This window comes from Pelobates fuscus, chromosome 8, assembly GCF_036172605.1.
Source record: "Pelobates fuscus isolate aPelFus1 chromosome 8, aPelFus1.pri, whole genome shotgun sequence".
In the NCBI taxonomy this organism is placed as follows: domain Eukaryota; kingdom Metazoa; phylum Chordata; class Amphibia; order Anura; family Pelobatidae; genus Pelobates; species Pelobates fuscus.
Window position 1 is genome coordinate 70,870,198 of NC_086324.1, and position 72,089 is coordinate 70,942,286.

Consider the following 72,089-nt stretch of genomic DNA (forward strand, 5'->3'; position numbering starts at 1 on the left):
GGGAGGGCGATAGATGATGGCAATTCTTAAAGGAGTGGGCTTAAAAAGGCGTACAGTGTGAACTTCAAAGGAAGTAAAGGATAGGGCAGGGGCAGGGAGGATAGGTTGAAATGTACATTGAGGGGAGAGAAAGATGCCTACACCACCTCCTTTACAGTCGAGTCTAGGAGTATGGGAGAACTGTAGACCACTGAAACATAAAGAAGCAGGAGTAGCGGTATCGGATGGGGACAGCCAGGTCTCAGTGAGTGCCAGTATTGTGAGTGAGTTAGAGATGATGAGGTCATGTATAGCTGTAGATTTGATGTTACTACAAATGGAGCGAGCGTTCCAGAGTGCACACTGAATTTTGGTAGAGAAGGATAAACTGCAGGGTATTTGGAGGAGGCTTGCATGGTTTCTAGTTATTTTGGTGTGAGCAGATGAGGTGAGGGGCCCTGGGTTGGGAGAGACGTCACCAGCTGCCAGAAGTCGGAGGAGAGATAGTGACAGAAGGTGTGAATGGGTTTTATATGGGCGGCGACTAGGGTGAGATTGGGTTAGAGCAGGAGAGAGAGAATAGAGAAATGAGTGCAGGGCTTGAGATGAGAGAAGGGGGGAGTGTAGCAAAGAGGGATTAATGTAAATGTGAGTGTGTTGTTGAGGGAAGTGGGTGGAATGGGATATTTTGATTCTGAGGGAGATAAGAGAGAAGGAGAGGAGGAGAGTATAGAGCATTGCTCTGATGGGTAGGTAATTAGAGGAAAGGTGACTGGTGGGGACTCAAGTAAGAGGGCAAACTGTTGTAACAGGGTCCGCCTCATGTCTTGAAAACAGCTGCCTGGAGTCCTACTAGTAGAGTCACTACAGCACGCTAGTTGGAGTAGCCCTTTGAAGTAAATCATCCCGTGTCCTTTTTTGGGCATAACATAAATGTGAAAACTCTTTTTGGAAAACATTGGAAAGGTGAGTTTGCAATTTACTTTACATTGTTAAGAGCACATTGTCAGTTGATAACATATAGATACATATCACATGATATACAGTTGTAATCAAAATTATTCAACCCCCTTTGAAATTCAGATTTATTGTTAAAATTTACAGACTTTTAGCTGTTTGCAATGAACAAGTCAAACAAAAGCAATTGAAATAGCTCAATACCAGGGCCGGCGCGTCCATAAGGCGGCACAGGCGGCATCCTTAGGGCGCACCAGCTCTGGGGGTGCAAGATTTCAGTGACCAGCAGGAGGGAAGCGCTCCCTCTTGCCAGGCCACCTTCTGGACCCCCGGCGTGGCTTTGTTCTAATCAGAGGTGGCACTGTTTGCTGATGCCGGGAGCCGGAATATAACATCATATTCCGGTTCCCGGCATCAGTAGACAGTCCGCTTGGGAGCAGAGCAGAGAGGTTAGAGCTCCCTTGTCGCCTCTGATTAGAGCAAAGCCGCACGCCGCACTGAAGCCCCACGGAACCCCAGGGACAGATCCACGCCAGCTCTCCAGGTAGTGAGGCTGGGTGGACATTATTAATAATTTGCGTGTGTCTGAAAGTGTATGTGTGAGTGTGTGTTTGTCTGTGAGTCTGTAAGTGTATGTGTGAGTGTGTGTTTGTCTGTGAGTGTGTGTGTCTGTAAGTGTATGTGTGAGTGTTTGTCTGTGAGTGTGTGTGTCTGTAAGTGTATGTGTGAGTGTGTGTTTGTCTGTGAGAGTATGTTTGTAATTGAGTCTGTGTCTGTCAATCAGTGTGTGTCTGTCAATGAATGAGTGTGTGTCAGATCAGTGAGTCTGTGTGTTTGTCATTAAGTGTGTGTGGCTGTTAGGGTGTATACACCACTGAGTGTAGCGTGGCGGAGCGGAACATGGTACAGGAGCTTCTGTTTCCTGTACCCGGCCAGACTGACAGGAGTTGCTCACTGAGAGAGCACTTCCTGTCAGTCCAGCCAGGTACAGAAAACTGACGCTCCTGTAGAGGATCTGCTCTGCAACGCTACAAGAGAGGTAGGAGGCACACCAGGAAGGGGACTGTGACCACTAAGAGGGTGGGGGGTGCACCAAGGGACAGAGAGGGAAGGGGCGAAAAACACCAAGGGACAGGGAAAAGAGGAGGGAGGGGAGAGGAACACTAATGGACAGGGAGGAGAGAGGGGCTGGTTAAGAGGCACATAGGTGAAGATGTTAATTTTAGAGGTGGGGGAGGTGGAAAAATGCATCTTCGCCTATGTACCCAAAAAACCTTGCACCAGCCCTGCTCAATACAATGAATGCTTCAAGTGGTTTTCCCAAATTCAACTGAAAATGCAACTTATAATGACTTCTCCAGTCTCAAAATCATTCAACCCCTTCATGGCAAGCATATTTAGTACTTAGTAGAGCACCCTATTGCTTTTTGACTGACTGCAAAAAGACACCATCAGAAGACACCATCTTCTGGCAGCATTCCTGAGGAATCTTAACCCATTGCTCATGAGCAATGGCTTGCGGTTCAGTAATATTCTTGAGTTTTTGTGCTGCAACTACCTTCTCCAAATCCCACCAGAGATTTTCTATGGAGATCAAGTCAGGTAACTGTGATAACCACTGTAGAATTTTCCAGGACTTCTTAAACCAAACCTTGGTGGGATTTGAGGTATGATTGGAATCATTATCTTGTTGGAAGGTTCAGTGACACCCAAACTTCCCCTTCCTCACAGATGGCATGACCTTTTCTGCTAGGATTTCCTGATACTTCAGCAAATCCATCTTACCTTCCACATGCTGCAGATTTTCAATGGCAGTTGAATCATTTTGATTACAACTGTATTATGATTAGGGCCTCAGCTACTGTCACAGGTTTTTTATTTAAGGGTGATATTTGCATTTCAGATGGCAATTTACCACAATTTGTTGCCTAGTGGAAAAAATAGTTTTCGAGTTGACTCCCATGTTGAGCAAAACAGTTTAACCTTGTTAATATGTATGCCAGTATTTTAGTGGCACAGATATCCATCTTGCTCTCTTCCATCTGGTACCAAATAGTTTCCAAGTCTGTGTGAAATAGTCTTATGGTTTTAGGATGAATTGGCAGAAATGTAGATTGAATTGCCAATTATATAGGGCGAATGAGCATATTGTCAATGTGTTGTGAAGATTCACAGTGTGCTGTACATGTTTCTATGGTCTCATGTTAAATGGACACATTTTTAGGATGATTCAATGATTATCCAGGTGTCAGGGTAAGTGGACATTTATTGGGTTAAATGAGCTGGTTCTCAAATCACAATAGCAGAGGTTTTACATATTCACAAGTTAACACAAAGGTACTGTAACTTCAGTTTATTATTACCTTGCGTGATCTTTAGTCTATTTGCAGGAAACAGTTGGTAAATTTATTCAAGAGAACTTTAAGAAGAGAGAGTGTATCAAATACACTGAGAATCCCACGTCACAGTAAGTTCATGCCCATACTCTGATACAACTTTAACTCATGATGATACATTGACATGAAGATTTATGGTTAGATATGACACACAGATAGTGTATCTATCTTTTTATGCTAAAAAGATCAATAATAAAAAAATTACATTGGCAAAAATTGAAGATTATGCTAGCTTTAGTGTACTAATAATCTTAATTTTAATAAGGACAGGAGGCGAGTATTTTGCATTAACTCTCTTTACTAAACTCCACAGCAGTAAAGAAAAAACGTAAAGAGTAACAAGTAAATCACTGAGCAGCATAGTATATAAGGGTCATGCTGCCTGCACAACTTCCTCTTTCTTGAAGCGACATCCAAGTCCAGATAGATGCTCGAACATCCAGAAACTCAACGAAACTGTAACTGTGGTCTCTGACGAGCGGAACTTGAGGCGACTCCTGGTAACGAGATAGGAGGTAAGACCAAACGAAGCCGTCATCCCATCTTACGGAGTCGTGAGGTTAACAAACCAGCGACCAGTGGAGGTCCTGAAGAGGGTTACACTGAAAGGAGAGTATAAAATCGGTTAGGTAATGAACCGTAACTGTTCACGCCTGTGTGTTTTAACAAAATGGTGTAAATTAAATCAGTACAGACAGATAGTAAACTGGCTAAATATGTGTTAGGTGTAAGTATGTTGTACAACTAAAACTGTCTGTTAGGTGGCAATACTGGGAATAGAGATGGAAGAGATTCCGAATATGTCCAGAAGGTAGAGTGACTATAAAATAAATCCCAATATCCATCACCTTAAGATCCACTCCCCCGAGGAGTCAGGGTAGGGAACAGAAGGGAGGGAAAATACTCGCCTCCTGTCCTTATTAAAATTAAGATTATTAGTACACTAAAGCTAGCATAATCTTCAATTTTATAACATGACAGGAGGCTTCCTATTTTGCAATTTTAACGCTGAAGAAGAGACATCCCAGCAGAAGGGGGAGTGCGAAAATAAAATGTACGGAAAGTGGATTCCCTAGACCAGTCCGCCGTTCGGAGAATATCCGAAAGGGACGCCCCTGCCAGGAAGGCTGAAGACGCCGCCGCTCCGCGAACGGAGTGGGCGCCGAACGCGGGGTCTATACCTGCGAGGGAAAGGATCCATCGGATCCATCGAACCAGTGTGGTGACCGAGACTGGGGCGTGAGGGCGTACGTAGGAGACTAGGAGTTGGCCCGACGTAGAGGACCGGAGTGAGGAGGTAACCGAAACATATCTGCGAAGGGTGGACACGACACAGAGCTGCGGGTCGTCGGGAAAGAAGGGGTAAAAGACCGAAGTCGAGCCCAACTTAGTGCGACGGGAAATGTGGAACGTCGAAAGCCCGAACGTCCGAAACCCGTCGGTAAGATACCAGACAAAAGGAGGAAAGCGCACTTAGCGGATAGTTGGCGTAGGGAGAGGCGGTCATTCGGAAGCCAATCCCTGAAAAAGCGGAGAACCAGTCCCACGTCCCATAGGTGAGGGTATCTGGGGGCCGGGGGGCGGCGGAGCCGCATTCCGGGGAGTAGGCGGCAGACCAGAGGGTCTTTGCCGACCAGGAGATCCCCGACGGGGGTGTGAGCTGCCGAAATCGCGGAGCGAACGACGTTGACCGAACGATAAGAGCGGCCAGAGGAGAACAAGGAGGAGAGAAAATTAAGAATCATGGGAATAGGTGCTGTAAAAGGGATCGGAGTCCCGTTCCATGCACCAAGTAGACCAGGAGGCCCAAGTTGAAAGGTAACAGTGTCTAGTTCCCGGGGCCCATGAGTCCCATAAGAGGTCCCTAGCAGCCTGCGATAGTCCGCTGACTCGCCAGGAACCCCGGAAAGAGACAAGGCCACTAGGGGTAGCCGGTCTTCCAGGAGGAGTGGGTGGAGATACCCTTTGGGATCCGTGAGCAGGTCCGGGAAGGAGGGTAGGAGGAGAGGGTCCCTGTAGGAGGAGGCCAGGAGGTCCGGAAACCATGGTTGGATCTGCCACAAGGGTGTTATAACAACCAGTTTGATCTGTTGCGTCCGCATCTGGTGTAGTGTTCTCGCAATCATTGAGAATGGGGGAAGGGCGTAGGCTCCTGTCGTCGGCCATTGTTGGAGAAATGCGTCCGTCGCCTTGCTCTCCGGGTCCGGGAGCCAGCTGAAGAACTCCGGAGTCTGGTGATTGTTGCGAGAAGCGAACAAATCCAGGTGAAAGGGACCCCTCCGGGCAGCCAGGGCCCTGAAGATTCTCGTGTTTAGCTTCCAGTCGCTGACGGCTCTCCACTGGCGAGAGAACCAGTCGGCTGTGAGATTGATCTCTCCCGGTAAGTATTCTGCCTGTAGCATGATGTTGCGAGGGAGGCAATAGTCGAAGATGTCCCTCGTGATATTTGACAGCAGGCGTGAGCGAGCGCCTCCCAGACGGTTGATGTACTGGACTGCGGACACATTGTCCATGCGTAGGAGGATGCAGCAGTTGGATCTTTCCCGGGCCAAGCTGCGGATCGCAAAGGATCCCGCCAGGTGTTCGAGGCAATTGATGTGCATGGAGAGCTCCTGCGCCGTCCATGTTCCTCCCGTGGAGATGGTTCCGTTGGTGGCACCCCATCCCCACTGGCTGGCGTCTGATTCCAATATGAAATCTGGGGTGTCTCCGAATATGGCCTTGCTGTTCCAGGCTTGCATGCTGTCCAGCCACCATGACAGCTCTTCGCGAACCTCCGTCGTTACCGGGACGGGTTGGTCGTAAGTAGGCCTGTGGCGTAGGTACTTCGCCTTGAGACGTTGCATGGCCCTGTATTGGAGGGGACCCGGAAATATGGCCTGAATGGAAGCAGAGAGGAGTCCTACAATCCTGGCCAGGTTGCGTAGTGGAATGGAATCGAGTCGGATGCGAATCTCCTTGCGAATGGCTGTGATCTTTGAGGCTGGTAGTCTCAGAGTGCAAGTCGTCGAGTCGATCTCGAAGCCGAGGAATTGTATCGTCTGGGTAGGAGTCAGCTCCGATTTCTGTTGGTTTACCACGAAACCCAGAGATTCCAGTAGGGACACTGCCAGGTGAGTGTGTTGGCGTAGTCTGTGTTCGTCGGAACAGAAGACGAGAAGATCGTCAAAGTAGATGATGCATAGAACGCCCCTGGACCTCAGATGGGCCACCACCGGTTTTAGGAGTTTGGTGAAGCACCATGGGGCTGAGCTGAGCCCGAAAGGGAGGCAAGTGAATTGCCAAGGGCGTCCGAGCCAGAGGAAACGTAGGAGTGCTCGACAGTCCGGGTGCACCGGGACCGACAGGTATGCATCTTTTAGATCGAGCCTGGTGAACCAGTCGTTGCTCCGAAGAAGGTCCCGCAGGAGGTGGGTGCCCTCCATCTTGAAGTGGCGGTAGACCACGTACGCGTTGAGGGCGCGTAGATTGATGACGGGGCGGTATTCTCCCGACTTTTTCCGAACCAGGAAAATGTTGCTGAAGTAACCTCCCTCGTCGTGGACCGGTTGGATAGCCCCTTTGTCTCGAAGCTCGCGTAGCTCCGCGTTGACGAGGTTGTGGTCGGAAGACGACAAGTGGATGGGGCGAGGGGGCTGAACCTGAAAGGGGGTCCCCACTAGGTCTATGATATATCCCTGCACTGTTTGTAGAATCCATGTGTCTGAGCATAGGGCGGCCCAATTGTGGAAAGAAAGGGAAATACGGCCCGCAGTGCGGGTGCATGGTAACAACAGAGGAATATGGGTCCTTACCTGCAGCAAAGCGGGAACGTCCGCGGGGTCCACGGCCTCTATCCGAGCCTCTGGAAAAGGGTCGTTGCTGGTAGACACTTGTTGAATAGAATGGAGTTGGTTGAGTACGGGGGCCTGAAGGCCAAAATCGGCTGGCGGCACGGCCCCGTTGCCGGCCAGCCCTTCCAAAAACCCCTCTGGTAGGGTTGCTCCTGAAAACTCTGCGCATTGAGGATTGCGCCTTATTAAGGGAGGTGAACACGTTGACATGTTTGTTTAGTTCCTTGAGGAACGGTTCACCGAAAAGTTTCCCTTGTGCCTGGGGCCCAATCTCCTTTGTGCCAAGGTCTGCCAATTTACCGTTAATACGGTATAACGCTGCTTTTCGTCTCTCCGAAGAGAGCGTAACATTGGTGTTTCCGATGAAACAAAAACACTGTTGTGCCCACTCACGAATATCATGTGCCCATTCCCTGGATGTCTTCGGTGGAGAAAGAATCGGCTTTAGCGTAGGCGTCATCCGCCAGATACATAATGCGAGCCAGGGGGCCTACGGAATCCAGCAGGTTATCTTGGGCGCCCCATAGGCCTTTCTCTACCCCTCGTCGAGGGTCTCTGCCACTGCGCATCATAAAGGTCGTCATAACCTTGTCAAATTCTGGGGTCTGAGCGACCTTATCCGGCAGGGAAGGGCGTGGGCATTCAGACCTGAGTCGGCTGCGGACCTCTTTCTCCAGAGGTTTGCGGAGCCACAGGTGCATGAACCTGGAAAGGTGTTCTGGAGGCGACCAGTCACCCGATCTGGGGTGCCGTATGTTGCGGGGGTCGAACATCGCCTGACCTGAGGGGTCCACAATGGTGTCTGAGTCAAGAGGAGGTTCTGCATCCGCAGTGTCCTTGATACCTCCTGTCTGGGCCGCACCCAGGAGGGTCTCCCGCATGAAAGCGGAGACAGACTTCTCATCCGAGCCCCATGCGTCGTAATCCGACTCAGAAGCGTCAGCTTGCCACTCATCCAGCACTGACATAGACTGGGCAGGGCCCTGCTCTTCATCTGAAGAGTACTCCTGACGCGGGCCGGGGTGTGTAGTTTGGCAGATTTACGCTTGGCAGGTGCCTTACCCTTGGGTGGTTTGGGTGCATAGTCCTCGCCTTTGTCATGGCGTTTTGTAGGGCGGGATTCATCCTTTGTCTGATAGTCGGACAGTTCGGAGTCCGACTCGTGACGTGGACGTCTGCGGGTTTTAGGTACGTCAGGAGCCGAAGCTCGGGCCTTGGAGAGTGCCTTTTCCACAGAGGCAGCGACAGCTGCGTTAATCATGGCCTGGAAGTCCACAGGGACGTTCTGGGAATCTTCCATGATAAGGGTAGGCTGGTATGTCACTGAAAGGCACAGTAATAAACGGGCACCCAGGTCTTGAGAGCAGGCGTAGGGTCAGTTTTAATAGTATGGGAACAGAGCCCAGTATAAACCCCAGCAGGGTATAGTAGTGACCTTTTAAAACTGGGGCTCACCCAGTTAGAGAGAACTGCAACAGCTAGTCTCCCAATAAGCAGCGTATTTATAGTAGGGGGCTCACCCCGGTTGCACAGGGTTGGGACCCTTAAGTGCAGGTCACAATAATAAACAGGCAGCAGCACTGACCTGACTGACCCAGCCACAGGATAGAGCTTGATAGGAGTAGCAGTCTGTTTGAAGCAGATGGAAAGCTGAGCAGGTAATCCTAGACAGGCACAGGGGTGCCAGACACAAAGGAGGTGAAAAACCAGCAATGTAGGGGTAACAGCAAGTTAGTACAGTAACACTGAGTCCCCAATGAGATGCACGAGGTAAAATTAAGATGGCCGCGAAATCCAGGCTAGGAGGGCAGTGGGGGGACCTGGGGAAACCGAGGGGAAGCCAAGGGGGGGGTCCCAGAAAGACTAGAGGGGCAGGAAAGAAGGGTGGAAACCCACAGAGAGCCCCTAGTCCCACAGCCCAGAACAAAATACAGGTAAAAAGAAAGCAATAATAATAATAATAAAAGCAAATAATGATAATAGTAGAATAATATCAAGATTAATGTACAATAAGTAAATAAAGCTTCAGGGGAGCAAAAAGTCTGACCTGTCTGCGATGGAGCAGTAAAGAAAGAGGAAGTTGTGCAGGCAGCATGACCCTTATATACTATGCTGCTCAGTGATTTACTTGTTACTCTTTACGTTTTTTCTTTACTGCTGTGGAGTTTAGTAAAGAGAGTTAATGCAAAATAGGAAGCCTCCTGTCATGTTATAAAATTACTACTAGCAACATTGGATGCATTATGCATATTTCCCAGTAATCTGCTTTTCCATCCACAGGTATCACATGATCAGAAACACTTGACATTGAGATGACACTTCTTAGTTAGATTGCCCAGTACAATAGCTCCCGGTTCTAGCTGAGTAATACTTTCTTCTTCAATAGTACAGACAGTTTGGAATATAAAGGAACAGAGGCGTAACAAGAAACCATGGGGGCCCCGGTGTAAAAATAGCCCTGGGACCCCCCCATATGTCTACCTATGGTCACTGCTGTGACCCTTGCAGTTGCGGTAGTTCCGCCACTGTAAAGGAAATATTAAATTGTTACAGACAGAGTTAACTGTTTAAAGGGGAACTGTCACAGTTTGTGGACTTTGCAGAATTTGCAAAGTCTCCCGACGGTGACATCACCACTGGGGGTCCGGTGTCTGGGGGAAAGGTAAAGGCGAGATTTACTTACCTAGACATGTTCCCAGGGCCGGATTAAGAGCCCAGTGGGTCTGGTGCTGATAATTATGATGGACCTAATTACAAAATCTTATTGACCAAAAACACTAAAACAGTCCTACCTCCGTCATGTATCTGATGGAGATGGTGATGGAGGGAAACTCATAGGATGCAACTATGAGAAAACACTACCCTATGCTAATCGCACGCTTTCATCTTTCAAGTAAACCCATACCCCCTATCAGCAGTATCCAGTAAAGCAGGAAGTCTATGGAAGCGGTAAAAGGGTGGGCCACTGACACAAATCACATAACCAGAACGTTCGAAAGGGTGAACATACACAAAAAGGGGGCATGTCTGTGTCCCCACGTCTCCCAGCCCCTTAGTGTCTGTGTCCCCATGTGTCATGACATGAAGGGGTGCTGCCCTGCAACAGCACTGTCCCTTTAAGTGTGGGAACCAACTTAGCAGAGAAATAATTCTAGGACACGATAAATGGAGTAATAAAGAAAATGTATTAAGGCAAACCAAAAGGATATAGATATATATAATATATACAAAACAAAATATGACAATGCCACAAATATATAAATATATACAATAACCCAATATATACAATAGAGCAGGCAGAGTCCACGATAGTCCTAGGCAAAGGTAAAGGCTTAGTCAGGTTAGTACAGCCACCAAGTACAAAATGAACATCAAGGGGCAAAGTCCTAAGCAGGTCACACAGAAATAATGCAGCAAGGTCAGAATCACTGGAGAAGGAGTCTAGACAGGAACACTGCAGGCGAACACTGGAACAGGAGGCACAGGACACAGGACCATAAGGACATCGGAACACCAGATCAGGAAACACAAGATACTCAGGATACTCAGGAAACAAGACACAGGAGACAGGAGCCAGAATCACGGGAGCCAGGAAACAGCAGGTACAGGGTCAAGGATAGAGGATAATGATCTGACAGGGAGTGAGGGGAGAAACCAGAATATATAGGTGCTAAACAAGGGCCAGGTGTAGTGCCTAACGAAAGGAAAGGAGAACAGTGCCAAACAGAAAGAGTGGTGAGTGCGAGTACTGCACGAGGGCATGTCGACTAAGGAGTGTCGTGACAGTACCCCCCCCTTAAGGAGTGACTCCCGGCGCTCCAAAACCCTAAGATCCCCCACGGGTGACAGAAGAAAATCAGGGCCACCCAACCAGTAGAGGAAAACAAGGAGGAGGCCTAGGAGGAATGAGAGGTGGACAATCCCATGGGAGAAACCAACGAGGCAGAATAGAAACATACAAAAGCAAGGACTGTAGAGTAACATTTAGCAATAGAAGGGCAGACACAGAAACAGAAGGTAAAGGCACATAAGATAAGAAACACTCCATACCAGTGACCGACAAATGTGTTAACCCACTAGATCTGGGACTATTGCTAGTAACAGGTTCATCACTCAGAAGTCCTGGGTCTGACTTGGTTTCTGGCTTGTGGGATCCTCGGAACAAAGACTGCGATGCAACTTCAGTCGAAGGGAGAACAGTCTCTGCGTAATCTTGGGTAGGTACCACTGGAACCAAACAAGGAGAATCCCCTAAATTAATAGGTACAGGATCAATAACATTCTGCGAGCCTTCCTCCACAGACCGCAGATATGCATCAAGGAATGGTTCCCCAAATTTCTCCGAGCACGGGGCTAACCGAAGCAGAGACGACTCTCTCTCAAATTGACATTTTTCTGTAGCGGCTAGAGATACCTGGTTAATGAAATCATTCTCTTCTTCCCTTGTGAACTCAGCTTGAGGTAGTTCTTTATTTGTCGTAGATAGACTTTCAACTGAAGGCAAGTCTTCATTTAATACTTGCTGGAGTTTAGGTGGAGTGATAGACATCATGGTTACTGAAATGTCATAGAAGGAGCTTCCTTCATCATGGGAACAGGTACCTCCTTGTTCGGTTTCACTCCCTTCCTTTGGCGTTTGGTTAAGCGGCTGATTAGAATAATCTTCGGCGCTTGGTTCAGGTACAAGCTTGGTAGTTGGGGTTTCCTCTTGCAGCAGAGAAATTGTTCTACCAGAGCATGTAACTCGAAGAACTGTAGAGTCTTCTTCAGGCTGTGGGTTTAGAACAAGCCTGGTCTCATTTAGATTCTTCTCTTGGGCTTGATCCATCACGGGTTTGTCACGTTGCACCCAGTCTGAGTCTTTGTCTTCTATTTGAAGATAACTGTCTTTTTTACTTGGCGACAACTCATTTTCCACAGTTGCGGTTGTGAGAGGGGTGCCAATCTTCAAACCCCCAGAGGTAGAAGGGTTAAAATTGGAATCATCAAGCCTCCCCACATCAACGTCATGAGCTGCCTTTGGCACAATAGCCTCTTCTTCTACTGGTTGTTCTGAAGTTTTCACCTTTGGTTCTTCAGCCTTCTCAGCCAGTGTCTTGAAAGAAGTAGGTCGTTTACCACGTCTCCTACGTGGTGACTTTTTGACAGGAGATTCACCTTCAACGAGATTGGTCCCCAATTTCAATGGTCCAACCTTGTCGTCACTTGCATCACCCGGAGCACATTTTATAGGTGACTCTTCTAGTTCGGATGCATTGTCCTTTGTGGGACAGGCCTTCAGATCAGATCCCGTTACCTGGTTCAGGTCACTGGTGGTCTCCTCAATTGGCACGGTGAGGTAGGAATTCGTATCTCTAGTTGCAGACTCAGGGGAGTCTGTTTCTGCTTCGTGGTTGGGCAGAGTTTGCTTGAGACTTTCTCTGACCAGACATGTACCCTCTTGAACGGTGTTGAGATCGTTCATCTTGGTAGCCGGTAGCTTCACCTTGGGAATAGGCGAGTGGATCTTGCAGAAAAGAGAGGGTAATATATGGGTACTATGTGTCTCTGGTACTGAGACAACATTAGGAAACTGCGTACTGGTACTACCTTCCCATTCAGACTGCTCGTCCTCTAAAGCTGCTATGCAACGAGCACCCAGTTCATCAAAGACTTGGTCCATGAGGGGATCGCCAGTGCTGTATAACCCCTCAACATCTTCGTCTTTTGTTTGGGCAGGAAGGCATTCAGCTTTAATTTCCAGAGGGACTTTGGTTTTGCAGTCGGGAGGACCAACAAGCCATTTTCCCAAGTCAGAGTCAGGAGGATTAGTTATGCTATGTACATCAGAAAAGGGAATACCATCATTATTATCAGGCATAAAGACAGTCATTCTTTCTTGTACAAGATCAATAATAAATTGCACTTCAGGTAACAAGGCAACAAGATTATTGTGCATTACTCTCACTTGTCTCTGCAAATATGATAAAGATTTTTTATGTGATATCTCTTTAAGAGACATACTGATAAGTGTATACACCCTACTTATCACAGGAGGCTCTCTCAACCATATTTCGCAATTAGGTAACTGAAAAAGCAATGAATCACATGTTTTTGTGAAAAGTTTGAAGTTCATAGATAAATCCACATAATACAGATTTCTGGATTTGACAGGAGACATCTATAATAGATAAGCATAAATTAGAGGCCTTTCCAATCTGCCGCTGAATTTTTCCTAACTGATTACAACAAGTCTCAATGAGAGCACAATCTTGCTGTGAATCAGCGTGAATACCAACAAGGTTCTTCATTGTGATCCTAGACATTATACTCTGCCGGTTCCAAGTGGTCAGATCATTCTGTCATGACATGAAGGGGTGCTGCCCTGCAACAGCACTGTCCCTTTAAGTGTGGGAACCAACTTAGCAGAGAAATAATTCTAGGACACGATAAATGGAGTAATAAAGAAAATGTATTAAGGCAAACCAAAAGGATATAGATATATATAATATATACAAAACAAAATATGACAATGCCACAAATATATAAATATATACAATAACCCAATATATACAATAGAGCAGGCAGAGTCCACGATAGTCCTAGGCAAAGGCTTAGTCAGGTTAGTACAGCCACCAAGTACAAAATGAACATCAAGGGGCAAAGTCCTAAGCAGGTCACACAGAAATAATGCAGCAAGGTCAGAATCACTGGAGAAGGAGTCTAGACAGGAACACTGCAGGCGAACACTGGAACAGGAGGCACAGGACACAGGACCATAAGGACATCAGAACACCAGATCAGGAAACACAAGATACTCAGGATACTCAGGAAACAAGACACAGGAGACAGGAGCCAGAATCACGGGAGCCAGGAAACAGCAGGTACAGGGTCAAAGATAGAGGATAATGATCTGACAGGGAGTGAGGGGAGAAACCAGAATATATAGGTGCTAAACAAGGGCCAGGTGTAGTGCCTAACGAAAGGAAAGGAGAACAGTGCCAAACAGAAAGAGTGGTGAGTGCGAGTACTGCACGAGGGCATGTCGACTAAGGAGTGTCGTGACACCATGTCTCCCAGTGTCCCCATGTCACTAGGACACTGGGAGACATGGGGACACAGATACTAGGGAACACTGGGAGACCTGGGGACACAGACTCATGGGGACACTGGGAAACAGACACGAGGGGACACTGGGAGACATGGGGCACTGAGACAGTGTGATATATACGGGACACTGGAGACTTGATAAAGACCTGGGTACAGGTCAAAATGTTGCGGTGTCCAATACACATGCTTAACCCCTTAAGGACCAAACTTCTGGAATAAAAGGGGGATCATGACATGTCAGACATGTCATGTGTCCTTAAGGGGTTAAAGCTATCACAGTGAGTGCCTGAGATTTTTTTATTTTATACTAGACACTACGGTCACAGAGACACTATGGGCACTGATAGACATGGGGCACTGAGAGACATGGAGCACTGAGACACTCTGATACATAGGGGAAACTGATACATAGGGGACACTGATACATAGGGGACATTGGAGACTTGATAAAGACCTGGGCACAGGTCGAAACGTTGCGGTGTCCAATAAACCTGCCTAAATCTATCACAGTGAGTGCCTCAGATTTTTTCTTTTATACTAGGGGACACTAAGACATTAGGAGCCATTGGGAGACTAGGGGACTTTGGGAGACTAGGAAACACTGAGACACTAGGGACACTGGCACAGTACAGACACTGAAAGACATCAGGGACACATGGGGATACTGAGATACTAGGGACACTGGCTGGGAGACATGGGGAGTGCCCCATGTCTCCTAGGTCTCAAAGTCGCCCAGTGTCCCAATGTCTCCCTGTGTCCCCCAGTGTCTCCATGTCTCTCAGTGTCCCCTAGTGTCTCAGTGTCCCCATGTCGCCCAGTGTCCCCTAGTGTTTGTATCCTCATGTCTCCCAGTGTCCCTTAGAGTCTGTGTCCCCATGTCTCCCAGTGTCCCGATGTCATGAAAGACATGGGAACACATGGGAACACTGGGAGACATGGGACAACTGAGACACTAAGGACAGTGGCTGGGAGACATGGGGACACACACTAGGGGCCACTGGGAGACATGGGGCCACTGTGTCCCTAGTGTCTCAGGGTCCCCATGTTCCCCAGTGTCCCAATGTCTCAGCGTCCCCATGTCTCGGAGCTGCTGTCTGGACTCTCTGTGCAGAGCTGCTCCCTCGCGGATCAGTGAATAGAGAGAGGCAGTGAGGGAGATACCGTAACTTCTTATCACTGCCTCTCTCCACACAATCAGTGACCCCTACTGTCCAGCACCGGTATTGCAGAATAATCTCTGTTTATACCGAGACAGACATTTGTATTGTCGGTATTACTGCAATACCGGCACTGGCTAGGCAGCCTCAAATACCTGAGAAATACTTCTGAGAAATACCTGGCAACCCTAAGAAATACATGAGAAATATCTGGCAACCCTTAGAGTAGTGTGTAAAAAAAAAAATGTAAAAAAAAAAAAAAAAAAGTATAATTTTTTTTTTTTTTTTTAAATCAATGGGCCTATTCCATGGGCCTGGGCCTGGAGCTGCAGCTCCATCAGCCCCTATGTTAATCCGGCCCTGCATGTTCCTCATGGGCACAGCCATCTTGATCCGATGGGTCCTCTTTGGAGCTGACGTCACTGCTGTTCTCTCACTAGTAGTTTGATTTTGCTGGGATTTAGCTCTAACTTTAACACCAAGCCCCCTTTTAATGTGACCAAAACCAAATTAGTACTTTACTACATTCATCCTGAATATAAAAATCAAAGTTGTGTTTGTCGTTTACACAAACATAATAAATTGTATAACATAGAAATAGTATGCTGTCAAACCATGTAGAACATCTGAGATTGGATCTAGATATACTCATTCACATAGGCCTTGATGTAATATTGTTGGATAATCTTTTTAAATGACTTAATATTTTTGGATAAACTTTTAAAATGATTTATTGAATTCTTTGCCTGAATAGGTGGTTTTGTCAGAGTCTATACAGATGTTTAAACTGCAATTGGATAAATACTTGCAAAAACATAACATACAGGGATATAATTTATAATTAGTGGGGTAACATCTGACTGCTATTTTGGGGTCAAGAAGGAGTTTTTTCCTGGTTTGTTGCAAAATTGGAAGCGCTTCAGACTGGGTTTTTTTTTGCCTTCTTTTGAATCAACAGCAAAAACGTATGTGAGGAAGGCTGAACTTGATGGACGCAAGTCTCTTTTCAGCTATGTAACTATGTAACCATGTAACTATGATTTTTTTTCTCAAAATCTTAAAACTTAAAAAATATATTAAGTATAAAAAAAAATCAAAATAATATAAAATTTAAATATTTTTCACAATATTAAATCACTTTGACAGTTACCGTAATCCAAAAATATCAAATAATTTGAAAAGCTTATGCAGCAATATTAAATTGAGACTATAATTGCATAAACAGTGATTTACAAGATGGGTAGAGATTGAAATTTGTTGGAGCTGGGTAAATGATTTCTTCCCGGATTTCAGAGAAAGCTTGTGTAAGTGTGGCTACTCCAAGGATCAACATATAGAAGACACTCAAAACAACACAAATGACAAGTGGAACTACAAGAAACACACAAAGGAACTGCCCACAGATGCCTATGGGGATCTTCAGTTTAAAACGTTTGACAGGAGAGGGAAGGTGAGAGCTAACGAGAAGGGGCGATACTTGTTATTATAGATTGAGTCTGATAATAATGCAATTGCCGGGAAATGATGAGGCAATGGCAAATTTTAGGTCCAAATAGCAAAGTTAGAAAATAGGTACATTTCCATATTCAGCTATTTTGGTATAAAGTTAGCAATATCTACTTGAATGAGTATTAAATCCACTCTTATTCTATGCAGATAACAGCATCAAAATATGGACCAATACTATCCATATAGTGAACAAAATTGCTACTTTCCAGTGTGTGGAACAGGTGAGCTTTGGAGCTGGTGACCTTGGTATACTGCCCTCTGCAGCCTGGCACACTAGTTTCCTTATCCCTAAAAGGTTGTCCCAGCCCCTACATGCAATTATACAAATCTATGTGAAACAAATATCAGTCACAGCAGCAAAATACAACTCGCTACCCACGGTACAACTGACACCAATGCCTCAAAATTGTATACAAGATCTGAAATGAAAGAGACACTTTTGTCACCAAAACAACTTTAGCTTAATGAAGCAGTTTTGGTGTATAGATCATGCCCCTGTAGTTTCACTGCTCAAGTCTCTGCTATTTAGGAGGTAAATTGCTTTGTTTATGCAGCCCTAGCCACACCTCCCTGTATGTAACTTACACAGCCTTCCAAAATACTTCCTGTAAAGAGACATCTAATGTTCCTTCCTTTATTGCAAATTCTGTTTAATTTAGAATTTCTTATCACCTGCTCTGTTAATAGCTTGTTGGACTCTGCAGGAGCCTCCTGTATGTAATGAAAGTACAATTTACAGAGCAGGAGATAAAAACTTTTAAAGTAAGTAATATCTCATTGAAAATTAAACCATTTTTTTTTCATGCAGGCTGTGCCAGTCACAGCCAGCGGAAGTATGGCTAGCGCTGCATAAGCAGAAACAAAAGTGATTTGACTCCTAAATGGCAGAGAATTGAGTGGTGAAACTTCAGAGTCATGATCTATACACAAAATCTGCTTCATTAAGCTAACTTAGTTTTGGTAACTATAGTATCCCTTTAAGTACTTTGCTACAGAACAAAAAATATCAGCATTTGTTGCATGTGATTTGGCAGCTGACAATAGTTAAAGATATGCATAGTTTGTGAGTTTGCCATAAGAAACAGTTTCCACTATGGAGAAAGGACAAGGGGGACAGAAAAGAAGAGCATTGTATTAAAATAGGATACAATTTATTGAAGAGTATACGAAGACAAGAGGGGGGCCTCAAGGTGGAGATACTTTCCTGCCATATATGTTCATCTTGTGTGTTTATTTATTTGGTATGTTATATTTCATATTAACACTGTCCTTTCCAACATTTACAGTATATCCGTTTGTCCAGAGACACAGCTCCTGAGACATTGTATGAATTGATGACCAAATACTGGCAGCTTAAGACCCCAAATCTCATCATTTCTATCACTGGAGGAGCCAAAAATTTCTCTCTCAAACCACAAATGCGCAAAATCTTCAGACGACTCATTTACATCGCCCAGTCTAAAGGTGCTTGGGGGAGGGCTTATCTGTATTTTTTTCGGTGACTGAAAAAAAAAATTAAGTGTTAGCCGTACGCTAAGGTATTCCCTGTGTGAACTGGGGGACACATGAGATCCTTATAATCTGTGTCTGTTATGCGTAGACTTTTTTTTGTGCAAGCATATCTGCATGGAGGAGGCTGTGTTAATTTATAATGAATACTTTGAGAAGGAAGAGAATAAAATATAAATCAGTGGTATCAACTTGTGTGCCACAAGCTACCTCAAAACATGGCAAAATTAATTAATATTTTTATTAGTGAAGGTCGATGGTAAGGTATGTCTTTTTACTGATGATACTAAGATATGTAATGAGATTGATGTTCCAGGAGGGATAAGCCAAATGGCAAATGATTTAGGTAAACTAGAAAAATGGTCAGAGCTGAGGCAACTGACATTTAATGTGGATAAGTGCAAGATAATGCATCTTGGATGTAAAAACCCATGGGCAGAGTACAGAATATTTGATAGAGTCCTAACCTCAACATCTGAGGAAATGGATTTAGGGGTGATTATTTCTGATGACTTAACCCCTTAAGGACACATGACGTGTCTGACATGTCATGATTCCCTTTTATTTCAGAAGTTTGGTCCTTAAGGGGTTAAAGGTAGGCAGACAATGTAATAGAGCGGCAGGAAATGCTAGCAGAATGATTGGTTGTATAGGGAGCAGTATTAGCAGTAGAAAGAGGGAAGTGCTCATGCCATTGTACAGAGCACTGGTGAGACCTCACTTGGAGTATTGTACGCAGTACTGGAGACTGTATCTCCAGAAGGATATTGATACTTTAGAGAGAGTTCAGAGAAGGGCTACTAAACTGGTTCATGGATTGCAGGATAAAACTTACCAGGAAAGGTTAAAGGATCTTAACATGTATAGCTTGGAGGAAAGACGAGACGGGGGGATATGATAGAAACATTTAAATACATAAAGGGAATCAATACAGTAATTGTCGATTATTGACATTAGTGACTTGCTCTTCCAGCTTGCACCCACTGTGCAGGGACTTTAAATAGCATTCTTGCTGTTCTCTAGACCCACTTAAAGTGCTTTCATCTACATTTTCTCATGGGTTGCAACTCTACCAAAATGGGCCTGGAGGATAGCTATTCATATTCCGGGATGCATTTCTTGCAGAGTATTTTATTGCTTCTGGAAATAAGTTTTTTCACTGTATTTAAGAGGACAAAACTATTTTATTAAATTTTTCTGTATGTGTACAACAAATGGAAACAATTTATAGAGAATATATTTGACAAATTGGAGGTGCAAATTTTAGTGAGATATATGCTCCATTCTGGTGGCCCTGTATAAAGATTATTACTATTATTATTAATAGTATCATCATTTATATTGCTCCAATGTATTCCACATTAATTTACAATAATAAAGTGGTAATATGTAACTGCAAAGTAATTGACAAATGAAATAAACGTGGACAGATACAAGAGATGAATACGGTCCTGTGAAAATGAGATCACTTAAAGGGACACTATAGTCACCTGAACAACTTTAGTTTAATGAAGCAGTTTTGGTGTATAGAACATACCCCTGCCGCCTCACTGCTCAATCCTCTGCCATTTAGGAGTTAAATCCCTTTGTTTATGAACCCTAGTCACACCTCCCTGCATGTGACTTGCACAGCCTTCCATAAACACTTCCTGTAAAGAGAGCCCTATTTAGGCTTTCTTTATTGCAAGTTCTGTTTAATTAATATTTTCTTATCCCCTGCTATGTTAATAGCTTGCTAGACCCCGCAAGAGCCTCTGTATGTGATTAAAGTTCAATTTAGAGATTGAGATACAATTATTTAAGGTAAATCACATCTGTTTGAAAGTGAAACCAGTTTTTTTTTCATGCAGGTTCTGTCAATCATAGAAAGGGGAGGTGTGGCTAGGGCTGCATAAACAGAAACAAAGTGATTTAACTCCTAAATGACAGTGAATTGAGCAGTGAAATTGCAGGGGAATGATCTATACACTAAAACTGCTTTATTTAGCTAAAGTAATTTAGGTGACTATAGTGTTCCTTTAAGAAAATGTTGAAAAGGTCAAGGGATGGAGTAAAGACAAGAGGAAAAACAATGTGTTAGAAGGAGTGGTTAATAGGTATAACAATACCTATGTCTAATCAAGCTTGTAAACGTAATGTGTGTGGAGGAACCGTACCGTGGAAATTGAGGGAGTAAAGCTTTGTCTGGGGTTTGACTGTTGCAATGAGAGAAATAGATGATAAGCTAGTTTAAGGAACATCGTAATGGAACAGGGCATGGGACAGCTTTCCATAGGAATGGTGCAGCTGCTGAAAAATCCTGTAGTTGAGGATTAGTAACCAAACAAATAACAGGAGAAGACACTTCCAGGGCATATTTATTGATAAAGGGTGCATTTATAAATTAAATAGGAAATGTTGATAGCTTTGAATGTTAATGTCAGAAGTTTGAATTGGATTTTGAAGTGTTCAAGCGCCAATGTAAGGATGGGAAGAGGGATGCAGTTCGAGTGGTGCGGTGGGGCAGATGATAAGCGTGGTGATAGCATTCAGAACAGATTGCGAAGGAGCATGTTGGTATTGGGAAGGCCAATAAGGAGTGAGTTGCAATAGTTAAAGTGTAGCTTGAGCAGAATCTCACAATTATATATGAATATTGGCAATATGGTAACTTCAAACACTGGTTTCATTGGAGGGTTGAGGTTAGGATATACTTTTGCCCTCTCTAGATAATTGTGATATTTCCTTTTCCAGAGGATAAGATAAGAAGATAACAATTGTATTTAATGTAATTTCCAGCTGAGAGGCAGCACCTTGGCGGCTTTGGTTGCTAGTAAACTGCTGAAGAATTTGGCCAAAGTAAACACAGATATGAATCAAGCTGACGAGTATGAGGAAATAGCAAATGAGTATGAAACTAGAGCTGTGGGTAAGATCTGTTCCATTGTGTGAATACATAATTACATTTTAAATAAAGTTATTAAAATGATTCTCATCTAGGTAGAAAATGTGTAATTGTTCTGTAAATCTCTCGGTTTACATTTTCATAAGCTGAGCCAGCACACATCTTAGTGACTCTATACTGTCTACTCCACGAGTTAATACGCTTATTGGCACACTCACAGACTTACAGACACACTTACATACTTACAGACTTACAGACACACACTGATAAACATTCAAACAAATGGACAGAAGGAGACATGCACACACAGGCACAGACACAGACACACACATACAGACATGCACCGACACACACACACATACACACACGGACAGGCACACACAAGCAAAGCAAGAGACAACCAGTTACACACAGACCAGATCAAAATTTAACAGCAATGTGCAGAGTAGTATATTATAGAGCTCCACAACTATAAAACACAGAGTAATGTGAACTTTGCATGTCTGTACCACATAATTGCACTGTAATAAGCTCACAACTTCTTTTTTCTAGTCTCTGCTGTCTCCATAAGTGGGATACTAGAGGACAAAGTGGGGTAGTAAACTGTCTTGTGAATGTGTTTGGAGGCGTATTGTGTGATTGTGTATGTCAAGGGGTCTGTTTGCTATGTAGTGTGTTTGTGTGTAAATATACATGTTTTTTGTGTTTGTGGTGTAGTATATGATTCTAGAGGGCTCTACAGAGAGAAAGTGTGTATAGGGGCTGTAGTGTGCGCACTGAATGTAGTGTGTGTAGGGAATGTAGTGTGTGTATATCGGATGTAGTATGTGTAAGAGATGTAATGTGTTGTTGGTGATGCTGTGTGTGTAGGGGATTTAGTGTTTGTGTGTGTGATAGGGTTCTGTTGTGGGATAGGGGTTGCAGGGTATGCATAGAGGAGAGAAATTACATACACGACTTTAATGAAACAATTAAAAATATAATTGTTACCTCTAGTTACCTTGGGGAAGGCAGAGTGGATCCAGTGTATGTAGAGCCTCGGCTCTCACTCCCTCCCAGTTGCAGACATCAAAGAAAAGCTTGTGAGCTCTGGTCTCATAGTGTCAGAGCAATGTAGCTTTAACCTGCGCCAATGCTCTGTACTCACCAGAAACAATACACAATATTGCAGAGAAGGAGTAAGAGCTCAGCAGAGGCTCCATGGACTCTCCTTCCCTCTTGTAATGGGCCAGTGAGGGAGATCAGAAAGCATGGGCACTAAAAGATCACATGTGACAGTCCCTTTTTCTGCAAATGATATGTCTTCCCCTATAATGTGTGTATTGAATAATGTAGGAATGGAGTATCTAGTGATACTGTCTAAATACTGATACATAGCAATATATGGGAAAGACCTTGTGCAATGATGGGTGTTCATTGGTTGAAACTGGTACATCATATTGATCAGTGTTCCAGTTGTACAGTTTTCCCCAACTCATTATAGACCCTTTTAATTCTGGAGAAAGTCTTAAGGAGGTGTTTTATATATATTGGTATATTAGTATTTATTACATTACAATTGAATAATGGGACTCCAAGGTAATTTTATAATTGAAGAATGGTTCACTAAGGCAATACCATTGCATGTTAACCCTGCATTTTGTAGTTGGAACCCTAGTTAATGTCTCTAGACCAGCGTTTCCCAATTGGTGTTCAGCGGAACCCTGGGGTTCCGCGAAAACACAAATAGGGTTCCGCTGTAATTTCACCAAACAAAATGGCTGCCGCAATTTGATCGTTTAACAGGGGCACAGTTATGAGCCCTTTATGAGCACGACCAGGGCCCTGTAGTATCGGCTGGCTGGGAGGAAGTGCTGTCATACTACAGGGAACACAGCTTCACAGAGTTGCTACCACGCAGTAGGGAGGGAGGAGGAGGCTGGAGACGGCAGCCCAGAGAGGGAGCAGCATGCATGGCAGAGGAGAGGCTGGAGTGAGCATGAAACAGCCTCAGCCAACATCACCAGGATTGCGTGTGTGTATGTGCCAGTGTGTGCGTGTGTGTGTGTATATCTGTGTGTGTGTATGTGCCAGTGTATATCAGTGTGTTTTCATGTGCCAATTTGTATATGTGTGTGTCAGTGTGTATATGACAGTGTGTGTATCTGTGTGTTAAGGTGTGTGTATGTCAATGTTTGTGTCTGAGTGTTTGTATGTGCCAGTGTGTGTATCTGTGGGCGCAAGTGTGTGTATGTGTCACTGTGTGTATCTGAGTATTTGTGCATTTGTGTGTCAAGGTGTGTGTATGTGTCACTGTGTGCATCTGAGTGTGTGTATGTGCCAGTATCTGTATCGGAGTGTGTGAATATGTATGTCAAGGTGTGTGTGTGTGTATATGTTTGTATGTGCCATAATGTGTATCTGTGGGTCAAGGTTTGTGTATGTGTCACTGTGTGTATCTGAGTGTGTATGTGACAGAGTGTGTATCTGTGTGTCAAGGTGTGTGTGCATGTGCCAGTGTGTGTATCTTTGTGTGTATATGCCAGTATGTCTGTATCAGTGTTTGTATGTGCCAGTCTGAGTGTGTGTCAGTGTGTGTTTATTTGTGTGTCAAGGTTTGTGTGTATCTGAGCCTGTGTACTTGTGTATGTTAGTGTGTGTGTATTGGTGTGTGCCAGTGTGTATCTGTGTGTTAAGGTCTGTGCATGTGTCAAGGTGTGTATCTTTGAGTCTGTGTGTATATGAATGTGTGTGTATGTGTCAATGTTTTTTCATATGTGACTGTGTTAATTTGTTTGTGTATGTATGTACGTGGCATTATATGTGCATATATCCCAGCAATCAAACATCAACACTCAATAGAGCTTGGTTGCTTCATCTAAGTGTTGCTTCTAAGTGTGTGTGTGGTTGGAGATATTCTGGAGAGTTTTACAGAAGCTTCAACTGTCTAATAGTTGTGCTAAGAGTTCTTTTTTACTGTTACAGGTAAGATTCATCTGTAGGAAAAGGTTACTGACTGCACAAGGTTTGATTTCCTGTTGGTAATTATAAGGCATTTGATTGGATTAGGTAGCTACTTGCTATTGATTGCTATTTAAATTAGCTATTGTTTGCTAATAAGCAGAGGCCTACCCAGGTGTTAAACATTCCTAGTGGGAGGTGATTTTAGGAGTATATAAGGGTAGTTGTCATTAGCTTGGCTAATAGAGCTTGGTTGCTTCATCTAAGTGTTGCTTCTAAGTGTGTGTGTGGTTGGAGATATTCTGGAGAGTTTTACAGAAGCTTCAACTGTCTAATAGTTGTGCTAAGAGTTCTTTTTTACTGTTACAGGTAAGATTCATCTGTAGGAAAAGGTTACTGACTGCACAAGGTTTGATTTCCTGTTGGTAATTATAAGGCATTTGATTGGATTAGGTAGCTACTTGCTATTGATTGCTATTTAAATTAGCTATTGTTTGCTAATAAGCAGAGGCCTACCCAGGTGTTAAACATTCCTAGTGGGAGGTGATTTTAGGAGTATATAAGGGTAGTTGTCATTAGCTTGGCTAATAGAGCTTGGTTGCTTCATCTAAGTGTTGCTTCTAAGTGTGTGTGTGTGGTTGGAGATATTCTGGAGAGTTTTACAGAAGCTTCAACTGTCTAATAGTTGTGCTAAGAGTTCTTTTTTACTGTTACAGGTAAGATTCATCTGTAGGAAAAGGTTACTGACTGCACAAGGTTTGATTTCCTGTTGGTAATTATAAGGCATTTGATTGGATTAGGTAGCTACTTGCTATTGATTGCTATTTAAATTAGCTATTGTTTGCTAATAAGCAGAGGCCTACCCAGGTGTTAAACATTCCTAGTGGGAGGTGATTTTAGGAGTATATAAGGGTAGTTGTCATTAGCTTGGCTAATAGAGCTTGGTTGCTTCATCTAAGTGTTGCTTCTAAGTGTGTGTGTGGTTGGAGATATTCTGGAGAGTTTTACAGAAGCTTCAACTGTCTAATAGTTGTGCTAAGAGTTCTTTTTTACTGTTACAGGTAAGATTCATCTGTAGGAAAAGGTTACTGACTGCACAAGGTTTGATTTCCTGTTGGTAATTATAAGGCATTTGATTGGATTAGGTAGCTACTTGCTATTGATTGCTATTTAAATTAGCTATTGTTTGCTAATAAGCAGAGGCCTACCCAGGTGTTAAACATTCCTAGTGGGAGGTGATTTTAGGAGTATATAAGGGTAGTTGTCATTAGCTTGGCTAATAGAGCTTGGTTGCTTCATCTAAGTGTTGCTTCTAAGTGTGTGTGTGGTTGGAGATATTCTGGAGAGTTTTACAGAAGCTTCAACTGTCTAATAGTTGTGCTAAGAGTTCTTTTTTACTGTTACAGGTAAGATTCATCTGTAGGAAAAGGTTACTGACTGCACAAGGTTTGATTTCCTGTTGGTAATTATAAGGCATTTGATTGGATTAGGTAGCTACTTGCTATTGATTGCTATTTAAATTAGCTATTGTTTGCTAATAAGCAGAGGCCTACCCAGGTGTTAAACATTCCTAGTGGGAGGTGATTTTAGGAGTATATAAGGGTAGTTGTCATTAGCTTGGCTAATAGAGCTTGGTTGCTTCATCTAAGTGTTGCTTCTAAGTGTGTGTGTGGTTGGAGATATTCTGGAGAGAAACAGGAGGTAATCTGAGGTATCCAGGAGGACAAATAAAAAAAAAAAGGTAAAATTTGTTTGATTTAAATTATTCGCCTCATTGGAATGGCAGACTTAGTTCAGTGTAATAGTTGCTTTGCATTTGTTTCACGTTCCACTTTTTGGAAGTTTGGTTGTTGTCTAATCTGTAGACAGTTCTCTATCTTGCGGCAGGAGATTGTATTTTTGAAGTCTGAGATTTGTAAATTATCTGGTAAACAAATTCAGGCTGGAACTGCTGCAAAGCCATTGCCGCAGAGACATACTAGGAATGGCAGATGGATTACTGTAGGATCTGGTAGACTTGGAGTTGTGGATAAAAGGCATATTGCACAGTCTGTTGTTCTACATAATTCATTTTCTGCACTTTCAGAGTGTAGTGGTGTCCTGGAGAGAGGCACTGAGGCTAGTGGTGTTGTGCAGAGAGGCACTGAGGCTAGTGGTGTTGTGCAGAGAGGCACTGAGGCTAGTGGTGTTGTGCAGAGAGGCACTGAGGCTAGTGGTGTTGTGCAGAGAGGCACTGAGGCTAGTGGTGTTGTGCAGAGAGGCACTGAGGCTAGTGGTGTTGTGCAGAGAGGCACTGAGGCTAGTGGTGTTGTGCACAGAGGCACTGAGGCTAGTGGTGTTGTGCACAGAGGCACTGAGGCTAGTGGTGTTGTGCACAGAGGCACTGAGGCTAGTGGTGTTGTGCACAGAGGCACTGAGGCTAGTGGTGTTGTGCACAGAGGCACTGAGGCTAGTGGTGTTGTGCACAGAGGCACTGAGGCTAGTGGTGTTGTGCACAGAGGCACTGAGGCTAGTGGTGTTGTGCACAGAGGCACTGAGGCTAGTGGTGTTGTGCACAGAGGCACTGAGGCTAGTGGTGTTGTGCACAGAGGCACTGAGGCTAGTGGTGTTGTGCACAGAGGCACTGAGGCTAGTGGTGTTGTGCACAGAGGCACTGAGGCTAGTGGTGTTGTGCAGAGAGGCTTGAAGACTATGGTGAGGCCTAATAGAAAGCAGTTGTTGTTGGGGGATTCCATCATAAGAGGTGTGGAGATGGACAATGGTGGTCTTGTGAGGTGTCTTCCCGGAGCTACTGCTCACAGAGACAGGAGACGTATCTGTAATATTGTTAAGCAAGCAAAGCAGGAAGGGGAATTGGATGTACTTGTCCATTTAGGGACAAATGACTTGGCTTGCAATGAGGTTTCAGAGGTTAAGGAAGTTTTTAGTGTTTTTGCCAATGATATACGGCAGGTTGCTTCCACACTGTCATTCTCTGAAGTTCTGCCTGTGCATAACACTCAGAACGACAGGCGGATGCGTATTAGGGACTTTAACTTGTGGCTTGGTGAATGGTGTCGGGAGCAAGGATTTGGCTTTATTGCTCATGGTAGCTCTGTTTGGAATGGAAATAAACTGTACAAAAAAGATGGTTTGCATCTTTCTCAAAAGGGAACAAATGTTCTCAGTGAGCAGTTCAGAGGTTTTGCTAGGATGTTTTTAAACTAGGAGGGGGGGGCAAAAGGGTGATAAAACATCAATCCAATTGTCCCCCAAAACAAGGACAGAAGGTGCCTGTAGCAAGTGTGTTAAAAAATGATAAGCTTAGAGTCATGTCTACAAATGCTCGCAGTTTAGGGAATAAGATACATGAACTTGTGGCAATAATGGCAACTGATAGTGTAGATTTAGTCGCTGTTACCGAGACATGGTATAATGAGAAAAATGACTGGGACATAGCAATACCAGGGTACTCTTTATATAGAAAAGACAGGGAAGGCAAGAAAGGGGGAGGGGTGGCCCTGTATGTAAAGGATAGCATAAAATCTAGCCTAATAAAGGTTAGTGAGGCGAACATAGAGTCCGTTTGGGTTACGTTAGAATTTGGTAATCACACAGTAACTCGTGTAGGTGTGATTTATAGGCCCCCAGGACAAATTGAAGAGTTAGATAATCTACTAGTTGAAGAAATAGCTAAAATGACAATGAAGGGGGAAGTTATCATCATGGGTGACTTTAATCTTCCTGATGTGAATTGGAAAACAAAAATAGCTACTTGTGCCAGGAGCACACATATTCTAAACTCCCTACTGGGATTGTCTCTAAAACAAGTCGTTGAGGAGCCAACTCGTAAAGAGGCCATACTAGATTTAGTGTTAACAAATGGAGATTTGGTATCAGATATTACTGTAGGTGAAAGTTTAGGATCCAGTGATCATCAGTCAGTGTGGTTTAATATAAGAACAGTGACTGAGTCACACCACACAAAAACAAAAGTTTTAGACTTTAGAAAAACAGACTTTTCTAAAATTAGAATATGTGTAAAGGAGTCATTATCAGACTGGAGCAATTTATATGGAGTCCAAAATAAATGGGATTATTTAAAAGTTGCACTACTGAAGGCAACAGAAAATTGCATTAGGCTTGTCAGTAAAAGCAAAAAATTCAAGAAACCACTGTGGTACTCCGCAGATGTGGCCAAAATAGTAAAAAACAAAAAGTTAGCATTTAGTAATTATAAAAAAAACCAGAGTGAGGAAGACAGAATGACCTATAAGATTAGGCAGAAAGAGGCTAAGCAAGTTATAAGAGCTTCCAAATCCCACACAGAAGAGAAAATAGCACAGTCAGTAAAAAAGGGGGACAAAACTTTTTTTAGATACATAAATGAGAAAAGAAAAGTAAAACAAGGATTAGTTAGATTAAAAACAAAAGAAGGAAGGTATGTAGATGAGGATAAAGGTCTAGCTGACTGCCTCAATGAATATTTTTGTTCGGTATTTACAGATGAAAATGAAGGAAAGGGACCTCTGTTAACAAAAAGGATAAATGAGTCATTTATTACACGTGAGTTTACAGAGGAAGAGGTTCTATTTCAACTGTCAAAAGTAAAGACAAATAAGTCAATGGGACCTGATGGAATACACCCAAAGCTATTAAAAGAGCTTAGTGGTGTACTAGCAAAACCATTAACAGATTTATTTAACCAATCATTGAAAACAGGAGTAGTCCCAGAAGATTGGAAGTTAGCGAATGTTGTGCCCATTCACAAGAAAGGTAATAGGGAGGAGTCGGGCAACTATAGGCCAGTAAGCCTTACTTCAGTAGTGGGGAAAGTGATGGAAACCATGTTAAAGGATAGGATTGTTGAACATCTAAAAACACATGGATTTCAAGACCAGAGACAACATGGGTTTACTTCAGGGAGATCATGCCAAACTAATCTTATTGATTTTTTTGATTGGGTAACTAAAATTATAGATCAGGGTGGTGCAGTAGACATTGCTTACTTAGATTTCAGTAAGGCTTTTGACACTGTTGCACATAGAAGGCTTATCAATAAACTACAATCTTTGAGTTTGGATTCGAATATTGTTGAATGGGTAAGGCAGTGGCTGAGTGACAGGCAACAGAGGGTTGTAGTCAATGGAGTATATTCGAAGCTTGGGCTTGTCACCAGTGGGGTACCTCAGGGATCTGTACTTGGACCCATTCTCTTTAATATTTTTATTAGTGATATTGCAGAAGGTCTTGATGGTAAGGTGTGTCTTTTTGCGGATGATACTAAGATATGTAACAGGGTTGATGTTCCAGGAGGGATAAGCCAAATGGAAAATGATTTAGGTAAACTAGAAAAATGGTCAGAGTTGTGGCAACTGACATTTAATGTGGATAAGTGCAAGATAATGCATCTTGGACGTAAAAACCCAAGGGTAGAGTACAAAATATTTGATAGAGTCCTAACCTCAACATCTGAGGAAAGGGATTTAGGGGTGATTATTTCTGATGACTTAAAGGTAGGCAGACAATGTAATAGAGCAGCAGGAAATGCTAGCAGAATGCTTGGTTGTATAGGGCAGTAGAAAGAGGGAAGTGCTCATGCCATTGTACAGAACACTGGTGAGACCTCACTTGGAGTACTGTACACAGTACTGGAGACCATATCTTCAGAAGGATATTGATACCTTAGAGAGAGTTCAAAGAAGGGCTACTAAACTGGTTCATGGATTGCAGGATAAAACTTACCAGGAAAGGTTAAAGGATCTTAACATGTATAACTTGGAGGAAAGACGAGACAGGGGGGATATGATAGAAACATTTAAATACATAAAGGGAATCAACACAGTACAGGAGGAGACTATATTTAAAAGAAGAAAAACTACCACAACAAGAGGACATAGTCTTAAATTAGAGGGACAAAGGTTTAAAAATAATATCAGGAAGTATTACTTTACTGAGAGGGTAGTGGATGCATGGAATAGCCTTCCAGCTGAAGTGGTAGAGGTTAACACAGTAAAGGAGTTTAAGCATGCGTGGGATAGGCATAAGGCTATCCTAACTATAAGATAAGGCCAGGGACTAATGAAAGTATTTAGAAAACTGGGCAGACTAGATGGGCTGAATGGTTCTTATCTGCCGTCACATTCTATGTTTCTATGTTTCTAACACAACATGCAAACACACTCCTGCAAACACAAACATTACATACAAAAACATGAGAGAAATAAATAAATAGTAGCTAATCCAGGAGCCCAAAATAGTGTGGAGGGCTGGTGGATTAGTTCCAAGAGTGCCCACTGTTGGTCTCCCAGAAAAAGGGGAATAAGCCTCAATATTATTTGTAAAAGAAAAGCGTCAGCCTTGGGAAAAGTCCTAGATGGAAGAGCAACAAAATTAATGGAAAGGAGGCCCCACCTTTATAGGTTCTTTACGACTACACAGTAAAGAAAAAGAAAATCAGTTACTTGTGATGTCTACTAGCACCAGGGTCCCACAGCAGAAACACCTTAGATGTAAAAAAATCAGCTGGAGTATTCGAACCACTGTTTAGCGCATCCTTGGCGCATATACAAAAAAAATGGTATAACAGGAGGTAGAAAAATAGGAAAGAGGGTGGAGGGACTATACCCCAGTAACCAAAGCCCAAAAACCTAAAAGAGTCTGTCCCTACAGTACCTCGGCACTGTGGACTAACCACTAGTGCCTACCTGATCCATTCTCCCTGCCTGAAACTGAAATTAAAATAAAGTTAGTGCATACTAAAAAAAAGTGCTACCAAGTGTAGTGAAAGAAACAACAAAAAAGCTTGACGAGCGTTTCGGCGTGTCAGGGAGATGTCAAGATTTAGTTTTACAAACATAAGTTAAGGTTGTGGATGACACAAGATCAGGTTCAAGGGCAGAAGGATAGGCAAAGGGTAAGGGTTTCGAAAGGTTGCTCTCACACACTCATAAAATATTTTTACTTTGTGAGCAACCTTTCTTATTAATTTATAATATAGTTTACTAGGAAGGATACCTTGAGATTTCTCTTGTTTTCAAGTATGTCCTGGGTAAGTTAAGTAATTATAATGTGTTTTCTTTGTGTTTTTGCTTTTTCTGTGTTTTCACTGTAGTCTGTTGTATTTTTGTCTTTTATTCAAGAAATTGAACGTTCTTAGTGCAAACCAACCCACAGAAGTATACTGTTTTTACATATCATAATAAAGATTTACATACAATTTGGTTTAAAGGACCACTATAGTGCCAGGAAAACATACTAATTTTCCTGGCACTATAGTGCCCTGAGGGTGCCCCCACCCTCAGGGACCCCCTCCCGCCCAGCTCTGGGGAGAGGAAAGGGGTTAAAACTTACCTTTCTCCAGCGCCGGGCGGGGAGCTCTCCTCCTTCGATCCTCCTCCTCTCCTCCCATTCGGCTGAATGCGCATGCGCGGCAAGAGCTGCGCGCGCATTCAGCCGGTCTCATAGGAAAGCATTATCAATGCTTTCCTATGGACGCTTGCGTGCTCTCACTGTGATTTTCACAGTGAGAATCACGCAAGTGCCTCTAGCGGCTGTCAGTGAGACAGCCACTAGAGGATTTGAGGGCTGGATTAACCCATTTATAAACATAGCAGTTTCTCTGAAACTGCTATGTTTATAAAAAAAATGGGTTAACCCTAGCTGGACCTGGCACCCAGACCACTTCATTAAGCTGAAGTGGTCTGGGTGCCTATAGTGGTCCTTTAACATATACCCCTTAGAAAAAATGGTTTGTAAAATAATAGAGTTACATAATCTAATTGGATTGTTTTGACAATCCAGGTATGAAACAATATTCATTGCATTGCTGTGCTGATTGGTGCATTGAACTAATATAAATTATCTATGCTTGTTATTGGTCTAGACCTATTCACTGAGTGTTACAGTAACGATGAAGAGTTAGCTGAGATGCTCCTGCTTTATTCTTGCGAGGCCTGGGGTAACAGCAACTGTTTAGAAATGGCAGTCGAAGCAGAGGACCAGCAATTTGTAGCACAGCCAGGAGTGCAGGTAAGAGAACTAATATTATGTCATGATTAGGGCTACCAACAAGAGTTAGTACTACTGACATTTTTTTTTTTTTTAATTTTTATTATTCTTTCTTTCATTATTTTTCTTTCAAAGAGAAGTCTTATTGTGAAGTTGAGAAATCAGAACATTATAAAAACAGCGCATTAGAAATAATTGGATTTAATTATTTGTGTATTATTATTATTTATAAAGCGCCAAACAAGTCCCGTAGCGCTGTACAATGTACATAATAAAATCTCAGCTGAGCAAGGTGTTGGTATGTAAAAGAAAGGTTACCATGTGACTATACTGTCATCCATTTCAGCAATCAAAAATTGGAGTCAAGGTTCAAAATCATCCTCTGGTCTCAAGAATAAATTATATTAATTCAATATCTTGGCCAAAGTACAAGATCAATGCTTATACATCTGATTAAGGCGTATTCTCTCACAAACATATGTAATAGATGAGCAAGTTAAGGATTTGCAGTGGAGTGCAATTTGCCTTTTGGTCCCTGAAGGGACATGAAGAAGATAGAAGGGAATGTCATTTTAGTGTACAGCTTGTCTATTCTCTCGTCCAACATAGCATGTTTGTCTGTTAATGTGTTACAAGTATCAGTTGTCTGTAAGATCTTATTTTCAATATGGGATGCCTTGTCTTTTAAAAAGCACATTTCAGAAGATCAACTATCATTCACCATGTTGTAAAAAAACAAGAAAAAATGATCTAGAGTTAATGAAACACTGGTAGGATAGAGATATACAGCTAAGCAATCCAATTTGTAGTCTCTCTAATCTGGTAAGCAGAAGTGAATTTAAAGAGGAGATGGATGTAGCGCCTTGGAATGTCATTGGGTGTTCATAATATGAAAAGATAAGAGTGGAACAGAAATGCGACTTGATAGTGTAGTATGTTAGGGTCACATAGGAATAGAATAAAGAAATGCACTTAGACTTTTATGGAGCTTAACCCTTTAAGGAGTAAGGACACATGACATGTGTGACATGTCATGATTCCCTTTTATTCCAGAAGTTTGGTCCTTAAGGGGTTAAAGGGACACGATAGTCACCAGAACAACTACAGCTTATTGTATTTATTCTGGTGAGTAGAATCCTTACGTTCAGGCTTTTTGCTGTAAACACTGTCTTTTCAGAGAAAATGCAGTGTTTACATTACAGCCTAGTGATAACTTCACTGGCCACTCCTCAGATGGCTGTTAGAGATCCTTCCTGGGTCATGGCTGCCTAAAATGCATCCAAACATTCAGTATCTGAACTTTCCTCACAGATATACATTGATTCAATTCATCTCTATGAGGAGATGCTGATTGGTCAGGGCTGTGTTTGAATCATGCTGGCTCTGCCCCTGATCTGCCTCATTGTCAGTCTCAGCCAATCCTATAGGGAAGCACTGTGATTGGATCAGGCTACCACTTCTAGGAGCCAGCTAAAAAAGTAAGGAGCCAGGTTTTTCAATGCCAAAAAATAAAATTCTTAAAGGAACACTATAGTCACCAGACCCACTACAGCTTAATGTAGTTGTTCTGAAGTTTATATCTTGTTCCTGAACGCTTTTCAATGTAAGCAATGACTTTTCAGATAAAAGGTATTGTTTACATTGCTGTATGGTCACACCTCTAGTGACAGTCACTCACACGGCCTCTAGAGGTGCTTCCTGGGTCAGTACTTTACACTGTGCAGCACCTACATTAATTTTCCCTATAAGGATGCATTGATTGGCCGAGTGGCATTTTGGCGTGCATGCGCAATAGTCTCCCAATGCTTTCCTATTGGGAAGCATTGGATTGGCTGAGATTGTCAAGATTGATGATCTCAGCCATAAAGGTGGAGCCAGCTGTGGCATCACCAGCACTTTGTGGTAAAAAAAAAGTGTGTAAAATACACCTTTCCCATGTGATTGGAGGGGGACAGGTCACCTAAACATACACACACACTCACTGACAGAGACACACACACACACAAATGCACACTTACTGCCAGACACACACACTCACGACACACATGCACACACTCACTGACAGACATACACACTCACTGACTGGCATGCACACACTCCCCCTCACTGACCGACACACACACACACACTTACTGACCAACACACATGCACACTAACTGACCGACACACACTAACTGACCAACACACTCACTGACCGACACACTCACTGACCGACACACACTCACTGACCAACTGACACACACACACTCACTGACGGACTGACACACGCAAACACTCACTGACCAACTGACACACACACACTCACTGTCCGAGACGCCCACACTCACTGACCGACCAACACACACACACACACACTTATTGACCGACACACACACCTACACACACACACAGACAGATACACAGACACACAGACAGGCAGACACACACTCACAAATAATTTATTTTTAAAATTTTAATTTAAATCTTTCCAGCCTCTCTCCCTTTGGGGGAACTGAAATGGATCAGCTTTCCCAAGGGTCCAGTTGGGCTTGTGTCATCTCCCTGCTCAGCTCCCTCTTACGCACTGTTTAGTGATGCAGGGCCAGAGTGACGTCATAGCCTGGCTCCCGGCATCCCCGCAAGGTGCACGAGGGAGCAGAGCAAGGAGATTACAGCTCCCTCCCTCGACGCCGCATTAAGTCATCTGCACTCCCTCCCTCGGCTGTCCATGAGCGGCCATCCCCTCTCTTCATCCCTCAGTCAGCCACCTGTCTGCCTGCCTCCCTCAGTCCTCCATTACTCGGGGGCTGAATAGGCTCACACATCCCATGGCGACCTGGCACCTGGGATTTGTCGAGCCCTCTACTAGTGTATACCTGACCTGCTTTGTTTGGGGAACAGGATGTATTATGGTAAAAGGTTGCCCTAGGAAGGCTCTGTTGACGATTTTCTATTAATATTTTAATAGAGTATACTGCAATAAATTTACAAACCTTATACAATAGACAGATATATAAATATATAGTTAAAGGCTTTAATAAGCTTTGGAGATATGTCTTATGGGGCCATTGGTTAATAAATGCTGAAATGGTTTGTTGAACTAAGTACACATGCATTGCACATTCGATAAACACATTCCTTTTTATCTATACATTACCCCTTATTCATGGGTGATTTCACCTTTTGAGAATTATTGTGCAACGTTTTTCAAGATTGCATCAACAATTTCAGATCTGTAAAAAACAGGAAGGTGGAGCGCAGAGAGAGAAAAAATATAGGATAACAATTAATCTTATAATTATATATATAAGAGGGGGTGCAGCAGTGTTAATATAGGTGAAAACCTCTAACCTATTTAAAGGAGAAGAAAAAAAAAAAAAAACAGACTGCACAATTTGTAAATTATAGCTATCGTCTATATATCTACGGAGTTAATACAACATGTAAAAAGTACCAAATATGAATATACTATTAAAAGTTAATACATTCTCATATGAATAAAAGAGAATGAGAGGAGAAAAAAGCACAAGAGAGAATGACTCTGTAGCGTTACTTACCTTGTCCGGGGGCCGGCCGAGGTCTTCTGTTCCCGGCGCGAATAGAGCGCCGATGACGGCGGGCGCTGACCGCGGAATGCGGTCACGTGTCCCGCCTAGCTTTGAGAGCGCGCCGCGCGTCACGAGCACGCTCTTAAAGGGGAAGTGGGAGCCGAAAATCAAAACGGTCTCCCATTGGCCCCTGTCACCCCACACTCCCCAAACTCTCACATATTGGGGGCGTGGATATGACAGGGGCCAATCAAAAATAAGTTGAAGGTATTTAAACTTACCTCTCCCTTTACTCCCTGCCCTATCGTGGTTTCTGTTTCAGTTCCCTTTACAGCCACTAGAGGTGGAGTTAACCCTGCAAGGTAATTATTGCAGTTTATAAAAAAGTAGTGGGAGTTGGCACCCAGACCACTCCAATGGGCAGAAGTGGTCTGGGTGCCTGGAGTGTCCCTTTAAGTTAAATATATGAATTTAGCAATAGTCAGACCAATGAGAATTAGGCAACCTGGTCAAAACTGAGATAAGGAGATTTCTGAAGTGGAAAGAGAGACCTGGAATGGTCAGAGAAAACCAAAATTGGTCAAAAATTTGTGATAATTGGACTGAGAATCTCAAACCAATATGGTAGGGTGGAAAGGCTATGGATGTACAGGGTTCTGAACGGGGCACAGCTAGCTTAAAAAAACGATGTGGCTGGAAGTGGTACCTTGAATGGTCTGAATTATCTTGAGGTGCATCAGAAAAAAGGTTGAAGTAGACATTCTAAAGTAGGCTGGGGGATCTATACATAGAGAACATTGTGGGTATGTTTCATATTAGGTTCTCTAGTGAATACAGGGCTTGCAAATGGATAGAAGGATTTTAAATGAGCAAGAATTTCATATTAAAGAAAGGCATAGAATTTGTGTAGGAATAATGTTCTTCAGTAAATGTGGATTGCACTATGATGATGAATAAAATAAATGCACTTATATATTATATATAATGTGGGCCAGTTAATAGGATTCCTGTCACATGACATATATGCTTGTTTATGAGTTTTTATACAGATAAGTCCAGCAGGTAATCACAGAACACCTATAATGGTATGCAAAGAGCCAATCATAATAACAAACAAAACAATGAACTATGATTTGGATGAAATATTTTTAAATATACTGCTTTATGTGTTGGGTCAAGGTATTCATTAAAGGACCAGTATAGGCACCCAGACCACTTCAGCTTAATGAAGTGGTCTGGGTGCCAGGTCCACCTAGGATTAACCCTTTCTGCTGTAAACATAGCAGTTTCAGAGAAACTGGGGTAATCCAGCCTCTAGTGGCTGTCTCATTGACAGCCGCTTGAGGCGCTTCCGCGCTTCTCACTGTGATTTTCACAGTGAGAAGATGCCAACGTCCATAGGAAAGCATTAAGAATGCTTTCCTATGAGACTGGCTGAATGCGTGCGCGGCTCTTGCCGCGCATGCGCATTCAGCCGATGACAGGGAAAGGAGGAGGAGAGTCTCCAGCACCGAGGGAGCCTGGCGCTGGAGATAGGTAAGTGTTTAACCCCTTCCTCTCCATCCAGCCCGGCGGGAGTAGGACCCTGAGGGTGGGGGTTTAGTGCCAGGAAAACGAGTATGTTTCCATGGCACTATAGTGGTCCTTTAAAATCTCTCAATGTTCTAGTACAGGACTAGGCCAAACTAGGAATAAAAAGCAGCTCTGGAATAATTGAAAACAGTGGTATTTTGCATTGAGCCCTCAAAGTACACATGCATTGGCATACCCTTACCCATTCCTTTCCTAGGAATACCCATACTCATTCCTTCTTTGTGAGAGTACTGTGGAAGGCATGGTTAGAGATTTGGGACTTGTAACCAGATTGGTTTTGTTAAACTAATTCGGACCAAGTGACAGGAGATGTCCTGGTCTTTTTTGGGGTAGGTAATGGGAAGGATTTGCTCTTTATTAGGACCATAGTAATTGGGAAACCTTACACCACATATGTATTAGGACCAGGACAATAGACATCCCTTGGTCCTCTTAGGTTGCTTGATGAACCCCTAGTCTTGTTATTAAATTACCCTCCACCCCACTCCCCTGGGTGTAAAGGAAAGGGTAACGTAATATACTAAGCTTATACCCAGTATTTTTATTCCCTCTTGGGGGTGGCAGGTTAAATTACAACATATTTGGGACAATTGGGAAATATTCAGACATTGGAATAGCCAATAAGTTAGTGCAGGAGCAGACAAAGAGAAAATAGAACAAGCTGAAGTTATTAACACTGAAATCAAAAGCAGTACAACTTGCCAACGTAAAAAAAAAAAAAAATCAAACCATACCACAAACATACAAGGCAAAACAATGAAAGGCCAATTACGTTTTCTTTTTGAATTTTATTTATAAATGCATTTGGAAATATGTGCTGTCTTTACATATGGTAATAGCAGCATCTGATGTCATGGTTTCTCTTTTAGACTCCACAGCAACAATTTGAGTGCTCTGTATACTGGCAGTCATCTTCTGTCTGGATTATATCATCTTTACTATTCATCTCATCAACATCTTTATTGTCAGTCGGAATCTTGGACCAAAGATAATTATGCTGAAGAGAATGGTAAGGGTATGGTTGAGGCAAATACAACCAAAACAATTCTTTTCAACTTTTTATTGTGGATGATGGTTTAAGGAAACATTTCCACTTTGAGCAAATCAATATGTATCAATCCTTAAGGACGCATGACATGTGTGACATGTCATGATTCCCTTTTATTCCAGAAGTTTGGTCCTTAAGGGGTAAAATCTTCAGCAACAGTTTTATTCATTGTATGGTTAGCAGAACAGTAATCTAGTAGCTAAAAAACAAATTACAATCTAATTCAATATATTCAGGAGTAATATATAACTCTAACATTACATCCTACAACTTCAATATCTCCTTTATTTTTTTTCAGCTTGTTGATGTGTACTTCTTCCTCTTCCTGATTGCGGTTTGGATACTTGCTTTTGGAGTTGCTCGTCAGGGAATCTTGCGACTGAACGAACAACGCTGGGAATGGATTTTCCGCTCAGTTATTTATGAACCGTATGGTTCAACCGTTTGGTGAATCCCTATCTGATATGGATGGTAAGCTCATCTGCATTTGTCAAGCATGAGAATGAATATGAGTGACTGCGGTCATATCCGTCTAATATTACTTCTACTACACTGAGGGATAGGCTAAAAATGCATTGAACTTGGGGTAGTGAATGAGGTTTGGACAGCTGGCCATACATTTTTGTTATACATAGAATGTGTGGCGGAATAGATGCTCTAGCAGCACTTTTATTCCCTTTTGTTAGGCTGTCCGTACGACTCAACTCTGTGTGGTCCCCTTGTTCACACCTTTTAAATTACCAATAGCCCCAGGCTGTTAACCACCATTGGGTATTAATTCAAGTGTTCCCCTGTGTGGCCACCGTTCGTATAACCGAACGCATGTGTACAAACAATTGGTTGCCATCTTGTCTCCCGAACCCGAGCAGCAGTACATGGTCATCCACAGGGTGGAACTAATTTCGGATATGCGTTCCCGCGAACGCCCGGGAAACTGGTACCACTGCCCATCCAACTTCCTTAACAGTTTGGCGTTCGGGAGACAGAAACTACCGAACAGGGGGAGTATTCGTACCCTAACAGTCAGAGGATGGATCCATCAGTGTTCATGCGAGAATCCCCGAATGATGACCGGTCGTTGCCCTGTTTTCTCTGGAACTGTTTTAGGGCATCACCTTGTGGCCGACCGGTCAAAACTTGATTTGAATGGCGTTCCCAAACCACCAAAGGGATCTGAATGATATTTTGGCAAAGTGTCCGCTCAGATCCAAGCTATTCAGTGATGTGACTTTTGTGAGGTTCGGAATTATTAAAATTAATTTTTGGGGTGTTTTGAAATATTGTTGATTTTTCTGTACCTGAGAGATAATGAAGTTATAGCTTTTTCTCACGCAATTATCTCTCAGGCACAGAAGATTTGGGGAGGAAAAGCCCTGTATTTTTGTATGAGAGACCCCATATAGGGATCAGTGCATAAAAGCCATGTGTGACCAAAATAAAAGTAGTTGACTCCCAGAACTGTATGTCGTCCAGTTACTGGTGGGAAAGTGTCTTGGATTATTATACTGCTTATTTCAGTTACGAGGGCTATGCTAGGTATTGGAGCTCTGCTACAGAATGCTCTTCATCTTATCTCATCATATATATATATACACCATCTCCCTTTAGACTGTTAGCTTGGTGGAGCAGGGCCCTAGCCACCTCATGTTCTTGTATGTCACATTTGACCTGTTGCAATTAGAATATGTTGGTTTTTGCTAAGTAATAATAAAGAGTTCCATTTACATTCCATAGTTTGGTTCTGAAATGACATGATGTGATTGAAAATAATGCATATGTCACACTGCAGTACACCAAAGAACCTTCCTTAGTTATCAGGTGTCTCTTTCTCTTATCAGGATCGACCTTGGACATTGACCAGTGTACAGCTACAGGGAATGAGCACAAACCACTCTGTGTGGAACTGGATGGTAACAATGACCCACGTTTCTCTGAATGGCCTGCTTCTACATGTTCTTTAGCAATATCCTGCTTGTAAACTTGCTCATAGCCATGCTTGGGTGAGTGATTACATACAGTAGACACCAGTACATGAGAAGATTGATAGAATTGTCCTAGTAGTTGATTTGTCTCACTCCTTTTTCAGATACACAGTGGGCTCGGTGCATGAGCATAATGACCAGGTGTGGAAATTCCAGAGGTATTTTTTGGTGGAGGAATACCCATTCCATTCCCCTTTGTTATCTTTGCTTATTTCTATAAGCTGCTCACGAAAATGTTCAGCTACTGCTACAAAGGGCAGAAACCTCTACCGTCACCATGCTGTGAGTGACATTACTTATATTTATAACAACAGTAATAATATCATCACAGTAATTAACCAGAATTTTTTTTTTAATATTTCTAACTTCATGTGGTCTAGGTGTTACATTCCCACACACTTTCTTGCATTCCTAATAAGTTCATAGAAGCGTCTATATTCTGACAAGATCTTTTTAGGGATGTTATCTTGCTGGAGTAGAAATAGCTGCACACATGTTTTAAAAAAAGCATATTTAAGTAGACTTCCCACTTATTATCTTATAATGCCCATTAAAATAAGAGTGATAACTGTAGCAGCGTTATAGGACAGGGATTTAAAAAAAATAATATTATGTAAACTATATATCTGCTTCATGCAAAAGTACGTAGATGGTTATCTTCAGGTTGCTCTGCATTTCATGTTAGGTACACACAGGTCATATGAACATTAAAGTTCAAACATTGTACATAAACACAATTTTCTTCTGCTGCTTATTCCATGATCGCATCGACCTATGGGTTTATCCTACCATTTGTAGCAGAAAGGAGTGGAAGCAGAACTTTATTATCAATCTAAAAAGGATTTACTACTCCTTATTACACAAAAAATGATGATGGGGAGGTAGGGAGGCTGCACTATATATTGCTTGGGTCTAGTCATCACCAGGAATGTACACTAGAGAGAGGAGTCACGTAAAGGACCACTATAGGCACCCAGACCACTTCAGCTCAATGAAGTGGTCTGGGTGCCAGGTCCCTCTAGTTTTAACTCTGAATGTAGTGTGTGTGTTAGTGCAGTGAATGCAGAGTGTGTGTAAATGTGTAGTGAATGCAGAGTGTGTGTTAATGTGTAGTGAATGCAGATAGTGTGTTAGTGTGTAGCGGATGCAAAGAGTGTGTGTTAGTGTAGTGAATGCAGAGTGTGTTAATGTGTAGTGAATGCAGAGTGTGTTAATGTGTAGTGAATGCAGAGTGTGTTCGTGTGTAGCGGATGTAGAGTGTGTGTTAGTGTAGTGAATGCAGAGTGTGTGTTAGTGTAGTGAATGCAGAGTGTGTTAGTGTGTAGCGAATGCGGAGTGTGTGTCAGTATAGTGGAGGCAGTGAGTGTGTTCGTGTGTAGTGTATGCAGAGTGCATGTTGTATTAGTGAATGCAGTGTGTGTATTGTATTAGTGTATGCAGTGTGTGTGTTAGTGTATGCAGTGTGTGTTGTATTAGTGTATGCAGTGTGTGTGTTGTGTTAGTGTATGTAGTGTGTGTGTTGTGTTAGTGTATGTAGTGTGTGGGTGTTGTGTCAGTGTATGTAGTGTGTGTGTGTTGTGTCAGTGTATGCAGTGTGTGTGTGTGTAAATGTGCAATCTGGGGGGGAGGGGGAGGAAGGGGCATTTTCACAGAATTTTTTTTAAAAATGTTTTTAATTAAATGAAATGTTTCTCCCCCCTCCCTGCTTACCTGTGTCCATGGAGGGGGGGAGACCCCATCCCTGGTGGTCCGGAGGGGGGCCCCCCGACTCCCCGTTACTGCAGAGGGGGCCCAGGCAGCACACAGCTTCTTCTCTCCTCTCTTCCAATAACTCTCGCGAGACCCGCAGAGCGTTGCCATGGCAACCGGGTCTCGCAAGAGTTATTAGAAGAGAGGAGAAGAGGAGAAGCTGTGTGCTGGGCCCCCTCTGCGGTAACAGGGAGCCTGGGAACCCGCGGCTGCACACATAGATTGCGATATTCGCTATGTGTACAGAGAAAGAAATTGGGGCCCGGGACTGCCAGAACAGCCGTCATGGTTGTCACCCCCTGATGGCGGCCCTGGCTGTCTCACTAACAGCCGCTAGAGGCCGCTTCCGCGATTCTCACTGTGAAAATCACAGTGAGAAGATGCTGACGTCCATAGGAAAGCATTGAGTAATGCTTTCCTATGGGCGTTTTTAATGCGCGCGTGGCTCTGGCCGCGCATTCGCATTCGGCTCCACTTGGGAGCCAACGTCGGAGGGGGAGGAGAGGTCACCAGCAGTGCGGGAGCCTGGAGCTGGATAAAGGTAAGTGGCTGAAGGGGTTTTAACCCCTTGAACCCAGCAGGAGGGAAGCCATGAGGCTGGGGGGGACCTAAGGACTACATAGTGCCAGGAAAACGAGTTTGTTTTCCTGGCACTATAGTGGTCCTTTAAACAACTGGTGGCTGTACACTACTTTATTAGGAGATAGAAGATAACTGAACCTTGGAATATCATTTTCAGTAGTAGGAATCTGTGATGATACTAGTAATTGAAGATTATGTATGTGTAGAGACTCGCTATCATGAGAGCTCTGTCTTATCAGGTTCCAAGGAAAAAGACACAAAGATGCTAGCCTGGGAAGCCGTGCTGAAGGAGAATTACCTGGTGAACTTAAGTAGTCAAACGCATAATACCATGGGGTAAGTGAAAATTTAGAGGGAAAAGTGAGTAAACAGGCAGAAAAGGGGGAACGAGAGCAGTGGTGGATGGTGAAGGTTTATAGTGGTGGAGGACTAATATTGAGTCCAAGAAAACTACGAAACCAAGTCACCAGTTGGACACACCAGGAATGTCCAAGGGCTTAACCGGAAGAGTATACAAAGAATGAACAAGTACAATCCCAAAATATATATCTTTAGAGGGTCTCTGTCACGGGTGGCGGTTCGGAGCCCGGGAACCCCGAGTGCCTGATGATGATGGGAGTCTCAGCGTGGAAATGGACCATCAGGACCTGGTGCTGGGTAACTGGTGTTGAGCACCAGCGTTTGTGCAGCCACATACCAGGACCCTGATGCAGCTACTGCGGATCCCAAGAGCTAGGAGCTTGATGATATGCAGACCTCCCAGGAGGCTCTGCAGCAGATATGTATCCAGTACAGAAACAAGGCAAGAGATACAAGGCAAAACAAGAGGAGACATAACTAAGTACTATATATGTAAAACATTGGAGATTTAGGCATACATAAATGGCCAAGATGTATGCAGCCCACCACTGCGTCAAAGTCCTCCAATTACAGTGGGTTCCTATCTACCTAGATATGCATGACTAAATAAACAATAATAAAACACACACAGCACTTACCTGCAAGAAAGGGCAGAGGACTATAAACAACTGCCGGCAGGAACCAACCGAAACAAAAGGATTCATGGAAAAGGAACGGGTGTGGCAACATAAAACAAACATATAAAGGAATCCAGGAGACTGGGAATTCCAGAAACGGAATAAAAGGAATGAACCCAGAAAACACAGCATAAAGAAAACCACACATGGAATAAAAACACAGAAAAACTAAGAAAAACTAAACAAAAATTGTAAAAAGAGTAATGGATAACAGAAGCCAAGGCCAGACATCTCCGCAGAACAGAGCAGGTTGTGACAGTCTACTTTACGTCCAGTTAGCACTACCCCATATTTTGGGATTGTGCTTGTTCATTCCTTGTTTAAAAGTGGTGGAGGGCTAACCTCTACCTTGGAATTCGACTATGCTACCTAACTTGCTGCTGCCCCTGGCATAGATTATGTTGCATAGGTCCCCTGTCGCTACCTATATAAATACTGCTTATAACTGCCAAGAGTTTAAAAAAAATCTCATCAGCTATAAATAATACAACAAATGAGTACACAATATGGAGGAGAGTGAATAAGAAGCTCTATCCCCTACATCACTTTGAAATGGATAATATACATACATACAAAAGATGGAGCTTCTAAGTGGTTGTTCAATAGATATTCTGTAAAATAAAATTATACCACAATAGTGCAATACAGTATTGTTAAAAAGATTATATAGTAAGAACAAGAGTGGTATCACTCACAAGCCTAGAGTCATACCCTCATATGACTCGGAAAGTATTCGTCTTTGGACCATTCAAGGATGTCCAGATCCTTCTTCTGCAGGGTCCTCTTTGCTTTTCCACCCTTAACCGGCTCAGGAGTATTTAGGTGCCAGGTCAGAGATGTTTCTTCAAAAAAGTGCTTTATTGATCAAAATAAAAGTACAATATAAAATCAGTTTAAAAAGAAACCAGATAAACCTCTGGGTAGGCTTTGTAGTCTGTCAAAGTATCCAGTCTTACCTCATCAACAGTTATACTGTGTGTAACCCAGGTCTGCTTTCTGACTGCATAGCTTTAAACCACCAAAGGTTGCAGGGCAAGCATGTCAAACTCAAAGGCTAACACGGGCCAAATAAACAAGGTTTAAGTTTCGGTGGGCCGCACAAAAAACAAAAACATCAGTTTTCATTGAAACGTAGATTTATTTAAAAAAGTACAGTATAAAAAAAGTTGCCTAAGTGACACTGGACGTCCTCATGTTTGTAGGACTTCAAAGTAAACAAAAGAACACATTTATTTTAAGGAGACATGCATTTGCATATAACCAATATTCCAGTGCAACTACCTTGAAATATTAAGAAAGGTTTGGTAATGGGACTAAAATGGTGAATGAATGCTGTTGCACAGCTGTAAAAAAACAAATAACGTTATCTTGTTGATTTTGAAGTCCTATGTTCTTCACTTTGGCTCAGATCATCAAACTTATTGATCTCAGCCAATATAATGCTTTCCCATAGGAAAGCATTGGGAGGCTATTGTGGATGTGTGGCAAAAAGTTGCGCGGCCAATCAGCTCCTCCATGCAGACCCAATCTAATACACTGCCCAAAAATCCAATACACTGCCCCCACTCTCACCACTCAAATTTAATATACTCCCTACTGCCCTCCCTACCCCCAAGTTAATACACTGCCCCCTGCCTTCACCAATTTAATACACTGCCCCTCCCACCACTCTAATACACTGCCCCCATCACTACTCTAATACACTGACTCCTAATTCCCCTAATTCAATACACTGCCCCAACCCTCCCCAAATTAATACACTGCCCTCCCCCACCACTCTAATATACAGCCCCATTCCCTTCCCCAATTTAATACATGGCCCCCTCCCTCAAATTAATACACTGCCCCTCCATCCCCCAATTTAATACACTGCCCCCCTTCCTCCCCAAATTAATACACTGCCCTCTCCCTAATTTATCACACTCCCTCCACCAATTTAATACACTGGCCCCCTGCCTCCCCCAATTTAATACACTGGCCCCCTGCCTCCCCCAATTTAATACACTGGCCCCCTCCCTCCCTCAAATTAATACACCCCACTCCCACCACTCTAATACACTGCCCCCCTGCCTCCCTCAATTTAATACACTGGCCCCCTCCCTCTCTCAAATTAATACAGTACCCCCACCCTCCCCAATTTAACACACTACACAGGAAGGTGTCCAAAGCCCCTCTTATCCTACCTTAAGGTGAGCCGCCCATCCTCCAGTTCCAGCCCTGCTCTTCTCTGCAAGCAGACCACACGCTCCTCTGGCACTGCGAGCAGGAGGAAAGGGGGAGTGGCTGGCCTGCTCTGCGGACAGACAGCCACTTTGCCCTCTCGTGGCCGTGGGAGGGAAGACAAGAAACAGACAGGAAAGATCTTTCCTGTCTTGCGGCTGGTCGCAGCCACAGCACAAAGCAGCCCCAGGGCAGGTGGGCCGCAAATATATTCATTGTGGGCCACATGCGGCCCGCAAGTTTGATATGCTTGGTATGAGCCCTGTTGACAGCTTAGATAAGCATTTGTGCACAGCCCTATTCACAAACCCACAAACACCGGGACAGGGATGTCACTAAACTGATGGCAGCTGTGGTACTATATAACAGTTATGTAATTATATATATATATAATAATACATTCAAAAACGGTCAGTCCTTTAAATTAAAGTGGCAGATATCTAATAAGTATCCTGCAATAAAATGTTTGTGCATCAATTATACAGTGCAATTCATTATACAAATATATTCGAGGCCAATACAAACCATTGTGTGGAAATCTATTCACAAACCGGACTTTACATAGGACACGAGGTCATGCGTTTAGACTAGAAGAAAGAAGATTTCGTCTAAGGCAAAGGAAAGTTTTTCTTACTGTAAGAACAATAAGGATGTGGAATTCTCTGCCTGAAGAAGTGGTTTTATCAGAGTCCATATAGATGTTCAAACAGCTACTAGATGCATACTTGCAAAAACAGAATATTCAAGGATATAATCTTTCAATGTAGGGTAATAACTGCTTGATCCAAGGATAAATCTGACTGCCATTCTGGGGTCAAGAAGGATTTTTTTTCCTAGCTTGTTGCAAAATTGGAAGTGCTTCAAACTGTTTTTTTTTTTTTGCCTTCTTTTGGATCAACAGCAAAAAACATATGTGAGGAAGGCTGAACTTGATGGATGCAAGTCTCTTTTCAGCTATGTAACTATGTAACTATGTATCAATAGTGCATGGCCTGATTGTAGAAAATGAACATGACACATGGCTCAATAGCGTATTGGAAGTTTAGACAGCATGGGATTACTGGTTAAAGGCATGGAGTAAGGACGATGTCCCAATATAGACGGTATACTAATTTTGCTATTTTTCCCAAACAGGACTGAGCACAGGTTCAAGCAGTTGGAGATGAAGGTGATTTTTCCATTTGCGAAATTATATTTTCTAACGCAATTCAACATTTTCTGCCTACTATAGTTTCACATCCTTGTCCTGTTGTCCCTCGCTTTTAACCTGAAACCAGACATTTTGACCCCTATCATGATTCCAGTAATTTTCCTTTTTGTTTATTTTTTTCTGTATTTTTCTTTCCCCAGCTGAACGAGTTAAAAGGGTTAATAAGGATATCAGTAGCAAATGACCATCTTTCCAGTGAAAGAAGAGGGGTAAGTCCTGGCTGTATAAACTTTATTGTTCTTACTCATGCTTTACTTCATCTTACTTTCTTACCTTACTCTAGGCTTGGTCTACATACATAATCCTCTGACATATTAGGAGGCATGCACCAATCTAGCAGAACTGTAACAAAATGATTACACAAATGAACTGCCTGTGGAAAAAAAAAGTTGCAAAAGTTGCAAAAAAAGTCGATTTTCCATAAATGTTCAATGAAAATATATTTAGAGTTACATTATAGTCACCAGAAGAACTACAGCTTAATGTAGTTGTTCTGGTGAGTATAGTCAGTCCCTGCAGGCTTTGTGTTGTAAACACTGTATTTTCAGAGAAAAGGCAGTGTTTACATTACAACCTAGTGACACCTCAATTGTTCATTCCTCAGATGGCTACAAGGGGTGCTTACTGGGGCAGTGCTGCACACTGTGCAGCACCGACATTCCGTGTCTCTACACTCTGCATGGAGACACCAAACTTTCCTCATAGAGATGCATTGATTCAATGTATTTCTATGAGGAGATGCTGATTGGCCAGGGCAGTATGTGGCCCTGCCATCTCATTGGCAATGTCAGCCAATCAAATGCTTTCCAATGGGATCTAATGATGTAAGCCAGGAAGGCAGATCAGGAGCAGAGCCAGCACCAGCAGACTGGAATAAAGGTAAGATTTCACTATATTTAGAGTGGCAAGGGGGGGGGGGGGAGGGGGGCAGCAGGGCTAGATAGTGTTTTTAACACTATAGGATGATGATTACATGTTAGTTTCCCCCTGAACAAATGGGCTGGTTTAAAAAGTGCAACAATGTTTCAATATATGGAGGGGTTTTATAGGGAGCAGAGGGGAGGGGACGTACCAGTCAGCAGAACAGTTGAGGGACCCTGACTGAAATTGTGGGGGAAGGTGACGCAACATGTGCGCAACGCCAGAAGTCAGTAGAGCACACACCGAGTTCGGGCGGACGTCACATGCCGTGGCAGAAGAGAGGAACGGGATCACAGAGCAACCCGGAACTAACCGCAGCGGGCCGGGCTGATTAATCAGGCAGCCGCGGGTCCCCTCCAAGAGAGGAACCAGACTAGTCCACAATCCGGATCTGAGGAGGACGAGGAGGAGATTTTGCAATCACCTGCAGGTTTGCAATTGGCAGCTTCCCCATGTGAGTACTGCACTAGCACCTGGGAAGCGCATGCAGGGGGGGTCTTCAGGGCATGCTAGTCAGGGGGTGGGGGAGGTCACCTGTTTATTAAAGGCTTTACTGGCAAGACTCCTTGGGTTGGTCTCTCATTCCCTAGGTTCTAATTCTGGTGAGGGCTCCGCATGGGTCACAGTAGGTAGGGATCGTGCGGCGGGGTTTTCGCATCCTGGTATGCCAGGGTGTGAGCTTTCTCCCTTGGGGCTGCACGTCCCCAGGGACATCAGGGAAAAGATAGTTCAGGGTGAATATGTGGACTCACTGTCCTTGGTGCCGCTAGATAGGGAATCTGTGGATAGCCCGCAGTATGGGGATTTGACAGATGGAGAGAAGGGTAAGCAGCTACCATGGACTTTTGGCAACTGGCTGCAAGGATTTGCAGTTTTTGACAGCATCTTTTCAGGCAGTTTTACAGACAAAGCACCGGCTTAGTTTGGCCATCTGGATTTAATTTGGGGAGCGTACAAGGTATACGGCGGACAAAGCTGATTCCGTTGACCAGCAGTTTTGTCAGAAGATGTCGGCTAGACGAGACTTGTACTTCAGGGTGCAGGACAGTAGCTTGTGGTTACTGCTGATGACACCTAGTATCCCGCCCCCCTTTCCAGGAAAGCCGCGCCCAGACTGGTGCGTCAACAGCACAGTGAAAAGGAGTTTGTTGTCTCTTTAACGAGAGCCACTGCAGGTGGTATGGCTCCTGCAGATTCTGGCACGAGTGCTCCCATTGTGGTGGAGCTCATCTGACCGTTCGATGCTTCAAAAAAAGGTAAGGCTGGTGCCAGGTCCAGTAAGGACGACGTTCCTTAACCCAAGGATGCTGGAGAACGTCACAAAGAAGCGCCCGTGACTCGAGCGGTACCCTAGAGGACGTGATGCAGAGATTTTACTTGACGGGTTTTCTTCGGGATTTTGGATTCCCTTTGTTAGTTCTGAGTTGCCTTTTTTTGCAGCGAATTTGCGTTCGGTTGTGGGACAAGAGGATATCCTGGCTAAGAAATTGAACAAGGAACTTTGTTTGGGGCGCATGGCGGGCCCGTTCAATGATCTCCCATTTCACAAATTATGGTTATCCCCCCTAGGAAGGTGCCCGGGGTTTTTCGTCTCATTCACCACCTGTCATACCCGTTGGGCGGGTCGGTGAATGATGACATTGATAAGGAGGTTTCGAGAGTCTGTTATGCCTCCTTTGACAGAAAGTTGGACTTGGTTCGGGAAGCGGGATCGGGAGCCCTTCTTGCGAAGTCGGACATTGAATCCGCGTCTGCTCGCTCCCAGTTCACGTGGACTGTTTCCACCTGCTGGGCTCTCAGTTCTAGGGCAGTTATTTCTTTGACATGTCTCCTGGTACCAGCAATCTGATTATTTTTTCTTTTTGCTATCTATATCTGTTTATAATATTTTTAACCTAAGGTGTGGGTTAATTTACTGGGATTTGATTAGTTACCTGCCTCTTTCTGGGACCACTATATAAGCTTCCTATTTATCAGAAAGGGAGCACACCCCTTTTCTGGTGATTTTCTATTTCTATTATTTATCTATCACACCAACCAGGAAGGTTTAATTATGGCTCTCAATAGTAATCTAGAATTTATAAGAGAAAATAGAAGAAATCATTTTAATCAGATGTTGCTTAATGAGATAACTGAACAAGAGATCAACAAACAGGGATCTCCGTCTAAGAAAAAATCCACAGATACGAGATCAAAAATTTATAACTTGGGCAATCTATTGGAACAAGAGACACAATTATGGTGGGATATCACTAGTTTCGAATTCTATGTAGCTAATAACAAAGTGCCAAGAGGATTGAGACTGCATAAACCATTGGCCTATAAGAAGAAGGATGACAACATCCTATCCAAATGGGATAAACTTTTAGATAAGGGTTCTATACTACTTATAATTTTTCTGATTAATGAAAAGAAGAAAGAACTAGAACAAATAGAAATTGAAATTGAAAAACTAAGATCAGAAATTATTTTAGAAACAGAAAATGGCTCATATGCTGAACTGTTGGACAAAATTAAAAGGAGAGTAAAAGATTTGGAAGTCAAAATAAGAGAAGGAAAAAGGAAGAAAATAATGAGAGATAAAGAAGATTATGAAAAGGGGATACAAAGAAACTGGCATAAAACCAGAAATACATACAATTCGAACCATGTTCCGCAATATAGAGGTGACCCATCCCCAAAACGGGAGAGAAGAGTGGAAGAGAGGAGACTTCCACATAGGAGAAGAATGGAAGAAAGTAGATCACGGAATACATCTTACCCCATCTGGAGAACAAGTAGGAGGTTTCAAGAGAATCCTACCACCCCAAGAGAGAGGTTCAACTCATATGGTAATAAACAGAGGGTATATACAAGAGATAGAACCCCTCATTATGAAAGGAAGAAAACTTCTGGCTATAGAGATTCCCACCCTGTATCCAGAGAGCAACATAAGTCACCCACACAAGCAAAAACTGTGGAGTCCCACGTTAACCAGAAATCCGAGGTGTCTTTTTTAGGAGATCTCCTAGAAAAAAGGGAGGAGTCGAGAACAGCACTGAAAAAAAACATGTAGAGAAAGGAGGGATCCCCCTTGGTCACCACTAGAAAGAAAAAGACCACGAAGAGAAGAAGAGGAAGAACAAAGGAGAGACTGAATATATTGAATGATGAGGAACCACCAACTAGCATATTCAATTTATCTAAACATATGCTAGATAAGAGTGAATTATCACTCCTGAAAAAGGGACTCAAATTTGTCCCAAATTCAAAAAATAAGAAATTCAACATGTTTATTGATGTACATAAGTTTATAAGAAAGCTTACAGTAAAACGGTTCTTCCTAGAAAATGACTTCTCAAGCCAAAAAATGGAAGGAGACTATACACACACTAGCCTCCAGCCAAAATCCACATTCTACCCACAACAAGTAAAAAGTGAAAATATAAGGGTTTTTGAAAGGATGGTGGATAAGGATCTTAGATCTATGAGAACTGACACAAATCCAAAAGATAATCTTACGAAGAAAGAAAGAAGAGCTCTAAGATCCCTAATGCAAGATAAAGAAATAACTATTAAGGCAGCTGATAAAGGAGGTGGAGTGGTCATAATGGACAGTCTTAACTACAATGAGGAAAATAGGAGACTATTGAGTGACACTGACACCTATATAAAATTGAAGCAGAACCCAAGTCAAAAATTTCAGGATGAACTGGTGGAATTAATAAACGAGGGTACAGAACGAGGAATCCTGACAAAAAGAGAAGCAGACTATGTCCTATGTAAACATCCACGACTAGCAGTTTTTTACCACCTACCGAAAATCCATAAGAGGCTAACCAATCCTCCTGGTAGACCAATAATTTCAGGGATCGGCTCATTGACCTCGAATCTTTCCGAATACGTGGACCAGTTTCTGCAACCGGTAGTTAATAAACTGAAATCCTACCTTAGAGATACCACCCAAATTATCCAAATCCTGAGGAATGTACAATGGGAAGATGATTTTTTTCTGGTAACAGCAGATGTAACATCTCTCTACACCGTAATAGAACATCTGCAAGGCTGTGAAGCCATTCAATATAATCTGGCTGTCCACTCCGAGCTAAAGAATGACCGAATAAACTATTTGGTAGAATGTATAGCGTTTATTCTGAGCCATAATTTCTTCTGTTCAGATGGAGATTTCTACCTTCAGATAGAAGGGACTGCCATGGGTACCAGGTTTGCACCAAGCTACGCAAATCTTTTCATGGGGAAGTGGGAGGATGAATTTATCTGGAACAATTCCTCAGCAGTAGCAAACCTGGTCCTATGGCAGGAGATACATAGATGATTGTATCTTCATCTGGAAAGGTGATCTGACATCCCTGGAGCTATTTAAACAATACTTAAACTTTAATCCATACAATTTGAAATTCATATTTCAACATTCAAAAGAAAAAGTAGAGTTTTTAGATTTGGAGATCTACATTAAAGAGGATATTATCCATACAAAAACTTAAAAAAAAACAGTAGATTGTAATAGCTTTATACCCTTCGACAGTTATCATAAGAGGACGTGGCTAAAGAATATCCCATTCAGCCAATTCAAAAGGATCAGGAGAAACTGCTCAGAGATGGAAATATGTATATTCCAGATGGAGGAAATGAAGAACCAATTTCTGGACAAAGGATATGCGGTGGATATAGTAGAGGATGCAATGAAGAAGGCTATTGTAATTCCTAGAGAAGAGACTCTACTAAATAAAACTAAAGAATCTCATAACAATATGGAAACCCCTACCTTCATTACTCAATATAGTAATCAATCTTTTCAAATTAAGAAAATGCCGGTGGGCCGCGATGGCCGTGGGGCCGAGGCCGGCAGGGGAGATCACAGGATCTCCCATGCCAGCCCCTGCAGGGCCAGCGCGCTACCCGAGCGCCGGCCCTGCTGTGTGCCTTCATGGGCCGGTGGGAAGATCAAAGATCTCCCTCACCAGCCCACAGGCAGTTACAGGGGGCCACCGGCTGGGGAGTGAGGGAGGGAGAGAGGACCGGCGGAGCTCTAGCCAGCAGCTCCGCCGGGTCCTCTCGCGATGTCTGAGCGTTGCCGCGGTTACCGCGGCAATGCTCAGATCTCATTAGAGTTCACTCTCACCACTGGACCACCAGGGAAGGATGGCAGCACGGCCCCCCTCCATGGCAACACGGCTCCCCCCCTCCCAGGCTAAAGGTAAGAAGGGAGGGGGGGAATATCTTTTTTTTAATTAATTAAAAAGTATATTTAAATAAGAAAATACATTCACACTAACAGCCCCCTCACACACACAGCACCCCCAGACACATACCGCATCCAGACACACACAGCGCACCCAGACACACACAGCGCCCAAACACACACACACATATATATATATAATATATAAAATAACCCTCAGTGAGTTAACAGACAAAGAAAATTAGAAACCTAGAATGTGACGGCAGATAAAAACACCCTCACACACAGCACCCCTCACATATTCAATATGTCCAAATATATATTGTGACAAAAGTACTCCTTTCCCTTGGTACCTTGTCCTGGGATTGGGGTGTTACACACAGTCTTTTCAGGCTTTAGAGACACTTCACACGCTGGATGAGGTAAATTGACTTGCTCTTTTATTGAGGTTCCAAAATAAATGCACAGTAAGGTATAAAGGTAACAAAAATATATCAAACAAAAGCCTTGCTCTTCTGAGCACTAACTAAACAAAATAATCAGCTAACTGGGTTGGATGGCTTGTCCATTTCCCAACATAAACATAAACATAAACAACCTTACTGCTTCAGGGTTTTCAGCTCTCTGTTTCCACTCACAGAAACCAAACACAATTGTTACGGTTGCCTCCAGGCTGGCTGGAAGTTGGACCGTAGAAAAGGATGCTCCTAGCGCTTTCCAAAGGACCATCAGCACCGCAGCCACCATAAGCACTGCAGACTCCACGAACCACCGCTGCTGGGCTGGTATCTCGCCGTCTGCTCTGCGCCCTGGACCTACGACCAGGTTCCAATAGGCGAACCTCTTCCTTCTGTCGAGTGAAGCAGGATCAGGAACCAGAGCTCTTACAAGAGCTCAGTAGCTAAGGGAGTATGAAGAGCATAGCAATCCCTGTAGTGATTATAGCTGTCCCCTACAAACATGAGTCGAGGCTGCAAGTTAGAGGGTCAGAAGAGGTCTGAGATGCTGGAACATCCAGCCTGGCTTTTATTGAGGTTACATGCAAATAGGACACTCCCAGGGGGAGGCATAAAATCACCAATCACACATCTGGTGCAGCCCACACATTCCCTCCCCTCAGATAAACAGTTAAACCAATTATTACATACAATAAAAATACAGTTTTTACACACACACTGTAACTTTAAAACCATACATCCAATTTCAATAAAAGTTGCATATTCCGACTCAGCATACATCAAACATAAACACTTCCAAAAATCAGCCAAATCCCTCCAGTGGATCAAAAGTTAGCTGGAAGTCCTTTATGACCGACCGCAAGCACAATTTCCTGCCCAAAACAGTTCCATAGATTTGGGCTGTGCGGTCGGTCAATTTCATGCGAAAAAACTACTAAGTCCCATTTCGAACGGGACTTAGTCTCTGGAGCTGCAAGTTCCGTATGGGAGAAGGTAAGGGTCAGCGGTGTTCGGCAGAATGTGTAGCCGATTTTAGTTCCACAGAATCTTTAGCATACACCGCTGACCGCATTCGAGGAAACCAAGATGGCCGCCGCCACGTGCAATTAACCGGCAGTAACCTCACAGCCTGGGAGGTAAATTGCCTGCACACTTTAGCTTCTGGGTGGTCCGCCTGTGTGGTACTCGGTTCAGTAAGCCCTATTTACTGAACCAAGTGGGGGAAAGCCAGGAACAAGTTATTTTAAAGGTCTGGGGACATAGTCTTAAAGGGGCATTGTTCAGCAAAGTCACAATATGTCCCCAGACGGTTCTTAAAGGGCCATACACACCAATACAAGTTAATACATTTTCAGGGGCACAGTCTTCCAGGGGCCATAGTCATGAGGCAGGAGGCTGGCAAATAGGCTTCTCCATAATCCAGGGAAGCAGGGCAATTTTTCATTTAAAGGGCCAGTTACAAATAGCCATTTGTAACATGTCTCCCCTTTTGGAGGGAGACTAACCAGGCACCTGACCTTCTGTCGGTCAGTGCCTAAGTTAGTCTCGCAGCCCACCCACAAATAAACATTGGCAGAGAAGCCCCCCCACAATAAATAGTACTGGCCTGTAGGTCCCAGGTTGTAGGGTAAACATGCAGCACTCGCTGCCTTCCTGGTGCAGCTGGGCAAATAGCTGGTAGTACTTGGGGGGCAGGGGCCAGCGGCACTCTGCCCTGGTGCCAGCGCTTCTGCTGGGGTGGGGGGTTTGCAGGCCAGTCCTGTAACAAGGGGGTCTGTAGGGCAGAGGCCAGCGGCGCTCTGTCCTGATGCCAGCTCTTCCGCTGGGATAGCTGGCAGAATGTCAATCTCTGTGCAAGGGTCAAAGGGAGGGCAGAGGCCAACTGCACTCCGCCCAGCTGCCAGCTCTTCTGCTGGGGAAATTAGGGCATAGTCCTGCCCGGGGGCAAAGGGAACGTGGGGGTCAGTGGGGGTTAACATCTCCACTGTTAACCCTGGGCCCCAGTTAGGAGTTAGCTGAGGAGGGGGGACTTGGCTTACCTCCTCCTCCTGATACTCCTGCGGCTGTTGGGAAGGGAGGTCGATGCTCTCCGCTTCTTGTGGAACATGCTGTGGCTGGGGAGAGAGACCGGTTGTCTCCTCTCCCTGGAAGGCACACTCTGGCTGGGGAGGGAGGTCGATGCTCTCCCCTCCCTGTAGCTGGGTCTGTCGTTGGGGATCTGGGCCGCCTGCCCAGCATCCCTGTAGGGCCGGTAGAGAGACTGCGGTCCCATCTCCACCTGCCTGCTAACATGTCTCCCCTTTTGGAGGGAGACTAACCAGGTTCTCCCAGGACCAGTCTTTGAGGCCTGCTGCCTCGGGTATCTCTGGTTGGGGTTGGGGAAGGAGACCGGTTGTCTCTTCCCTCTGCACGGTGCACTGCCGCTGGGGAGGGAGGTCGCTGCTCTCCTCTCCCTGTAACTCAGGCTGCCGCTGGGGATCTGGTCCGCCTGCCCAGCATCCCTGTAGGGCCGGTAGAGAGACTGCGGTCCCATCTCCACCTGCCTGCTGGGGGTCCTCCCAGGACCAGTCTTTGAGGCCTGCTGCCTCGGGTACCTCTGGTTGTGGTTGGGGAAGGAGACCGGTTGTCTCTTCCCTCTGTACAGTGCACTGCCGCTGGGGAGGGAGGTCGCTGCTCTCCTCTCCCTTTAACTCACGCTGCCGCTGGGGAGGGAGGTCGTTGCTCTCCGCTCCCTGTAACTCACCCTGGGGTTGGGGATCTGGGCCGCCTGCCCAGCATCCCTGTAGGGTCGGTAGAGAGACTGCGGTCCCATCTCCACCTGCCATCAGAGGTTCCTCCCAGTATACCTCTACGATATCCTGCCAGCTCCATTTCGAACGGGACTTAGTCTCTGGAGCTGCAAGTTCCGTATGGGAGAAGGTAAGGGTCAGCGGTGTTCGGCAGAATGTGTAGCCGATTTTAGTTCCACAGAATCTTTAGCATACACCGCTGACCGCATTCGAGGAAACCAAGATGGCCGCCGCCACGTGCAATTAACCGGCAGTAACCTCACAGCCTGGGAGGTAAATTGCCTGCACACTTTAGCTTCTGGGTGGTCCGCCTGTGTGGTACTCGGTTCAGTAAGCCCTATTTACTGAACCAAGTGGGGGAAAGCCAGGAACAAGTTATTTTAAAGGTCTGGGGACATAGTCTTAAAGGGGCATTGTTCAGCAAAGTCACAATATGTCCCCAGACGGTTCTTAAAGGGCCATACACACCAATACAAGTTAATACATTTTCAGGGGCACAGTCTTCCAGGGGCCATAGTCATGAGGCAGGAGGCTGGCAAATAGGCTTCTCCATAATCCAGGGAAGCCGGGCAATTTTTCATTTAAAGGGCCAGTTACAAATAGCCATTTGTAACATGTCTCCCCTTTTGGAGGGAGACTAACCAGGTTCTCCCAGGACCAGTCTTTGAGGCCTGCTGCCTCGGGTATCTCTGGTTGGGGTTGGGGAAGGAGACCGGTTGTCTCTTCCCTCTGCACGGTGCACTGCCGCTGGGGAGGGAGGTCGCTGCTCTCCTCTCCCTGTAACTCAGGCTGCCGCTGGGGATCTGGTCCGCCTGCCCAGCATCCCTGTAGGGCCGGTAGAGAGACTGCGGTCCCATCTCCACCTGCCTGCTGGGGGTCCTCCCAGGACCAGTCTTTGAGGCCTGCTGCCTCGGGTACCTCTGGTTGTGGTTGGGGAAGGAGACCGGTTGTCTCTTCCCTCTGTACAGTGCACTGCCGCTGGGGAGGGAGGTCGCTGCTCTCCTCTCCCTTTAACTCACGCTGCCGCTGGGGAGGGAGGTCGTTGCTCTCCGCTCCCTGTAACTCACCCTGGGGTTGGGGATCTGGGCCGCCTGCCCAGCATCCCTGTAGGGTCGGTAGAGAGACTGCGGTCCCATCTCCACCTGCCATCAGAGGTTCCTCCCAGTATACCTCTACGATATCCTGCCAGCTGAAGGGCTCTCGACCTGGCTCTGCTGCTGTGCTCTCCTGGGGTACCTCTGGATGCTGTGGAGAAAGGGGACCGGTTGTCTCTTCCCGGGACCCATTGATGAGGTGCTGGTACTTCCACTCAAGGTCCCATTCGTTGGTGACTAGGTACCGCAGATCGGCCTCTAGGTTAATAGTTCTAGGGAGACCCAGCTTGTCTTCCCGGTCATCATACAGGTCCCAGAAGCGTGAATCTGTAGCCCTACCAAAGTCATCATCGTCCATATTCTCCCAGAATAGATCAGGGCCATCGTAATCCCCACACTCTGGGAATTCATACTCAGCCATCTCTGGAGCGAGTTGAGTTGCGTACCACTGTAGCGCCTGGTATGCGGTGTCGAGCCACAGTTCGTCATATACTAGATTCTCTAGTTTAGCTACCCACACTGGAAGGGGTTGTTTGCCCAGGAAGGGCATCCGCTCTGCCATTCGAGCCCGGATTTGCTGCTCTCGGCTGATACTATGATCTCCTCGCCAACGTTGAACTTCCTGTAGGGCTTCTTCCCACAGCTGAAGTCTGGCTCCATGTCTGTACCCATACATCTCTTCGTCTGAGACTGCCCCATCTCTCCAGGATAGGAAATCATGCAATCTTTCGAGGAACCGCTCCTCCGTTTTGACTGCTGTGCACGGACTGGCTGGCTCCATGCTGCTCTCAGTAGGGACGCTGCGCAGAGGCTAGTGTTGCCCTCAATAACTCTCATACGATACCAGTGCTGTTGGGGTGCTGCTCCTTGCGCTAGGACGCCATCCCACCGCTGCCACCAAATGTTACGGTTGCCTCCAGGCTGGCTGGAAGTTGGACCGTAGAAAAGGATGCTCCTAGCGCTTTCCAAAGGACCATCAGCACCGCAGCCACCATAAGCACTGCAGACTCCACGAACCACCGCTGCTGGGCTGGTATCTCGCCGTCTGCTCTGCGCCCTGGACCTACGACCAGGCTCCAGGTTCCAATAGGCAAACCTCTTCCTTCTGTCGAGTGAAGCAGGATCAGGAACCAGAGCTCTTACAAGAGCTCAGTAGCTAAGGGAGTATGAAGAGCATAGCAATCCCTGTAGTGATTATAGCTGTCCCCTACAAACATGAGTCGAGGCTGCAAGTTAGAGGGTCAGAAGAGGTCTGAGATGCTGGAACATCCAGCCTGGCTTTTATTGAGGTTACATGCAAATAGGACACCCCCTGGGGGAGGCATAAAATCACCAATCACACATCTGGTGCAGCCCACACATTCCCTCCCCTCAGATAAACAGTTAAACCAATTATTACATACAATAAAAATACAGTTTTTACACACACACTGTAACTTTAAAACCATACATCCAATTTCAATAAAAGTTGCATATTCCGACTCAGCATACATCAAACATAAACACTTCCAAAAATCAGCCAAATCCCTCCAGTGGATCAAAAGTTAGCTGGAAGTCCTTTATGACCGACCGCAAGCACAATTTCCTGCCCAAAACAGTTCCATAGATTTGGGCTGTGCGGTCGGTCAATTTCATGCGAAAAAACTACTAAGTCCCATTTCGAACGGGACTTAGTCTCTGGAGCTGCAAGTTCCGTATGGGAGAAGGTAAGGGTCAGCGGTGTTCGGCAGAATGTGTAGCCGATTTTAGTTCCACAGAATCTTTAGCATACACCGCTGACCGCATTCGAGGAAACCAAGATGGCCGCCGCCACGTGCAATTAACCGGCAGTAACCTCACAGCCTGGGAGGTAAATTGCCTGCACACTTTAGCTTCTGGGTGGTCCGCCTGTGTGGTACTCGGTTCAGTAAGCCCTATTTACTGAACCAAGTGGGGGAAAGCCAGGAACAAGTTATTTTAAAGGTCTGGGGACATAGTCTTAAAGGGGCATTGTTCAGCAAAGTCACAATATGTCCCCAGACGGTTCTTAAAGGGCCATACACACCAATACAAGTTAATACATTTTCAGGGGCACAGTCTTCCAGGGGCCATAGTCATGAGGCAGGAGGCTGGCAAATAGGCTTCTCCATAATCCAGGGAAGCAGGGCAATTTTTCATTTAAAGGGCCAGTTACAAATAGCCATTTGTAACAACAATCTCCCTCCTTCCTTGGCAGGGGAGTACTTAATAGCACTGCTAATTGACAATACTTTTCAGGTGAGTTAGATTAGGATTCAAACTCGGGAACTGGACTTCTCACCTGTAGTGATACCGGAGAAACTGACGGAAGCCAAGCACAGAGAGATGGACACAGGTTTCTTCAGGAAGGAAGAGATTCTTTATTGGATCACCGATCGGGACTCAGAGGGACTAGCGTCACCAAAATACAGCAAATTCTGAGCCCCGGACAATAGTGCAGGCTCCTTATATAGGCATATAACTCCTCCCATATTAAGCTCCACCCGCACATTCTCTTAACCAATCAATACAAATAAGAATTAACTTCCTGTTTGACCGCATGGCTTGTCCAGCACAATGGAGGAGGGGGAATACTATATCCTGTATTCTTGCACATGCTCCGTACACTACTGATCGTATCTTGCCTCGTGCAACCAACTGATCGATACGTCAGCATATGCACGTACACATGCCACGTGGTAATCTCGGCCTACTAAATTTATTTTTACCGAGATTCCACCACATTCCCCCCTTTGATGCCTCTTGATATTTTACAATTACTTGAGGCATCACATAACCTTAGTTTGCTTACACCGCAAGTTACCTTGAACCAGACCAGACTTATCTTATGATGTGAATCTTCAACATTCATCTTCTTGCATTGGTTCTCCCTGATCTAGAGCCTTATATTTATATATCGCCATTATCTGTGCAGCAGCCTTCCTCTCTGCTATACTTCCTATCAGGCTTTGCACAGACCTAACTACTAAGGGTATAAGACACGGCAGGAGTAGACACAACAGTAAAATCAGTAGGACTCCACCTACCACTGCCTTAAGCCCTCCAAACCACTCATACCAGCTACCAAACCAACTACTTGGATTGTACCCTTTCCATACCTGAGTAGGCACATGCGCTAGTTTAACCATATGGCTAGTAAGCTCAGCTATTGCTTGCCCTTCATCATCTATTTGAAGACAGCAATTGCTTAGGTTAAACTTCCCACATACACCTCCCTCTACTGCCAAAAGGTAATCCAAGGCTAATCTATTCTGGTATACTGCTGTCCTCATCCTGGTATTATGTTTCACTAGAAGATTGAGTGCTTGTGATGTCTCATTTGTGATAATCTCAACCACCGCCTGTAATCTTATAATACGGTTGAGCATATAAATAGGGGTTCTATAACCAAAGGTACCATCCTCAGCCCACGTGGCTGGCCCATAATAATCTATGATACGCTGGGGAGGCCATTCATTATCTTCCCAGGTACCTATCTCTAAGGGCCCCCTTTTCTTCCTATGATTCACATCATACACTTTAACACCTAAAGTCTCACCTGTTTCAATCGGTAACAAGAAGAAGGATGGTTTGAGCATACCCAACACACATGCCCCTTCCCAGTCCTGTGGCAGCTCCGAATAGGCTTTCTTACCACAGATCCAGTACAAATTTGCTGGGGCTCTCCAGGTAGATGTGATGGATAAATCAAACCACACATCCTTTAAATTGGCGTATCTAGCAAACGGGTTAGATGGTTCTGAGACATTTGAAGCCGACCACCAAGTTGTATTCTTTGTATCATCATCATAAGCTTTTTGCCCTAGACAAGTTAATTCTCCTACAGAAGTATTATACATTATTCCTTTCCTTGCTATGCAAACATAACCTATGATGGAGGTCTTTAATCTCCACTCAGATTTACCTCTAACACTCATATGATAATCGGCTTGTGTAGATATTAGTTGGTCAACTGCCTCAGAACCGGACATTACCTCCTTTGCTTCCCAAGGCCATTGGTCTCCCATGTTAGTACCTCCACACACATAGCAGTTGGTAACATTAAGACTACCGGCAATACTTTCAGCTAGGTCAATGAACAGGTTCTTAGCGCTATGGGGGATCTTATTATCTATACTCATCTCTTCATAAAAGGAGTGGTATACTTGATGAGTCTGGGAGGATACCGTATCAGTCTCTATCCCTATAAACAATAATGTCCCAGGATCTAAACCCGTCCCGTATATCTGAAACCCAAATAAATTGCCATACTTATCTAAGAACTTGTCGGGATTATTAATAAGTATATGGACTGGGTTACATTCCATAGACTTACAATATGGGCTAGTCGGCAACTTAGTCACTATCATGTCTTTATCTACTGTCTGTCCCCAAGTCGCCCACCCCACACAAGACCAATATGGACAGAAGTTATAGTCTTTATTTGGGCATCTAGGACTCACATATTTATTTTTACTACTGGGACAAATATATTTATCGTTAGATCCATACGTCCTCTCCCATCTAAGATCCCCACATACATTCCACGGCTTTCTACCACTCGATATCGCTTTACACGCATCAAATAGCAGAACACCCGAAGAATGTACGGATTCTAACACCGTCTTATTAATTAGGGTCCCCTGAGGATCTCCATTCCTGAGAGTCAACCAAATTGTACGAGGTTGATACTCTGGACTGAAGCACTTAGGTTCTCCTACTCCTAAATGGCACACACTATATTCTATATTTAAGTATCTACATCTTGATACATCTCCTTTACATTCGTATTGTGAATGCCAAATTAGGGTTTGGGAAATATGGTTACCTGTTCTCGTAGTCTTAATGCATACCTCACAGCTAGGAGTGTCGGTACCTCTACCTTCCTGAATATAAAAACACATGTAAATAAACACAATCAAAAGCACATCTTTCGCCGTCATCCTCAGTCTTCGTCCGTGCGATGGAACCTCAGCTTCCAGGATGTGAGGGCTGCAGGGAATGGAGTTCTGCTCGTCTTCACAGGTGTCCCTTCGGGACTTTCCTGGCTTATACACTATGTGATGGTAAGAGGACAGGCTTTATTATGGCCTTCTCACTTACACCTGTAACAATAAAATTTGTAATCCACAATAATTCCTCGTTACTCCGACTGAGTAGTGCGTTTCAACCGGATCTTGCAGGGATTCTCTGGATCTGCTGTAACTTGCCAAGAATCGACTGCTGCTGGTTTAACCCTGGAGTGATGTATCCACAGAGTCACTTCTGCTACTTTTATCGCTGTAGGGGTAGACAAAAGAACAACATAAGGACCTCTCCACTTGGGCCCTAACGGTACATTATTCCACTCTTTAATCCACACTTGGTCTCCTGGATGATAATTATGAACAGGGGGATAAATATTCACAGGTAATCTATCTTGTACCCATTTCTGTACCTCCTCCATAGTCTTACCCAACTCTACAACCTGCTGCCGGGTAATTCCTTCTCCCAACTGACTCAAATCCCCCCTTAAGTTACCAAGTACGGGAGGTGGTCGCCCATACATAATTTCAAAAGGAGAGAGGCCCATCCTTCTGGTAGGGGTACTGCGGATTCGCAATAGAGCTATAGGTAAGAGAACGTTCCACTTAAGTTGGGTTTCCTGACACATTTTAGCCAACTGGTTCTTAATAGTTCTATTCATTCTCTCTACCTTACCAGAACTCTGGGGTCTATATGCAGTATGAAGCCTCCACTTTATACCAAGCATATGAGTCAGTTGTTGTAGGCACTGGTGAACAAAAGCTGGACCATTGTCCGATCCTATAGAACAGGGTAGTCCATATCGGGGTATTATTTCTCGTAGCAGGAATCTCACAACTTCTCCTGCTTTCTCTGTACGAGTAGGACATGCTTCTACCCAGCCTGAATAGGTGCACACAATTACCAGCAGGTAACGATGTCCACCCGATTTAGGCATCACTGTAAAGTCTATTTGTAGATCGGACATGGGGAGTCCCCCCATAAACTGGACTCCTGGTGGCTTTACTGGTCCTTGTCTTGCATTATTCTTAGCACACGTTACACATCTGCGTACAATGGCCTGAGTCAAGTTGGACAATCTTGGTATGTAGAAATGTTTCCGGAGAGATTCTTCAGTACTGTCTCTCCCAGAATGTGTCCCGTTATGATAATTTTGGACAATTTCTACCGCTAGCGATGCTGGTATAACTATTCTCCCATCTTCTAGCTGATACCACTTGTTCTCCAAATACTTTCCCGGTTCAGTCTTTAACCACTCCTCTTCTTGAGCTGTATAAACTGGAGTCCATTGGGACAGTGGAGTTGGTATAAGAGCAGCTATATGCCCCACATACTCCTGTCTTCCTGATTCAGCAGCACGCTTAGCTGCACTATCTGCCATCCGATTTCCTTTGGTTACATCACCATCTCCTCTCAGATGCGCTCGACAATGTATAATACCGACTTCTTTCGGCTCCCACACTGCTTCCAATAGTTGTAGGATTTCAGCTGCGTACTTGATTTCTTTGCCTTCTGAATTCAGTAGTCCTCTTTCTTTATACAGAGCTCCGTGGGCATGAGTGGTTAAAAACGCATACTTAGAGTCCGTATAGATATTTACTCTTAAACCTTCAGCCAATTGTAACGCTCGTGTTAGTGCTATTAATTCTGCCTTTTGTGCTGATGTTCCTTTCGCCAGTGGCCGGGCTTCTATCACCTTGTCTATTGTTGTTACTGCATATCCTGCATAGCGGATCCCTTCTTTCACATAACTACTGCCGTCGGTATAATATTGAACATCGGGGTTCTGGATGGGAAAATCACGAAGATCTGGTCTACTTGAGAATACTTCATCCATTACTTCCAAACAATCATGTTGACTTTCAGTAGGTTGTGGCAAAAGGGTAGCTGGATTTAAGGTGTTTACAGTCTCTAAATGCACTCTTGGGTTTTCACACAACATTGCTTGATACTTGGTCATACGGCTGTTACTAAACCAATGATTTCCTTTGTAATCCAACAACGTCTGTACTGCATGTGGAACTCGTACATAAAGTTCTTGACCCAGAGTGAGTTTATCGGCTTCAGCTACTAGCAGGGCGGCTGCAGCTACGGCTCTTAGACAAGGTGGAAGTCCGCTGGCCACTGCATCCAGTTGCTTAGACATGTAGGCAACAGGTCTTTGCCATGATCCCAAGTATTGTGTCAATACTCCCACAGCCATTCTTCTTTGCTCGTGTACATATAAGTAGAATGGTCGTGTGTGATCAGGTAGACCTAATGCTGGGGCACTCATCAAAGCCTTCTTCACATCTTCAAATGCCGTTTGCTGTTCTTGGGTCCATAAGAAGGGGTCGTGCTCTGTACCTTTGATGGCTGCGTACAGAGGTTTTGCTAGTATCGCATAGCTGGGAATCCATATCCTACAGAAGCCCGCTGCCCCCAAGAATTCTCGCACTTGTCTTCTATTCTTGGGTATTGGTATTTGGCAGACAGCTTCTTTTCTCTCTGGCCCCATAATCCTTTGACCTTCAGAGATATGGAATCCCAGATACTTGACAGTTGGCAAACACAACTGAGCCTTCTTTCTAGACACCTTGTATCCTGCCTTCCAGAGAATATGTAGTAGATCGTGCGTTGCTTGCTGACATTTTTCTTTTGTAACTGCTGCTATCAACAAGTCATCTACATATTGTAACAATACACATTCTCCTGGGATAGACTCGAAATCCAATAAATCTTGACTTAGGGCTGAACCAAATAGGGTAGGTGAATTTTTAAACCCTTGGGGCAGTCTTGTCCAAGTCATTTGGCGTTTTGAGCCCGTTACAGCGTTCTCCCATTGGAAAGCGAAAATACATTGACTTTCTGCGGCAATTCGGAGGCAAAAGAAGGCATCTTTGAGATCTAAGACTGTGAAGTAAGTAGCCCCGCCCGGAATTAAAGCAAGCAGGTTATATGGATTGGGTACAACTGGATGTATACTAACAACCGCATCATTGACTGCTCTTAAGTCCTGTACAGGTCGATACTCATCTGTACCGGGCTTTTGAACAGGCAGCAATGGGGTGTTCCAGGGGGAAGTACAGAATTTTAGGATACCATACCGTATGAACTTATCCAGATAGGATTGGATGTTCTTCTTAGCCTTCTGTGGGATGTGGTATTGTCTTAGGCTTACTGGATAAACCCCAAGTTTCAGTTCAATTTTTATAGGTGGAATATTGCGGGCCAGTCCTGGTGGGTTGTTCTCTGCCCAAACTCCTGGTATGTTAAACAATGTCTCATCACTCCTAGGGTTTTGGCTAGTCAACACTGTATAAAGTCGCCACTCTTCTTCCTTTGGTACGGATAAAGTCATAATACCTGAAGGTCCATTAAACTTTAAAGATGTTGTTCCATTTGGTAGGAACGTAATCTGCGCTTGTAATTTTGATAGCATATCACGTCCCAGCAATTGGACTGGACATTCAGGCATATAAAGGAATTGGTGTTTTACTACGTGGCCTCCCAATGTACAGAGTCGACTTTTAAGAACCGGTTTTTCAGAACTTCTTCCAGTTGCTCCTATCACAGTAATAGTCCTTCCAGATGGAGGAGCAACTAGATTAGTCACCACTGAATGTTCGGCACCAGTGTCGATCATGAACGCACTCCTTTTCCCCCCTATTGATACATCGACCATAGGCTCCGCTCGACCAAGGGGGATGGAGCCCGGTCGGTATCAATAGTCCTCCATGACCGTGTCAGCCAATCCTACGAAGTCCCTACCTTCTCTATCGCGGGACCTTTGCGCTGCTGGAATATATCTATCTTCCCTAACACTTCCTCTGTTCCCATTACTCCCTCTATAACCATTACTCCCTCCGGGGCCTCCTCTACCTCTCGCTCTGCCTCTAAAATTTCCATAACCTGTCCTAGGTCTGTCTTTCTCAGACTGTTCTCTTCGCGGACACTCATTTCTCCAATGCCCTTCTTCCCTACAGTAAGCGCACTGATTTCTACTTAGAGGTTCCTCATTCCACTTACTATCGCCTCTATCTGGGCCCCGTCTATCTACGCCTGCGATCGCTACCGCTAGCATATCAGCCTTTTTACGCATCTTGCGCTCCTCCTCTTTCTTACTTTCTGTATCCCTGTTCATATAGACCTTATTTGCTACCTCCATTAGTTGGGTGATGGACATACCTGCAAACCCTTCTAACTTTTGTAGCTTGCGCTTAATATCTCCGTATGCTTGGCTGACAAAGGCGGAGTTAACCATTCGGGAATTGTCTGCGTCTTCCGGATTAAAGGGGGTATACAAGCGGTATGCCTCCAATAATCGGTCATAAAAGACACTGGGTGCTTCATCGCTTTTCTGAATCACCTCAACTGTCTTCGACATGTTAATGGCTTTCTTTCCTCCTGCTTTCATGCCAGCAATTATAGCGTCTCTATAGGCTCTGAGTTGAACCATATCAGCACCATTTACGTTCCAATCGGGATCGGTATTGGGATAGTGTGTTGCGGCCCATGCTGCTGGATTAGCTTGGTTCAAAGCACGGGCTCTATCTTCTAATGCTTTAATGGCTGCTTGATTTATTCTTGTCCTTTCCTCATTGTTAAATAAAGTCATTAGTAACTGCTGGCAATCAGCCCATGTCGGATTATGCGTCTGTACTATTGAGGTGAACAGATCAGTCATGGCTTGTGGTTTCTCAGTATACGAGGAATTATGGGTCTTCCAGTTTAAAAGGTCGGTAGTGGTAAATGGGACATATACGAAGACTGGGTCAGCGTGTGCCATTTGACCTGCGGCATCGATATAAGCTGACCCGGGATTTAGGCGAAGAGGCATCTGATAATGCTTTAATTGTTGGGCACCAGTCAACTGTCGGGTTTGGATGGGGCTACGTAGGGAAGCGTCAGTCATGGTTTCCGGTCGGGGAGAGATAGGGTATGGGGATGTGGGAGGTTGGTTTTGGGAAAAGGTCGTAAATAGAACACTTCGAGCCGAGCTAGATGAAGCTTGACCGGAAGTCTGAAGTGGCGCCAAATCAGGATATTCGTTTCTAATGGGGGTGGGTTCTGGTTCCGGAAGGGGAGATTTAGTACGAGGGGGGGTGGATCCTGTACTGGAGGAGGAAGCGGAAGTGGATGAGGGTAATGAGGGGAGGGGTGCAGGACTTCCTGCGTTTGCGTCACTTCCTCTTAACGGAAAGTAAGGGGGCGGCAAAGGGATCTCGGACTCAGGGGGCGTGTCCAAAATGGGCCTAACACCAGTCCTAGTGGACGAACAAGTCCTAGCTACCATGAGGCGACACTGCTCCTCGTGGCATGTCTGGAGCCATTTTGGCGAGTCATTTACGGCCTGTCTCCAACAGTCAATATAAGGAAACTGGCCGTAAAGTTCAGGCCTACCTGATACAGCCACGTGTAAGCGCTGTACCAGAGTTAGATCCAAACTGCCACGTGGCGGCCATGCCGCAACCAAAGTAGGCCACTCCCTAGTGCACAAAGTAACTAAACGCACAGAAGACATCTTAACCCCAAAATCACAGGTTTTGAATCCCTTTTTAAAATTCTTAACCATACATCCTAAGGGATCCGGAATCGTTGACTGCGACGCACCCATTTTTAACAATGGAACGTCGTCGACAACGATTACTATACACGCGTACTATTCAACAGTCACACCCGTTTCCTTTGGCAACAGCACCACGTGGTACGGTTACCAAGTGAAACGTACACAATAACACAATAAACACTCAGGGAATTCCCGTACACACACAGCTGCTACACCAGTCACTATATAATCAATATTATGCCCTTTGGCGTAACTATACAGTCACCCACGCTATAATTCTCTATATACGAATTACCCGTCTATAACACACCCCAGTAACATCGTCTTTTACAAATAGCGGTTACAGTACGGTTAGCATAGGTCAAAGTACAAGTTAAGGTCACAATACAATTATTAGTGGTTATGGTGTTAAAACATGCAATTGACGACAATGATTAGTACTTATTATGCAATGTCAGTAAATATACAGGGTTATGGTACCGTGCACTATGATACAGCAACACACTATTAACACTCTCGCTAGACGGCTGAGCTCGCGCTATCTAACAAGATATACACTTTACTAAAACAATCGTTAACACATTTACAATTCCCAACTAAACTATTGGCCAGTACCTTGAATGGACTACCTAAAAACAATCTACATACGTTTTGGTTAGCCACACTGCCCAATCACCACATATATAGCGAGCTAGAGGACCGAATTTACACAGACGCCTCTTAGTCGCACTATACAACGAGCTAGAGGACCGAATTTACACAGACGCCTCTTAGTCGTACTATCAAAAGTCTAGTGGGTTCCAAATTTACACGCCTTCCCACTTAGCCCAGATAGGATGAGAACTAGCGAACCGAATTTACACAGACGCCGCTTAGTCTCCCGGTCCCTCCGACCTAGCGAACAAAATATACACCCTAGAACGCTAGTCTAGACAAGACACCGGTGTCCGGCTAGGGCTTATTTTACACCAGAGCGCCCTGCCTGACTAACAGAATCAAACGGTCTGACTAAAGAGCGTTCGATCGAGCGGTGCGCCTTCGCTCCTTCCCTCCGACAGAGGGGGCAGATACAGATTCAAAAACCCCTTTGGGCCTACCGCACAATCGGTATACCCCTAGCGGGTCCTGCCGTCTAAAACAGCAGTTGTCTTACCTCCTCGTTCCTGAACCTGAGTTCACACTCATCGACGGGGACACCCCAGCACTTCTCACGTAGAGGCCGATGATCTCCTGGACAACAGACCAGTGGCGCCGAGACGAAGGGAGGTCCACGCAGAAGTTCAGGGGTGCAGCCGTAGAGAACGTGGGCAAAGATAGACCGTCTCACGCCTCTGCCTCTCAGCTACCGTTGAACGATGAGCTTCCCGGCCAATGCACCAAATGATACCGGAGAAACTGACGGAAGCCAAGCACAGAGAGATGGACACAGGTTTCTTCAGGAAGGAAGAGATTCTTTATTGGATCACCGATCGGGACTCAGAGGGACTAGCGTCACCAAAATACAGCAAATTCTGAGCCCCGGACAATAGTGCAGGCTCCTTATATAGGCATATAACTCCTCCCATATTAAGCTCCACCCGCACATTCTCTTAACCAATCAATACAAATAAGAATTAACTTCCTGTTTGACCGCATGGCTTGTCCAGCACAATGGAGGAGGGGGAATACTATATCCTGTATTCTTGCACATGCTCCGTACACTACTGATCGTATCTTGCCTCGTGCAACCAACTGATCGATACGTCAGCATATGCACGTACACATGCCACGTGGTAATCTCGGCCTACTAAATTTATTTTTACCGAGATTCCACCACAGTAGGTTACAAGCAACTTCCAAAATGTGGAGTGGAGCACTGGCCCTCCCTACTCTCCAAGTGCTCCACCCCAGGGCCCAAATATACAGGTTCCTTCCAGCACAATTCCTTGCTTTCGGTCACAATATACACACACATATATATATATATATATATATTTGTGTGAAGGGCTCATGATGGCAAAGAGAAATAAGACCTAATAAGTGTAGGATGGTGTAAAAGTAGCAAGTCGGTTGTGGTGTGCCGAAACCGAGGATGAGGTAGGCCTGAAAATAAAGAGGGCCCACCAAGAAGAAATGTAAGAAAAAGGAGTTGATAAAGAGGTGTGGGTGGGAGGGTGATGCAACGCTGACCTCGAAGGTATGGAGCCAGGTAAGGGGTGTCCCTTAAGTAGGGAAGGGGTGTGTCATACGCCCCTCCCACAAACACAGGCCAAAAGGCCTTACTACATATATACACACACATATATATATATATATATATATATACATACATACATACACACACACTACTGCACCCCTCACACTGCACCACTACACACATTACGCTCCAGATACACGCTAGATCCCTTACCCTATATGCACTCTTAATCCTCTACACACACACACACACACACAATCTCCTATACACACTCTGGGTACTTCACACACTAGATCTCCTACACACACACACACACACACACACACACACTGCACCACATAGATCTCCTACACACACACACACACACAGCAAACACATACAACATTCTCTAAACACACCCTCTCTACAACCCCTACACACACACTCGCTACATCCCCTACAACACTATGCCCCCTATACACACACACACACTCTCTACAGCCCATAGCCACACATATTACACCACAAACACAAATTAAATTGACCTATTTACACAATACTGATACTGGAGAAACTGACGGAAGCCAAGCACAGAGAGATGGACACAGGTTTCTTCAGGAAGGAAGAGATTCTTTATTCGGTTCACCGATCGGGACTCAGAGGGACTAATGTCACCAAAATACAACAAGTTCTGAGCCCCGGACAATAGTGCAGGCTCCTTATATAGGCACATAACTCCTCCCATATTAAGCTCCACCCGCACATCCTCTTGACCAATCAATACAAATAAGAATTAACTTCCTGCTTGACCGCATGGCTTGTCCAGCACAATGGAGGAGGGGAATACTACATCCGGTATTCTTGCACATGCTCCGTACACTACTGATCGTATCTTTGCCACGTGCAACCAACCGACCGATACGTCAGCATATGCACGTACACATGCCACGTGGTAATCTCGGCCTACTAAATTTATTTTTACCGAGATTCCACCACATTCCCCCCTTTGATGCCTCTGATATTTCACAATTACTTGAGGCATCACTTAACCTTGGTTTGCATACACCTCAGGTTACCATGAATCAGACCAGACTTTTCTATGATGTGAATCCCTCAACACTCCTCTTCCTGCATTTGTTCTCCCTAATTTAGAGCCTCATATTTATATATGGCCATTATCTGTGCTGCAGCCTTCCTCTCTGCTATATTTTATATCAGGCTCTGCACAGACCTAACTACTAAAGGAATAAGACATGGCAGGAGTAGACACAACATTAAAATCAGTATGACCCCGCCTACCAATGCCTTAAGCCCTCCAAACTGCTCATACCAGTTACCAAACCAACTACTTGGATTATACCCTTTCCATACCTGAGTAGGCACATGCGCTAGTTTAACCATATGGCTAGTAAGCTCAGCTATTGCTTGCCCTTCGTCATCTATTTGAAGACAGCAATTGCTCAGGTTAAACTTCCCACATACACCTCCCTCTACTGCCAATAAGTAATCCAAGGCTAATCTATTTTGGTACACTGCTGTCCTCATTCTGGTATTATGCTTCGCTAGAAGATTGAGCGCTTGTGAGGTCTCATTAGTAATTATCTCAACCACCGCCTGTAACCTTATAATGCGGTTGAGCATATAAATTGGGGTTCTATATCCGAAAGTACCATCCTCTGCCCAAGTGGCTGGCCCATAATAGTCTATAATACGCTGGGGAGGCCATTCAT

At 44.3% G+C, this 72,089-nt stretch overlaps 1 pseudogene; it reads left to right on the top strand.

The window, feature by feature from the left end:
• Positions 1-8,921: 8,921 nt before the first annotated feature.
• Positions 8,922-51,166, top strand: LOC134571252 (transient receptor potential cation channel subfamily M member 8-like; annotated as a pseudogene).
• Positions 51,167-72,089: the final 20,923 nt, after the last annotated feature.